Source organism: Schistocerca serialis, chromosome 2 (genome assembly GCF_023864345.2).
Source record: "Schistocerca serialis cubense isolate TAMUIC-IGC-003099 chromosome 2, iqSchSeri2.2, whole genome shotgun sequence".
Lineage (NCBI taxonomy): Eukaryota > Metazoa > Arthropoda > Insecta > Orthoptera > Acrididae > Schistocerca > Schistocerca serialis.
Genome location: NC_064639.1, coordinates 822,245,148 through 822,317,236, shown reverse-complemented (window position 1 = coordinate 822,317,236; position 72,089 = coordinate 822,245,148). Strand labels below are relative to the sequence as shown.

Genomic DNA, 72,089 nt, shown 5'->3' with positions numbered 1-72,089 from the left:
GAAGAAAATTTCTGACTCAGCTGGGAATCGAACCTGGGCCCATAGAGTTGACATTCTGTTGCTCAGAAGGCTAGGTGATAGTAGGAGAAACTCGAAATTTCCGCAAAATGGAGACAGAAGAGGGAGTGGAACTGTTAAAAGAACCAGTGAATGAAATCAAGTTAGCTTTTTGCTATCCCAAGGAATGTAATGACATTGTGCACGCATCTGTTTGTAATGAATACAGTTTGCCAATGTAGGATGATGGTTAAAAATGCAGAGAGCATGTCTCCGTGTGTGAATTGCGTTGTAGCACACCTCGGTCCTCCAATGGACCGGGACATGGCATGGTAAAGAGGAAGCGTGAGGAATGGAACACTCTGCAGCTGTAAAGATAATGTTTGTAAGATATTCCATCTGGTCATCACAACTGCGGAAATCTTGTTCATCAAAGGTCACCAGGGAGGAGTAAAACCTCCAGTTGGTCTTAGTAAGCTGCCATTTGGATCTGCACGCAGCAAACGGATAGCGCACAGAAAATAGTGTAGGTCTCAGAAAGAACGGACCACTCAAGATGATGGGCAAGCTGGGCAATGCAGAAGGATAAGTACAGACGGGAATAGGTGTTCGAGGAGTGGGAAAGGAATGTGGGTGCTTGTGTGTTAAGGCAGATGAGGTTAAGTTGATTAAAGTCAGCCAAGAGGACATCTCTCGGACAGGTTCTGGGAGAATCCCAAAGGGGATGGTGCACTTTAAAGTCACTGAGCAACAGAAATGGGTGAGGTAGTTGCCCAGTAAGCTGGAGGAAGTCTGCCCTGGTGACACTGAATGATGGAGGGATGTAAATGGTACAAAGGGAAAAGGTCAAGTGAGGAAGGAAAAGGCGAACTGCAACAGCCTGAAGATGGGTAGTCTGGGGTTGAATATGGAAGTCATCCCATATGAGCAACATGACTCCCCCATGAGATATAATGCCAACCTTTGCGGGAAGGTCAAAACGGCCGGGAAGAAATGTGAAAGCTCAAAGCAGTCACGAGGACACAGTTTTGTTTCCTGAAGGCAGAGTACAGGTGGACACTGCAATTCTAAAGGCAGCTGTAAATCTTCATTGTTGGATCAAAGGCCATGAACGTTCCATTGGAGGAGAGTCATGATGAGGAAAAAATGAAGCGGTGTCACCTCGGTGGCTGCTGACTGCCAGCCCACAAAGACTTGCTGCTACTAGGCACAGAGGCAGGAGGATCCTACTCCATGAGCGTCAGCTTTCTTCTGCTGTTGGCCTGCGGAGACCAACACAGAAAAACGATTGATGGTGCACACCAGCGACATGGAGGCTGGGCGAGTGAGGATATCACATGGCAACACAATCGAAGATGCTTTTCGAATCAGCAAAGGAGAAGGCTGTTTGTGTTTGTTGGTCTTCTTTGAGCCTTTCCAGTTGGCAGAGGAAGACTCAGGTGTTGGTTGGGTGGACAGATATTGGAAATCTTCATTGGAGTACTCCTGTCTTTTCCAGCCTGCCTGTTGTGTAGCTGATAACTTCGCCCTGTGAGGCGAGAGTTTGGTGGCTTGTTGCACAGCTGGACGAGGGGACAACAATGCTACCATGACACTGGGTGATTTCACAACCTCAGGGCTGAATTTGAGGTCGCGCATATGTGTGGCCATGTCCTTCATGGAACGAGATGTAGCAAGAACAGTACTATAAGTGCCAGACAGTAGAATACAGGGTTTGCAACTAGCCAGTAACTTGCAAGTGAAGGGTAAGGTGTTTTTTCCTTTACCCAGATCTCCTGGACAGCCCACTCATTGAGATACACAGGACATTCTCGAGAGGAAGCAGCATGTTCACCATTGCAGTTGATACAGTGGTGAGAAGGAGATGGGCTATCACCCTCGTGCGCATCCCTACCACAAGTTACTCATTTGGCCACGTGTCGACAAGACATTCGAGAGTGGTTGAAACAATGGCACTGGTAGCAGCACATTGGGTTTGCAATGTACAGTCAGACAGTGATAACTTCATAGCCTGCTTTGATCTTGGACGGTAGTACCATTCTATCAGAGGTGAGAAAAAGAGTGCTTGTCAGCACTAAAGAGGCATCTACCTTTTTCATAACCCGATGGATGGCAGTGACACCCTGCTCAGAGATGTAAGTTTGAATTTCAGCCTCGGTCATACCATCAAGCAGCCTAGTGTAAATAACACCATGGTAAGAATCAGATTTCTATGGGCCTCGACACCAACAGGATAGCCATGGAGAAGTGAAGTAGCAAGCAGTTGTTGTGCTCAAGAATCAGAAGTAGTCTCCAAAAGCAAAATACCACTCTATAAATGAGAGCAGGATTTCGAAGGGTTGGTAGCTGCATCAACACCTTTCTGAATAATAAACAAATCTGCCATTGCAAACGATTGTTCGTCTTCCGTATCTGAAACCACGAGGAACCACGGTGCAGCTGGGAGGGTCTTTGAATTGGAAGCTTCATTCCATTTACATTTGGTAGATGTTGACTGCAAAGATGGTAAGTGGCTCATTAGGAGGAAATCCACTATGACTGTTAACGTCTCCAATGGCGCGCTCCTTCCAACTTCACAAGGGGCCGCACCACCTTAGGTCACTGTTCACACCTCAGGTCACACCTCCCAAACACCTGACAGAGCGACCAGCTGGCAATTTGGTAAGGTAGCAGCTCAGGCAACCACCCCTCCCTGGGCCTGGCCTGTACCATGCAAACCCTACCTGTTGGCCCAGGATTGGGGATTAAGCGTTAGCCAGTCACCTGTTACACATCAGATGTGTGGCCCAGCCTTCAGGAGGACACAGGAAGGAAGAAGAAACAAGATGATCCTCAAACGCCAAAGCAGAAGAAGGATATGAGAAGGTGAATGAAGAAATGAAAAAGAAACAAAAAACAGTGGTGAGATTGTTCATATGTCAGCTACAGACAGTGCAGAACATTCCCAGAAACTCCGCAGACATGTTCCCCAAGGGAGGGGGAAAAGAATAGCAAAAGAATAGACATGCAGCACAGAAGAGAAAAGATGCTGCAATGCCTAGGGCCCTGTAGTAGCCAAGCACAAACCCACCAAACAGCCCCTGGGGGGGATTGCAAGACCTGGTGGACATTTTAGACTAGTTCATAGGCTGATATCTCATCATAACTTGTTTTATGTCCAAACTGTATGTATCCTTGGTGCTTGTGAACCTTTAGCCAGTGTAAAGTGCTGTGTTCCAAAAGAAAGCTTATTTTGAAGGTTGGCGGTGTGCATTAGTAAATGCTTTACCTGTTCTTGTCCACATTTCCTTAATTCTTCTGATTTTTAAAGTAAATGATTGGTCATGTAATTTTCAATTGGAGGTGCAGTGAAATGTTTAGTATTGCCAGTTGCCATGGATGATTCCCCCCATGAACCATGGACCTTGCCGTTGGTGGGGAGGCTTGCGTGCCTCAGCGATACAGATAGCCGTTCCGTAGGTGCAACCACAACGGAGGGGTATCTGTTGAGAGGCCAGACAAACGTGTGGTTCCTGAAGAGGGGCAGCAGCCTTTTCAGTAGTTGCAAGGGCAACAGTCTGGATGATCGACTGATCTGGCCTTGTAACAATAACCAAAACGGCCTTGCTGTGCTGGTACTGCGAACGGCTGAAAGCAAGGGGAAACTACAGCCGTAATTTTTCCCGAGGGCATGCAGCTTTACTGTATGATTACATGATGATGGCGTCCTCTTGTGTAAAATATTCCGGAGGTAAAATAGTCCCCCATTCGGATCTCCGGGCGGGGACTACTCAAGAGGATGTCGTTATCAGGAGAAAGAAAACTGGCGTTCTACGGATCGGAGCGTGGAATGTCAGATCCCTTAATCGGGCAGGTAGGTTAGAAAATTTAAAAAGGGAAATGGATAGGTTGAAGTTAGATATAGTGGGAATTAGTGAAGTTCGGTGGCAGGAGGAACAAGACTTCTGGTCAGGTGACTACAGGGTTATAAACACAAAATCAAATAGGGGTAATGCAGGAGTAGGTTTAATAATGAATAGGAAAATAGGAATGCGGGTAAGCTACTACAAACAGCATAGTGAACGCATTATTGTGGCCAAGATAGATACGAAGCCCACGCCTACTACAGTACTACAAGTTTATATGCCAACTAGCTCTGCAGATGACGAAGAAATTGAAGAAATGTATGATGAAATAAAAGAAATTATTCAGATTGTGAAGGGAGACGAAAATTTAATAGTCATGGGTGACTGGAATTCGAGTGTAGGAAAAGGGAGAGACGGAAACATAGTAGGTGAATATGGATTGGGGGACAGAAATGAAAGAGGAAGCCGCCTGGTCGAATTTTGCACAGAGCACAACATAATCATAACTAACACTTGGTTTAAGAATCATGAAAGAGGGTTGTATACATGGAAGAACCCTGGAGATACTAAAAGGTATCAGATAGATTATATAATGGTAAGACAGAGATTTAGGAACCAGGTTTTAAATTGTAAGACATTTCCAGGGGCAGATGTGGACTCTGACCACAATCTATTGGTTATGACCTGTAGATTAAAACTGAAGAAACTGCAAAAAGGTGGGAATTTAAGGAGATGGGACCTGGATAAACTAAAAGAACCAGAGGTTGTACAGAGATTCAGGGAGAGCATAAGGGAGCAATTGACAGGAATGGTGGAAATAGATACAGTAGAAGAAGAATGGGTAGCTTTGAGGGATGAAGTAGTGAAGGCAGCAGAGGATCAAGTAGGTAAAAAGACGAGGGCTTGTAGAAATCCTTGGGTAACAGAAGAAATATTGAATTTAATTGATGAAAGGAGAAAATATAAAAATGCAGTAAGTGAAACAGGCGAAAAGGAATACAAACGTCTCAAAAATGAGATCGACAGGAAGTGCAAAATGGCTAAGCAGGGATGGCTAGAGGACAAATGTAAGGATGTAGAGGCCTATCTCACTAGGGGTAAGATAGATACCGCCTACAGGAAAATTAAAGAGACCTTTGGAGATAAGAGAACCACTTGTATGAATATCAAGAGCTCAGATGGAAACCCAGTTCTAAGCAAAGAAGGGAAAGCAGAAAGGTGGAAGGAGTATATAGAGGGTCTATACAAGGGCGATGTACTTGAGGAAAATATTATGGAAATGGAAGAGGATGTAGATGAAGATGAAATGGGAGATATGATACTGCGTGAAGAGTTTGACAGAGCACTGAAAGACCTGAGTCGAAACAAGGCCCCCGGAGTAGACAATATTCCATTGGAACTACTGACGGCCGTGGGAGAGCCAGTGCTGACAAAACTCTACCATCTGGTGAGCAAGATGTATGAAAGAGGCGAAATACCCTCAGACTTCAAGAAGAATATAATAATTCCAATCCCAAAGAAAGCAGGTGTTGACAGATGTGAAAATTACCGAACTATCAGCTTAATAAGTCACAGCTGCAAAATACTAACACGAATTCTTTACAGACGAATGGAAAAACTAGTAGAAGCCAACCTCGGGGAAGATCAGTTTGGATTCCGTAGAAACACTGGAACACGTGAGGCAATACTGACCTTACGACTTATCTTAGAAGAAAGATTAAGGAAAGGCAAACCTACGTTTCTAGCATTTGTGGACTTAGAGAAAGCTTTTGACAATGTTGACTGGAATACTCTCTTTCAAATTCTAAAGGTGGCAGGGGTAAAATACAGGGAGCGAAAGGCTATTTACAATTTGTACAGAAACCAGATGGCAGTTATAAGAGTCGAGGGACATGAAAGGGAAGCAGTGGTTGGGAAGGGAGTAAGACAGGGTTGTAGCCTCTCCCCGATGTTGTTCAATCTGTATATTGAGCAAGCAGTAAAGGAAACAAAAGAAAAATTCGGAGTAGGTATTAAAATTCATGGAGAAGAAATAAAAACTTTGAGGTTCGCCGATGACATTGTAATTCTGTCAGAGACAGCAAAGGACTTGGAAGAGCAGTTGAATGGAATGGACAGTGTCTTGAAAGGAGGATATAAGATGAACATCAACAAAAGCAAAACAAGGATAATGGAATGTAGTCTAATTAAGTCGGCTGATGCTGAGGGAATTAGATTAGGAAATGAGACACTTAAAGTAGTAAAGGAGTTTTGCTATTTGGGGAGCAAAATAACTGATGATGGTCGAAGTAGAGAGGATATAAAATGTAGGCTGGCAATGGCAAGGAAAGCGTTTCTGAAGAAGAGAAATTTGTTAACATCCAGTATTGATTTAAGTGTCAGGAAGTCATTTCTGAAAGTATTCGTATGGAGTGTAGCCATGTATGGAAGTGAAACATGGACGATAAATAGTTTGGACAAGAAGAGAATAGAAGCTTTCGAAATGTGGTGCTACAGAAGAATGCTGAAGATTAGATGGGTAGATCACATAACTAATGAGGAAGTATTGAATAGGATTGGGGAGAAGAGAAGTTTGTGGCACAACCTGACCAGAAGAAGGGATCGGTTGGTAGGACATGTTCTGAGGCATCAAGGGATCACCAATTTAGTATTGGAGGACAGCGTGGAGGGTAAAAATCGTAGGGGGAGACCAAGAGATGAATACACTAAGCAGATTCAGAAGGATGTAGGTTGCAGTAGGTACTGGGAGATGAAAAAGCTTGCACAGGATAGAGTAGCATGGAGAGCTGCATCAAACCAGTCTCAGGACTGAAGACCACAACAACAACATGGATGATTAACTGTTCATATCAGAAAGTGAATCTGCTTTGCTATTTTATTGGCCTATGTATAGTCTGCTTTTCTTGTTCTGATTTCTTTCAAGCTAATGGTAAAGGGCTGTACTGTCTAATAAAAAGGGGACTGATGACCTCAGAAGTTAAGTCCCATAGTGCTCAGAGCCATTTTTTTTTTTTTTTTTGTCTAATAAATTATATAGTGCATCTGTTCTATTTAAGTTGGTCAGTTAAATTTTGGTCTGTTCCAGGATGCACTTGTTCTCTCTGAATGCTGTGGACTAATGTGTGTACTGATGAGCTTTGGATGTCATGCGAGTGTCCTTGTGGCTGTTTTAATAGTTTGCTAGAAAGGAAAATTTCTCACATTACTATGTTATTGCTGAAATTATTTTTTAAAAATATTTGTAGCCAGTTTCTTAAATCTTTCGTTAACTTATTAGAAAGCAGTTAAGATGTCACGGTTTTGGGTAAGAGTTCAGATTAATTAATTCTAACCTAAGAGTTATCTATTCGATGCATGGCTCTGTGTTGGAATTCTGTCTAATTAAAATTATTTGTGCTTCATGAAACTGTTGCTAATAATCTCTTGTACTCCATTACTGGTACATGTTACCCAGGGTTGTATCCCACTTACTCACAGCTCGTTGGGCCACTTAACTGGCTTTTTATGTCATTTGGAGTGCATACACTCGGTAGCTCTCGCTGCTGTATGTCTTTCATACTGTTTCCTCCAACTGCAGCTCCACTGCTTAATGTTCCTGTTCAAGTTAAGTTTATACTTGAAATTTTTATCCATTAGCTAGTGGTCTTCACCTTAAAAATTTCGATGTGCCTTGGAATCCCATCATATACCTTAAACTGTTGTAACTTAATTATTCTTGTCTTATTGGAAAAAATGTTAAATCTTCAATTGATGTGTGTTTCTGGGTATAAAATTATCTTGCCTAGATATTGGTATTAAATTTTTTTTCATTGTTTTAAGTATGGTTTCAGGTTTTTAATCAGTTAAGTTTAAATCATTTTTTTTTTCTCCACGTTTGGTAATTAAGACTATTCTGATTTGTTTTGGTACTGTTTAGATTTATGTTTGATTTTATTAAGGCTTTACCCTGATAACTTTTGTGTCTTATATAGGGCATGTCTTGCCTTAAAGAATATTAGGTCATCTGGAGTTAAAGTTAACTTTAAATTTAATTAATTAAAAATCTAAATAAAAACTTAATTTGTTGCTATGTGACTGAAAATATATAGAATAAATTTGTTCTCCATGAGTGAATGAAGTATGTAAAATCCCCACTGATAGAGTCCTTCCTGGTTTTCCATCGTGGCTGAATTAAGAGGCCATAATTATCACCATGTCAACTGGTTTACTCAGAGTGTGGTTGCGCTCTGGTCAGGTGAAAATTTTTTGCCTAAGCACCTTCATTCACTGCTTTTATTTTATTTTATCAAAATTTGTATTAATCATTGTACTGTTTCACGTAGATTTCATTCCACCATGGAGGCTCGGGCATGTCCTGGAATAGCTCCGCTTCACCTTGAGCAACTTGAATATGAGTTAAAAATAAGTGACCGGGTAACCGAACACCCAGAGAACATTGCCACTGACAACATTGGTGAGGTAGATTCAACTATTATTTTTTACTCTTCAGCCTTCTTAGATATTGCTCAAAATACTGCCTTTCTTAATGACAATCAACCTACATGTAGACAGGTATGTTGCGTGCAAACACAATTGGTGCATAGGAGTAACCAAATGTCTGACTTAAAGCAATAAGAGCTAACAGCTGAGAAGGGTAGTTCAGTGGAACAAATGCTTAGCCAAATTAAAGAGTTGCAAGTTAAGGTTAGTCTTCTTTGATTAGAAGTGGGAGGAAGGGCTATTCAGGATCAGTGTTGAATTACTAGACAGGTTTTACAGAGTACCACTGATGTCGTAGAATTACTGACAAGTAGGTATGTTGATAAAGAGTATGCTAAGTTACTGAATCCTCTGGTTGAGCTACTGAGAAGGGTCACTGAGTAGAACAACTTATCCAGATTGAGAGTTTTTGTGGTTAACAGTCCAGTTTGAACATCATGCGGACACAATAGGCATCTCAAAAAAATTATTATGGAGTTGTTATATCCATTAACTAGGGGGTTGTTAACTAGGATTTTTTTCCGAGGTACTTTCAAATCAAGCTTCATTAAGTTCACTCAGGAAAAGAAGATACACTTTAAATTACTGCCTCGAATTAAAAGAGAACTGGAGAATGAATATTTTTGGCATGTACAATCTATTGATGAGAACTTAGCTGATTATATTGAGAGGGTTCGCACTGCTGTGACCACCTTAGAGCTTCTGGTCATGGAGTTACACATTGTTTATAATGTTCTTGTGGAGGATGAAACTGGAGGACTGTCTGCACATTACCTTTTCCATCAAACCTGTTCTCTGGCTGAGCTAGATCATTTGCTTGTCTTTATTGAAGAAATGCAGTTGGCCAATGAATGACAAGACAAAACCAGGAATGTCTATCATAGTGTTTGCCAGAAATCTTGAGAGTTTTGAAAGAGTTCCTTAGATTCAACCTAAAGTCAGGAATTGTTATCATTGTGGTAATCTAGGGCATTTTGTGCAAGATTACACAGCCAAGTGGGGTCCACATCCAAGCAGCTGATGCCAGAAGATCACAGGTGTGGGTAATGCCCCTAAACCTCCTTGGGATTATATAAAACTATTGTTACCTAGCTTCCTTGTATAAGGATGTTCGGCGTTTGTTGGGGGAGTGCGGAAATGCAAAATAGCTAAGCCTAATCCCACTTCTCAGACGCATTTTTTGCAATCTACTGGCGAAGACCGCCCCTACATCTACATCTACATTTATACTCCGCAAGCCACCCAATGGTGTGTGGCGGAGGGCACTTTACGTGCCACTGTCATTACCTCCCTTTCCTGTCCCAGTCGCCTATGGTTCGCAGGAAGAACGACTGCCGGAAAGCCTCCATGCATGCTCGAATCTCTCTTATTTTACATTCGTGACCTCCTCGGCAGGTATAAGTAGGGGGAAGCAATATATTCGATACCTCATCCAGAAACGCACCCTCTCGAAACCTGGACAGCAAGCTACACCGCGAGAGTTACATACAAGTCAAAAGCAATGTTAAAAATACAGGGTTATTACAAATGATTGAAGCGATTTCACAGCTCTACAATAACTTTATTATTTGAGATATTTTCACCTTGCTTTGCACACACATACAAAAACTCAAAAATTTTTTTAGGCATTCACAAATGTTCAATATGTGCCCCTTTAGTGATTCGGCAGACATCAAGCCGATAATCAAGTTCCTCCCACACTCAGCGCAGCATGTCCCAATCAATGAGTTCGAAAGCATCGTTGATGCGAGCTCGCAGTTCTGGCACGTTTCTTGGTAGAGGAGGTTTAAACACTGAATCTTTCACATAACCCCACACAAAGAAATCGCATGGGGTTAAGTCGGGAGAGCGTGGAGGCCATGACATGAATTGCTGATCATGATCTCCACCACGACCGATCCATCAGTTTTCCAATTTCCTGTTTAAGAAATGCCAAACATCATGATGGAAGTGCGGTGGAGCACCATCCTGTTGAAAGATGAAGTCGGCGCTGTCGGTCTCCAGTTGTGGCATGAGCCAATTTTCCAGCATGTCCAGATACACGTGTCCTGTAACGCTTTTTTCGCAGAAGAAAAAGGGGCCGTAAACTTTAAACTGTGAGATTGCACAAAACACGTTAACTTTTGGTGAATTGCGAATTTGCTGCACGAATGCGTGAGGATTCTCTACCGCCCAGATTCGCACATTGTGTCTGTTCACCTCACAATTAAGAAAAAATGTTGCTTCATCACTGAAAACAAGTTTCGCACTGAACGCATCCTCTTCCATGAGCTGTTGCAACCGCGCCGAAAATTCAAAGCGTTTGACTTTGTCATCGGGTGTCAGGGCTTGTAGCAATTGTAAACGGTAAGGCTTCTGCTTTAGCCTTTTCCGTAAGATTTTCCAAACCGTCGGCTGTGGTACGTTTAGCTCCCTGCTTGCTTTATTCGTCAACTTCCGCGGGCTACGCGTGAAACTTGCACGCACGCGTTCAACCGTTTCTTCGCTCACTGCAGGCCGACCCGTTGATTTCCCCTTACAGAGGCATCCAGAAGCTTTAAACTGCGCGTACCATCGCCGAATGGAGTTAGCAGTTGGTGGATCTTTGTTGAACTTCGTCCTGAAGTGTCGTTGCACTGTTATGACTGACTGATGTGAGTGCATTTCAAGCACGACATACGCTTTCTCGGTTCCTGTCGCCATTTTGTCTCGCTCCGCTCTCGAGCGCTCTGGCGACAGAAACCCGAAGTGTGGCTTCAGCCGAACAAAACTTTATGAGTTTTTCTACGTATCTGTAGTGTGTCGTGACCATATGTCAATGAATGGAGCTACAGTGAATTTATGAAATTGCTTCAATGATTTGTAATAGCCCTGTACTTGCGTTAAATGAAAAAGAGTATACAAAAGATCATCTACATCTACGTGTTCCTTTATACTCCGCAAGCCACCCAACGGTGTGTGGCGGAGGGCACTTTACGTGCCACTGTCATTACCTCCCTTTCCTGTTCCAGTAGCGTATGGTTCACGGGAAGAACGACTGCCGGAAAGCTTCCGTGCGCGCTCGAATCCCTCTAATTTTACATTCGTAATCTCCTCGAGAGGTATAAGGTGGGGAAGCAATATATTCGATACTTCATCCAGAAACGCACCATCTAGAAACCTGGACAGCAAGCTACACCGCGATGCAGAGCGCCTCTCTTGCAGAGTCTGCCACTTGAGTTTGCTAAACATCTACGTAACACTATCACACTTACCAAATAACCCTGTGACAAAATGCGCCGCTCTTCTTTGGATCTTCTCTATCTCCTCCGACAACCCGACCTCGTACGGATCCCACACTGACGAGCAATACTCAAGTATAGGTCGAACGTGTGTTTTGTAAGCCACCTCCTTTGTTGATGGACTACATTTTCTAAGGACTCTCCCAATGAATCTCAACCTGACACCCGCCATAGCAACAATTAATTTTATATGATCATTCCACTTCAAATCGTTCCGTACGCATACTCCCAGATATTTTACAGAAGTAACTGCTACCAGTGTTTGTTCTGCTATCATATAATCATACAGTAAAGGATCGTTCTTTCTCTGTATTCGCAATACATTACATTTGTCTATGTTAAGGGTCAGTTGCCACTGCACCAAGTGCCTATCTGCTGCAGATCTCCCTGCATTTCGCTGCAATTTTCTAATGCTGCAGCTTCTCTGTATACTACAGCATCATCCGCGAAAAGCCGCGTGGAACTTCCGACACTATCTACTAGGTCATTTACATATATATTGTGAAAAGCAATGGTCCCATAACACTCCCCTGTGGCACACCACAGGTTAGTCTAACGTCTGTGGACGTCTCTCCATTGAGAATAACATGCTGTATTCTGTTTGCTAAGAAATCTTCAATCCAGCCACGCAGCTGGTCTGATATTCCGTAGGCTCTTACTTTGTTTATCAGGCGACAGGGCGGAACTGTATCGAACGCCTTCCGGAAGTTAAAGAAAATGGCATCTACCTGAGAGCCTGTATCTAATATTTTATGGGTCTCATGAACAAATTAAGCGAGTTGGGTCTCACACGATCGCTGTTTCCGGAATCCATGTTGATTCTTACAGAGTAGATTCTAGGTTTCCATAAAAGACATGACACGCGAGCAAATTATAGCCAACAGCACCCGGTGTTCCCAGGCGGTCACCCATCCAAGTACTATTCGGGCCCGATGTTGCTTAGCTTCGGTGATCGGATGAGAACCAGTATATTCAACATGGTATGGCCCCATGGACAAAAACTATATTGATTAAGTAGGCCTCCTCCCTTGTACTAGGAAAAGGTAGCGTTATATTCTTGTGGTAGTAGATGCATTTAACCGTTGTACTTAGTTGGTTCCTAGTCGGGGAGTGACTATTCAACATCTGTCTAAGACATTTTCTGCTTTCGTTCCACGTAAGAGCTTGGTTAATGTCAATGTGCCCGCATTTGTCTCTAAGCAGTTCAGAAGATTTTGTTTTCAAAATGACATTCAGCATGTTAAAACTATTCCTTATTATCCCCAAGGATCGTCTGAAGAGAGGGTTAATAGAAGCCTTAAATTGTAATTTATCATCTTCTATGCCAAGGCCGAGAAAAAGTGAGACAATTCCGTCCTGTGGCTTAATTTTGCGTTTAACACCGCTCAGCATGAAGCTATAAAGCCAACCAAGATTCATTGATGTTGTCTTATCCTATTAACTCGCCTTTGGTCAGTTTATGATTTCTTGATGAAATTTTGCCTGACAAGATCGAATCGGACATTACAGAAAGTTACCGGAGTAAAGCTAGGAAGAACATCGACTTAGCCCATCGAAGGCAGCATCTTCGATATCGCCACAGCAGGTACCCCTGTAATGTTAAAACTGGTGGTAATGTATATGTAACGTTGCCATAGGCCAAAGACGACTGGTAGAACTTTGTGATAAATTGAGCCCTCACTTCGTGGGCCCTTGTCGGGTTTTTCAGTTATTGAGCCCAGTCGGTTTACTAGTGTGTAAACTTAGGATTGGTAAGTTATCTAGGATACATGTTAGCCAGGTTAAGGAAAGTTGTGAGTTTTAGCCCTAAACCGCACTAGTGTGCAACATAGGAGCTTTGGTGGGGACAGATGAGCCGTGGTGGCTTTTTCGCAATGTATCCGTATCACTCTTCTTATGATCTTTGACTAACATGTCGCCATTGGGGCGCAGCGTCTTCTAGTGTGGCGGCTCAGGACGTGGTGGCAAGTTTGCCTGTCTTTCTTCGGTTTGTTGGGTATGGACGCCCATGTATCCATGGTATTCAAAGGGAAATGTGATTGCAAGATCTGGTAGACATTTTAGACTGATTCATTGGCTGATGTCTTAACCTTATGTAACCGTGGTGCCAGCGAACCTATAGCCAGTGTAAACTGCCGTGTTTCAGAAGAAAGTTTATTCTGAAGGGTGGCTGTGTGCGTTAGTACACACATCAATAAACATTTTGCATCACCTCGGTTCCGAGAGTTCCGGAACCTGTACAGAGAATTGGAATAGAGATCAACATAAACATCATTTCCGCCCTTTTTATTGCTCATTAAACCCACACATTGCATGTTCTATCACCATACAGTGAGACCTTCAGAGGTGGTGGTCCAGACTGCTGTACACACTGGTACCTCTAACACCCAGTAGCACGTCCTCTTGCATTGATGCAAGAGGTCATGGCGTGCTATCCACAAGTTCATCAAGGCACTGTTGGTCTGGATTGTCTCACCCCTCAACAGCGATTCGGCTTAGATCCCTCAGATTGGTTGGTGGGTCACATCGTAGATAAACAGCCCTTTTCAATCCATCCAAGACATGTTCGATAGGGTTCATGTCTGGAGAACATGCTGGACATTCTAGTCGAGTGATGTTGTTATTCTGAAGGAAGTCATTCATAGGATGTGCACGATGGGTGTGCGAATTGTCGTCCACGAAGACGAGTGCCTCTCCAGTATGCTGCCGATATGGTTGTGCTGTCGGTCACTTATCGTACAGCCGTTACAGTGCCTTCCATGACCACCAGCGGCGTACGTCGGTCTCACATAATGCCACCTCAAAACAGCAGGGAAGCTCCATCTTGCTGTACTCGCTGGACAGTGCGTCTAAGGCGTTCAACCTGACCGGATTGCCTCCAAACCCGTGTCTGACGGTTGTATGGTTGAAGGCATATACGGCACTCATCGGTGAAGAGAACGTGATGAAAATACTGAGCGGTCCATTCGGTATGTTGTTGGGCCCATCTGTACTGCGCTGTATGGTGTCATGGTTGCAAAGATGGACCTCGCCATGGATGTCGGTAGAGAAGTTGCGCATCATGCAGCCTATGGCACACACTGTGAGTCGTAACACGACGTCCTGTGGCTGCACGAAAAGCATTATTCAACATGGTGGCGTTGCTGTCAGAGTTCCTCCGAGCCATAATCCGTAGGTAGCGGTCATCCCCTGCAGTAGTAGCCCTTGGGCGACCTGAGGGAGACATGTCATCGACAGTTCCTGTCTCTCTGTATCTCCTCCATGTCCGAACAACATCACTTTGGTACACTCCGAGACACCTGGACACTTTCCTTGTTGAGAGCACAAAGTAACAATGTGGACGCGGTTGAACCGCGGTATTGACCGTCTAGGCATGGTTGAACTACAGACAACACGAGTCGCATGGTGTCCGGACACTTGCCACACCGGACATTTGCCACGCCGGACATTTGCAACGGTTTTACCTGCTCCAAAGGGTTCGGCCCCTTGTCTCCCCTCCCCCTCCTCCTCCTCCTGCTCACTCGCCCGCCCAGTTTGCTTTCGAAGTTCCTAACGTGACCATCAGTATGGAAGTTAGTGCAACGAACAAGGGTAGGCTTCCTGCTCATTACAATGGTTAGGCGTATCTTAAACAGAGGGAATCTAAAGAAGGTGTTGTTACATGGATGTGCTTACGCCGAAAAGCGGATCATTGCAAGGGAAAGCTGCTTTCGAGGAACGGAGAAGTGTTGAGCGTATTAGAACATCTCTGTGGAACACCTGACGATGCAGCTCTGAAAGTGAGAAAGCAAGTGGAAAGAGCGAAGAGAAGGTCTCGAGAAGAAACTACACAGTTATCGGAGATATACGCGAATGAAATGGGAAATCTACATAATAAAGTTTATGACTTTGTTACAGAGATGCCTAATTCAGAATCTATGAAGAGAACCATGCGTCGTCGATGGAGTCAAGAGTGGGGGAACCAACAAGAGCCTAAAAACTCTTATGAAGTTGAAACTCATGAAGATCTATTAAAAATGGGAGATGGCAGTAGTTTTCTTCTGGAAGACGATATAGTAGAGGTGAGAATAATGATTTTTAGTGGAAGCAAAGGAAAAGAAAGTTTAAAAACATGTTCCCATTTTTTTATGGGTGGAACATTTAAGAGATGCAGCAAGCAGTTTGCACAGATCTACACCATACACGTAGACTTAGGAGGACCGATTAAAGAAACAAACATTCTTCCTACTGTATTTGCACTGCTCCCTAATAAGAAGAAAGACACATATGTTCGTCTGTTTCGTCTGATAAAACAGGTAGTCTCTGAGTGGTGTCCTAAACAAGTAAAGATGGACTTTGAGGCAGCTGCGATATCGGCCATTCGTCAAGTTTTTCCCACAACTGAAACAAATGGATTCTATTTCCATATGAAGAAGAGTTTATGGAGAAGAATTCGAGTTCTCGGTCTAACTGAGGAGTACCGCTAGAACGAGGATTTAAGACTTCACGTCAGCATGTGTGCACCGCTGGCAGTTGTAAAACCGGACGACATAAGCAATGGATGGATTGAGATTCATGCAGAAGCTCCTGATAACGGAATGTTCTCTCAATTTTTTGACTACTTTGTGGATAACTGGCTAGAGAATGAGGATATCGCAATAGAAATGTGGGACTGTTACTGAAAATGGCACCGAACGACGAATGCTGTTGAAGGGTGGCACAACAAAATAAATAGTATTATTGGAAACCCTCACCCTAAAACCAACTATTTTGTGGAGTGGTTGAAAAAGGAAGCAGAGCTCACAAACTGCATGTACATGAAATTGGAAATGAATCTTGAAGGTAAAAAGAGGAAGAAGAAGTACTTGAAGCTGGACGACAGGATAGAGAGAATCGTAAAGAATTATGGAGAGACTGGCAACATTAGGCCTTGCTTAAAAACCATTGCCCATGTTCAGAAACTGGACTAAAATACGTTAAAAATAATGTATTAAAAACTATGAAGACCACCGAGGCCTCGCAGGTTACTGACATAAAATTATTAAAACATTGAAGCAGCATTATCGGAGCTAATATTAAGTTGTAATTGTAAATAGAGTGTACATTAGTTCAGCGTGTTTAGGGTGATTTTACACACGCCAGAATGGTAGATGGTCATTTATTATTTTCACGGTCCAAAGCCTGTGCAAAGTGTGATGCGAATCTGCCTTTAATGTAAAAATTAAAAAGTGTTTCAAGCCTCACAAAAGTATCCCTATTGTTGTCGCGTTAAGATAACTTTTTCCTGCCTTCCAATATTATGGCCATACTATTAAATAATTGTAAGTTCTAAAATAATTTTCTGTAGCTTCAGAATCGCAACTATCACCTAAAATATCATGGTTTGTTAAACTGATAGTATACGCTTTCGTAAAGGAAAATGGGAACTGAACCTTTGAATTGCACCTAAAATTGACATCCCAAAACTGATCTGATGCTAAGGTAGACAATTTTGGCACCTCAAATATTTTTTATTTACGTTTAGCTGCAAACATTTATAGCAGATGTAGATCTACTTAAGAACATTTAGATATAGTCCTTTAAAAATTAAAATTTCTTACTAAATTGTTGATTATCTTTAAACAGGTCAGTAAAAGCAAGGAGCTTACTATTGAAAATTAATTGTTACTAAATAACATCAGAAACAAATGTATTAGACCTACTTTTCTTATACATTAGAGACTTTTTGAAAATATATTTGATCATTTCCTCTGTCACTGACAGTGTAATTTCAGTTGCTTTGCAACACCAGGGATATCTACTTCTAAATTATGTTTGCAGCTGTTCTCATTTCGAATTCTGAAATATTTACTTCGTCTTCTTTGGTGGAGGAATTTCGGAAAATGCATTTACTAACTCCACTTTAGTGGCACTGTCATCAGTAACATTACCGTCGCTGTCGCCCAGTAAAGGTACTTACTGAGCCTTTCCGCTCGTTTACTTAACATGGGACCAGTATCTCTTTGGATTTTCCGCCACATTTCTAGAGCAAGTTTCGTTGTGGAAACTATTAAATGCATCTCGCATTGAAATCCGCACCAAACTTCGAGCCTCAGTAAAACTTCACCATTCTTGGAGATTTTGCGTTCGTCTAAATTATACGTGCCTTTTGCGGTGCTCCTGCAACAGCTTTCTGTCGTGTTTTGTGTACCATGGGGGATCAGTTCCGTCTCTTATTAATTTATTTGGTATGAATATCTCGAGTGTTGTTGATACTATTTCTTTGAACTTAAGCCACATATGGTCTCCATTTACATAGTTTGGAAGGATTGGAGACTATCTCTTATAAAGACGTCACCTGAATTTTTAGCTGCTTTTATAAACAGACATATTTCGCGTTTAGTTTTGGTGAATTTCTTTGTTACGGAAGTGAGCCTCTCTACGGCTGCGTGTTCACTAATTCATGTATCCGTCGTGATGCTTAGGATTATTTGTGGCTAAGAGGTCAAGTGTGTTTTCGTAACCATTTACAATTTGATTGGCCTCGTCAACTAATTGTTAAAAATAATTTTTAAAAAAGCATTTAGAACAGTTACGGAAGTTGTTTTCTATTTACAATAGGGTATGAAAATGTAGTTTTGTCAACATGCGGAAGGTAGATTGAAGTAACTGCCAACTATAATTGTATGAGTAGGTTACCTATTTGTGACGAGACTCAAGTTTTATTTTCTTTGAACGGTTCAGCAACTGTTTCAGCTGAGACAGGGGGTCGGTAAAAGGAGCCAGTTATTAATTTATTTCGGTTGTCGAGTATAATGTCTGCCCATACTAAGTCACAGGAACTATCTACTTCAAAGTCGATTGTGAGCTTACATTATTTTTCCTTAAGTTGTCCTTCTTGTTTCTGTTGTAGCGCAGATAATTACAATTACGGCTTTTCCCTCCAGAACCTAAGATGCTTTCTCTATGACCCTGTAAATACCAGAGCTGAACAATGTAGAACAACAACGTACGTTACAAGCGTAGCATTCTGTATTACTTCATTTCCTTATTTCTAACATTTTAAAACTGTAAGTCGACTTTAGATGACATGTCAATCATAGATGTTCTTATCTCTATTTAGTGAACGTGTTTTCAGTTGTTTTGAACACTGTCCCGCTACATTTTATGGGAGCCTTTATATTTTATGAAGAACAGGTTTTTCATGAGATGAGAAAACATTTTATTTTCCAAGCACAGATCAAAAACTCGTAACCAAGCCGACTACGGCAAAGATAAATATCTATCAGCTGCAGCTTTCACCCGCTGTTTTTGGCGCAGTGGATAAATGACGTCGCCACATCAGCCCCCCTCCTTTTGAAACCGGGTGCACCAGGTATGTGGGGAAACTTGCACTTGATTTTTCTACCAGCTCTCATGAAAACATCTGGTGCAGGCAATGGCTGCTCCTGTTCTGCACTTGCTGCTTCGTTGTCCTCTTCTGAAACCGAGGGTTCGGCGAGACTATCTGCTGTTTCTTTGGCCTCCACGTTTGAGGGTGATTTTGCAGACCGAGGAAGGAGTGTATCCTCTTCGGTGTCAGCAGGCTTAAGCCGCTCAATTGATACTGTCTCTTCTTTACCATCCTTATCGATTTTGAAGCTGTGGCTTCCTCTTGTGATTACCCTGTATGGTCCAGAGTAAGGCGAAACAAGCGGCGGGCGCACCGTATCATCCCTAAGCCACACGTGGGACGTTGCTTGCAGGTCTTTATGTACAAACACTCTCCGGTCTCCATGTCTGACAGGGTTAGTGGGTTTGATGTTTCTCATTCTAATGCTGGGTTGTCTCGCGAATTGCGTGCATAGCTCAGGGGCGAACGGCTGTGTAGATGCTGGAACGATAAATTCTCCAGGAACCCTCAATTGCTCGCCATAAACCAATTCTGCGGAAGAGCATTGTAAGTCTTCCTTCATGGCCGTTCTCAATCCGAGTAGGACCAGTGGTAGTGCATCAGACCATGAAGTGGAACTACACGTTAATGCAGCTTTGAGCGTGCGGTGTAGTCGTTCCACCATTCCATTACTAGATGGATGATAGCTTGTGGTGCATAGGTGGTTGCAACCGCACAGTAGTAAAAGTTCATTGAAAAGTTGGCTTTCAAACTGCCTTCCGCGATCTGTTGTTATGTTTTGCGGAACGCCAAACCTGTAGAACCATGAATGCAACAGTGCTTTTGCAACCGACTCCGCAGAAATGTATTACAACTACTTCTGGCCACCTGGTAAAACGATCAATGATTGTGAGCAAATAGCGTTGTTCTGAAGAGCATGATAGCGGGCCCACAGTGTCCACATGTATATGTGAAAATCTTGCAGATGGCGTCGGGAAGTCAGCAATAGGTGCAAAGACATGTCTGCTGATTTTATTACGCTGGCATGTTAGGCATGCACGCGCCCATGCACGACAATCTTTTTGTATTCCAGGCCACACTACTTTGGAGGAAACTAACTTGGCTGTAGCTCGTACTCCTGGATGTGATAGGTTATGTAGTGCACTATAAATCTCGCGACGATATTGTTCTGGTATGTAAGGTCGCTCCTTTCCTTTTGCTACATCACACCAAATTCCGTCTGGAACATTTGGGCCAGACACACGTCTAAGCTGCAGCGCAGTTCTCTGTTCCTCTATTAGACGGTGCAAGAAAGGATCTTCTCGTTATTTAGACGCTAACTCGGTCCAACGAATTGAATTTAAACTGGCACAATTCCTAGACAGGCAATCTGCGACCAGGTTGTCTTTTCCTGAAATGTGACGCACGTCAGTTGTGAACTGTGCAATGTACTCGACTTGCCTGCACTGACGTGGTGAATTGAGCTCTGTGTCTCGTTGAACTATAGCTACGAACGGCTTGTGATCGGTAAAAATTGCAAAGTGCCTCCCTTCGACAGACGTGCGAAAATGCTTTATGGCTAAGTAAATAGCAAGCAACTCACGGTCAATAGCACTCCATTTTTGCTGCTGTCGAGTCAGGTTTCTAGAGAAAAATGCCAGCGGCTGCCATCTGCCATCAACTTCTTGCTGTAGCGCTGCACCCACTGCTGTTTGGCTCGCATCAACCATGAGCGCTAAAGGAGCGCTCAGTCTTGGATGTCCCAGTAGTGTTGCCCGAGAAAGACATTTCTTTAAGTCATGGAAAGCTGCTTCAGCATCTGGACTCCATGGAATTTTAGGATTTCCTATTGTATTTTTACCTGCAAGTAACATTGTGAGTGGCTCTTGGGCGGCAGCTAATTTAGGTAAGTGACATCTGTAATAGTTGAGCATGCCTAAAAATCTGGGAAGTCCTTTGTAAGTTGTGGGAAGGGGCATCTGTTGTACTGCTTCAACCCGCTCAGGCAAAGGTGACAGGCCTGCTGCTGAAACCAAATATCCCAGGAACTTAACCTCGCGTTTTCCAAACGTGCACTTTGTTTCGTTAATAATTATGCCATACTCTGTCAGACGGCGGAAAAACTGCCGCAGATGTTCGACATGCTGATATACAGAACCAGAGAATACTAAAATGTCGTCCATATAACAAAATACGAATGGTAATTCTCGAAGCACCTCATGCATGAATCTTTGCCATGTTTGGGCAGCGTTTCTGAGGCCAAATGGCATAAAATTGTACTCAAACAAACCGAATGGTGTGATAACTGCTGTTTTTTTAATGTCAGGTGGAGCCATGGGAATCTGGGAAAATGCTTTGGCGCAATCAATCACACTAAATATTTTGGCATTGCTAATCGTACTGTTAAAATCAGTCACATTGGGTACTGGGTAGCGGTCGGGAATTGTGCGGGCATTAAGCGCCCTGTAGTCTCCACATACTCTCCATGAATTGTCTTTTTTACGGACCATGTGAAATGGAGATGCCCATGAACTATCAGACCTACTTACAATACCTGTTTTTAGAAGTCTGTCGAACTCAGCTCGCGCTGCAAGCAGCTTCTCTGGAGGCAGACGCCGTGGGCGGAAGGCAACGGTTTGACCTTGTGTCGTGCTGATGTGGTGTTGAGTATTGTGTCTGCATTTCCTGGTTGCGTTGACGGGTTCGGTAAGTGCTGGAAAGTCTTGAAGCAGTTTACGAAAAAGTGATTCCTCCGACAGTGCTCTGATATTGCCTACAGTATACGAATCGTTACGACTGTCGGGTGTCTTCTTGCGTGACGCACACGTGTGCGCCCCGCTTAGTTGCGGGTACGAAATCGTATCATAATATCCCGACGCGGAAGAGGAGCCGGAAATCTTCGTGCGGAAAGACACGGGCACATCGCACTGCACTTGAACCGACGCGGAAGACGCAGTAGGCAATATCGCTTCTGTGGGAACTGTCACCAAACGACGGTTAACCAGGTCGGGCATAAGTCGGTAGTTCCGTAAAAAGTCCGCTCCAATTATAGGACTCGGCACATCAGCAACCACAAAAGTCCATTTTGGATGGAAGTTGGAATTCAGATGTAATGCCAACTGTTTCTCACCATAGGTTGATATTCTGGAATTGTTTGCCGCAGTCAGCACATGTTGCGTTGTTGTCGTGAGTATATCACCTCTCTTTCTTGGATAAACACTGACTTCTGAACCTGTGTCAATCAGAAACTTCTCACCTGAAGAGAGGTCCAACACGAACAATCGGTGTGATTGGTTGACTGCAGATACCGTGGCGTTTTCACCTCTTTGAATCACGTTATGACTCGGGCGCCTATGTTGTTGTTGACGAACGTTAGCGCCCATTAACGCCCGCCGTTTAAGTTTGGGTAGCTGCAGGGTTGAATACATTGACGGGCAGTGTTACCGAAGCGTCTGTGGTACCAGCACCATTGATCTGTCAAATCCTGTTGGACAGCATTTCTTTGTCTTTTCCAACTGCGACTTCGTAGCAGCTGGTGGTGTGAAGTTACTTGCACGTTGAGTTTTGCCACTTGAGCTGCCAGTTGCTGTATGGTGGATTCGGTCGATGAGCACTGCTGTTGGGAAGTATTATTGCATGTTCCTGGCTCACTGACGTCAGATTCCATCACACTACACGTTCTTGGGCCTCTATCCTGGCTGTAGTTGAATTCGGAACACGCAGAAACTTCGGTTAAGGTGTTTGCGATGGTGTCTGCCTTTTTTGCTTTGACTTGGAATGGTAAGTCTGTTTCTGCTGCAATGACGGCACGGATGTTGGCAGGAAGTTTACGAAGCCATATTAGACGTAAAGACTCTTCAGGTAGTAGTTCCGGGCCGGCTAATGTACGTAAGGCTTTGAGTACTTGTGACGGAGTCTTGTCGCCCAAATCTTCGTATGCGAAAATTTTTTGTAGTCGCAAATCTGGTGACAACGTATAATGCTGTATGAGAGCTTCCTTTAGCACAAAGTAATTTTGTTGCGACAAGGTTTCTTCTACTTGCTCTATCACTTCTAAATTTAGATGTGAAACCACTATATTAAATTTGTCAATGTTGTTAGACACCCCACGCTGCCGAAATATGCATTCAGCCTGCGTAAACCAAAGCTGGGGGCGCGTCGGCCAGAACGCGGAAAGCTTAACATTTCCGTGTCGCGCGTAAGTACTCCCATCTTTTGCGTTAACATCTGTCATTCCGTTTTGTGGCGAATCAAAGGGCGTGGACCGCGATCCTTGGTTGAACAGACTGTAGTCTTCAATCTTGATTCCACTGCCCCATGCTTTTGTCTCTGAACTCATTATTCTCGTCGGTATATATATTTTCTTTATGCTTCTGCTAAGATTTTTCGGGGTCACCACAATGGGAGCCTTTATATTTTATGAAGTAACAGCTTTTTCATGAGATGAGAAAACATTTTATTTTCCAAGCACAGATCAAAAACTCGTAACCAAGCCGACTACGGCAAAGATAAATATCTATCAGCTGCAGCTTTCACCCGCTGTTTTGGCGCAGTGGATAAATGACGTCGCCACAATTTTATTAACTAACGTTTTTAGAGAGTAAATTAATATGGAGTATGTCGTTCTTCTTTTCAAACATTCACAAACCCATTTATTCTTTCCCTATTGTCTTTTGGGTATGCAGTTGTAGTAATTAAAGTAGGCATAAATGCAGTGATAAAAAAGAAATGACTAGCGTACATTTGCATTCTCGTTTCATCGTTCCTTTCTTGTTGCTCCCATGCCGATGGACTGTTTCTATCGCTATCAGTAAGAGTGAAAGGAAGCTACCGTACAGACAGAGGAATCTATATTTATACTTGGCAGAACTAATTACATACTGAAATAATCGTCGGTATTGCTTTCGTTTCCCAGAAGTTATAAATATTTCGATTTCGGAAAAGAAGCTCTGTATTAGGCCAAGATGTCGAAGAAGAAGGTCCCTTACGTACTGGTTGTATCGAGTAAGATGTGGAGACGGCGGTTTGAAAGCGGACAGAGGTAGTGCGGGAAAGGGCGTCCCTTACCTGAGGGATCGCTACTCAAGCTACCTGGCGAAGGGGCAAGTGTGGCAAATGTCCGGCATGGCGATTGTCCGGTGTGTCAAATGTCCGGCATTCAGGCGTATACGTCCTTCTTGGTGTAATGACTGGAACTCATCGGCTGTCGGACCCCCTCCGTCTAATAGGCGCTGCTCATGCATGGGTGTTTTGGCGGGTTTAGTGACATCTCTGAACAATCAAAGAGACTGTGTCTGTGATACAATACCTTCAGTCAACGTCTGTCTTCAGGAGTTCTGGGGACCGGGGTTATACGATACTTTTTTTGATGTGTGTATATGAGTTATCTGTTATTGTCCACCGCCACTTAATTCTTCTGATTTTTAAAGTTAATGATTGGTCACGTAATTTTCAACTGGAGGTGCCATGAAATGTTTAGTATTACCAGTTACCACGGACGATTAACTATTCATGTCAGAATGTGTGTCTGTTTTGCTAATTTATTGGCCTGTTTATAATTTGCTTCTATTGTTCTGGTTTCATTGAAGCTAATGTTAGAGGTCTATGCTGTCTAAAGAATTATAAAGTGCGTCTGTTCTACTCACGTTACTCAGATAAATTTTAATCTGTTTTAGGACGCACTTCTCTCCCAACTGCTATGGAGTAATGTTTGTACTCATAAGCGTTGAATGTCATGCGAGTGTCCTTGTGGCTGTTTTAATGGTTTGCTAGAAAGGAACATTTCTCACATTGCTGCCTTATTGCTGAAATTATTTTTTAAAAATATTTGTAACTGGTTTCTTAAATCTTTGGTTAACTTATTAAAAAGCAGTTGTTATGGTTTTGCGTAAGAGTTCAGATTAATTTATTCTACCCTAAGAGTTATCTACATGATGCACGGGTTTGTGTTGGAATTCTGTCTTATGAAAATTATTTGTGCTTCATGAAACTGTTGTTAATGATCTCTTGTACTCCATTACTGGTATATGTTGCCCGTCGGCTTGCTTAGTTGGCTGTTTACGTTATTTGGGGTGCATACACTCGGCAGCTCTCGCTGCTGTATGTCTGTCGGCGCTATTTCCTCCAACCGCAGCTCCACTACGTAATGTTCCTGTTCAAGTTAAGTTTATACTTCGAATAATTCTGAATCTTTATCCTTAGCTTAAGGAAGTGTTGATGTGCCTTGGGGTCCCAACATATAACTTAAACTGTTGTAAATGAATTATTCTTTTCTTATTGGAAAACATGTTAAATCTTCAATTGATGTGTGTTTCTGGGTTTAAAATTATCTTGCCTAGGTATTGGTGTTAAATTGTTTTTCGTTGTTTTAAGTATGGTTTTAGGTTTTTAATTAGTCAAGTTTAAATCATATTTTATTCTCAGCATTTGGTGATTAATGCCATTCTGATCTGTTTTGGTATTGTTTAGATTTACGTGTGCCTTTATTACGGCTTTACCCTTATTACATTTTGTGTCTTGTATGGTCCGTGCCTTGCCTCAAAGAATATTAAATCATCTTGGGTTGAAGTTAACTTTAAATTCTCTGTAAACTATTTAAACTGATATTGAATTTTAAATGAGAGTCTCATTGCTTGGCTTTTAATTAATTAAAAATCTAAATAAAAGCATAACTGGTTGTTATGTGATTGAAACAAGGTAAATAAATTTGTTTTCCACTAGTGAATGAAGTATTTAAAATCTCTACTGGTCGAGCCCTTCCCGGTTTCCCTTCCTGGCTGAATTAAGAGGCCATAATTATCACCATTTCAATTGTAAACGTCCACTTCAGTTTCACTGACTGGTGTCAAGACCTGGCTCTCGTGTTAAAGACGCACTACGTCAAAAATATGTGTGACTGAGTGTGACATCATGGATGACATAGTGAAAAAGGTTGAATAGGTGTGAAAATGTTAGAAGGGGTGCGGGAGCCATCCGAAATTTTCACCTGGCGTGATAAAATCTCTGAAGACAGCCCTGTTTGAGGGTGATCTTGGGTCCAGCTATCTGTCCAGCGCAGTGAAACTCAGGGTGTGAGACAAAAAGTAAAGGTGATGCACGTTTCTGAAGATAGAAATAACGTAATATTTTTTCAATAGTTGTGTGTGAATATTCGTCCTTCTCGTAAGTAGTATCCTCTCCAGAAGCATTATCCATTTTGCAAAGAGTGGCGGTATATCATATAAAACTAATGCTTTCATTTATCAGGTCACAACATCCAATATTGTTTCTTCGATAGAAGTTCTTTGTTATGCAGATTTAACTTACAGAAAAGGGGGAAGGCAGCAACAATCTTTGTTGCTGAACAACTAATCCGGGGCATGGTCACCTAACTCCAACTGTAGGTTGCCTGTCTTACAGCTTCCAAGGGCAACAAATGTGTGATGCTCAGTATGTCACATACTTATAGACCAAATTTAAAAATTTGAAATGCCGTCGTAATACACTCATTAAGAGAGCTAAACTTATTTTAAGGTTTCAACAGAATAAGCCAAGTATTACAGTTAGGAACTGTGTATATACCTGTTGGCAGAACAAGTCACTCACTGCGCACAAACCGACGAGGGTGTCCACACCAGGGGAGCAGACGGGGTCAACCCTCCCCTCTAGCTTTCAGGGAAAGGAAAACATATAGTGTAGTCAGATGTTTTTCTTTCTAGAAAATGATTCACAAGACCGAAATACGTAGGTTTTTAACAGTTTCGGAACTGGAACTTTTTTTTGGCTAATTACAAGTCGCCATTTGTCTTCCAAAACATTAAGCATACTGCAACACTGCATACCACCATGTATTACCCCCCCCCCCCCCCCCTCAAATTATCGTATTACTTATGCTTAACGTCGAATACTTAACACATTTACTCATTTCGAAACTTATCAGACGTTTGAAGCTGTTTTACACACGGGAATTCGACTCTTCAAAGTGTCCAGGGTTTAATGGCACCTAATTAAGACAGCAGTGAAGCTAGGTCGGTAATAATACCACAGCATCATATTGACACTACGTTTTTTCATTGTATTTAATGAATTCTTACAGTGAAATAAGAACATGACTAGAGTATATTTTAATTCAGCAGTTCACAGAAACAAGGATGTAAAACTACGAAATTAACTCAAACAAAAACCAGGGTACTTTGGTACGATTTAAATCTACCAAGTGGGTTTTGCTGTTACAGTACTAATTACGTACTTAATTAGATCACACCCTACATCCACAATGGATTTCTTTCAGACATGTTGTAAATATAGTACAGCGTTGATGGTGTTATCAGTAGCTGTAGTTGGAGTATTCTTTCTACATTACGCACTAGATGGCAGGCCGATCATAGCATGGAATAACCGAAGCAGTTCGTCCACGTCGACGCCGTTGTCTAGTAAGTGCTGCTTCAGTTCTCGGTACTCCGGCACTGCCAGTAAGTTCAGTACGACTTGCTGCAAAAGGCAAACAAAAGCAAAGAGTTAGTTTTGGTGGGGATGGGACACGCGAATGTCTACCAGCAAATAAGACTTTTGATAGCAACTCACCATAAACTCAGGAGCTCTCATCCTGTCGTACATCTCTTTGAATTCTGCACTGGTCTGGAGTTTCTCCTGGCAAAGTGCTTCAAGCTCCTCCTCTGGAAGGATGGCTATGATATCGTCGACCATACTAGACAGGCTTCGACACTGCTTCGTGTCAGAAGGCGGTGTTAGCTCCGGAATGCCAATTAAATTGTGTACCCAGTTGATGTAGTAGTAGACATCCAAGCCCGAGTCGTACATATAGTCCAAAAACTGCAAAGGAAGACATTAATGGATCACTGTGCTTGGACTGAAGCTTATGCTGTTCTTGCTGCTTACATGAGTTGCCGTGTACTCACGTCAATGTACTCTGGAATTTCCTCGAGGGCGAGGAGTGTCTCCTTGAAATCCTCAGACTTGACGAAGGCGACGACTGCCTGCAGCTCAGTGTCATTGGCCAGGTGATCCTGTACAATGGCACGGACTTGGTCCATAGGAATGAGGTCAAAGAAGTCTTGGAAGTCATCCTCTAGGGTCCGTTCGTCTCTCGTAATCACTTTGGCTGCAGGTGCGCTATCGATAAGTCCTTCCATTTTGTCAGAACCTGTGACAGGAAATGAAGATATGTTGTTCACAGCTAACATTAAAATGTTACACAACCAGCAAACGTTCTCGGAGGACAGTGATGCATACGCATGCTTTACATCTTCCAGTTCTGACCATATATACTTGTGTTACTAACACTGTGTTAGGAGTAATATACTGCCGGCCACCCAATATGCAATTGCAGTATCCAAATAACGTAAAATTTGCAACATGCGCTAGAGGCGACAAAGGATTCACATGATTATCATTTCAGCACAGGCACTCTTTACGGGCGCCAATAGCGCCACCTGGAAGCGCCATATAAAGGGGGAACAGACGGCTGTGTGGATGTATTGGAATTTCATAGTTCTTCCATGCCGTTGTTTTGCGTATGTAGCCTCACTGAAGACAGCAAGCATCTTTCGAGCACGTTTCAGAGTTCGATAGAGGAAGAATAACTGCCTATAGGCATTGCATTCGCGTGCAGAACAGACGAATAGACGGTACTGCATGAGAAATGATAATGGGAATTCTGACAGACACAAACACAAGCGTAAGATTCAGAGGAGCACCATCAGTAGAGATTGAGATAAAGACATTCGTCAAACAAGAAGATACAGTCACCAACCTTGTTCATAATAGCACTGGAAGAAGTGGTCAGACAGTGGAGAGCAACAAAAGAGGAAATTTAAGTACCAAAGGCGCACATGTATCTTAGGTAGGGCCCATCTACATAGAAAAATATATAAAGGTTCGTTTGTTCAAAATCGCATATTTCCGAAAGTTCTTCATCGATTGCTTAGAAATTTTTACACAACGTTGCATTCGAATACGCATGTGTTTTTATAAACCATTTTCAATATATGTTACAAATAAATAAATACGTAACATATAAAAGAGAAACATTATTTCCAAAAAATATCAAAAATTCTGAGTTGTGCGACAAAAACGAAAGTTGGTAGGTCTGTTCTATTCAAATTTCGCGTCAGTCGCACAAGAGTGGCGCTAGTAACGTCACTATGAGGATGCAAATCAGATTTGTTTTAAATACAAGCTGTAACGGTTGTGAGCGTTATTTACCTCTTAGATTAGGTGTGGTGAGTTAACATTAGTCAAGAATACCTGTAGGGCGACGAAGACGCCGTTATCGACATCTCACTGAGTACAGAAAAGGTCGTGTAACATGACTACGAGAAACTGGATGTTCCTTCTGCGATGCTGCAGAAAGACTTTTAGCCGGTATATAGCCTCTGTGCATGATTTCTGGCAGCGGCGGTCACGATAGTGTACGGCTGCAAGAAGACTGGGCTCTGGACGACCATGTGGTACCACTGAAATGTAAGGCCATCGTTTTCAGCATATGGCTCTGGCACATCGCACTACATCTGCAGCAGCAATCTGAGCAGCAGTTGGCGCAATAGTGGCGCCACGAATTGCTACAAATCAGTCACTTAATGGACTGCTGCAAGCCAGAGGCCCTGGAGTGTGCATTCCGCTGACTCCAAACCACCGCCATTTGCAGCTTCAGCGGTGTCAATCGAGAGCTCATTTGAGGCCAAGGTGGAGGGAGGTCTGTGCTGTTTTCTGATGAAAGCTCGTTCTGCGTCGATGTCATCCATGTGCTGGTTAAAAGGAGGCCAGTTGAAGACCTGCAACCAACCTGTCTTTGCGCTAGACACACTGGCCTCGCATCTGGAGTTATGGAATGGGGTGCGATTTAGTACAACAACAGGAGCACTCTCGTGGTTATCCTGTGCATCCTGGCTGAAAATTCGTGCGTCAGTCTGGTGACACCACTTGTTGTGCTGCCATTCATGAACAGCATTCCAGGGTGTTTTCCAACAGGATAACGCTCACCCATGTACCGCTGTTGTAACTCAATAGGCTCTACAAAATATCGACATATTGCCTAGGCCAGCTTGGTCACCAGATCAGTCTCCAGTTGAGCACATGTGGGACATCAACGGACGACAATTCCAGCGCCATCCACAACCAGCATTAACCATTCATGTATTGAACAAGGGGAGACAGGCATGGGGCTCCATCCCACAACTGACATACGGGGCTAGTGCTATATAATGCATGCAGGTTTGCATGTTTGCGTTCAACATTCTGGCAGTTATTCCAGTTTTTAATGTATCAGCATTTCACATCTGCTCTGGAACCGCGCGGCCACTACGTTCGCAGGTTCGAATCCTGCCTCGGACATGGATGTGTGTGATGTCGTTAGGTTAGTAAGGTTTAAGTAGTTCTAAGTTCTAGGGGACTGATGACCTCAGAAGTTAAGTCCCATAGTGCTCAGAGCCATTTGAATCATTTTTCACATCTGCAATGGCTTATCTCGCGCGTACATTAACCTGTGATCTCGCAATGTTAATCACTGAAATACTTTACCTAGACAAATGTGTTACCGAAATTCCATTACTCTAATTACTTGTAGGTACTGGGATTTTTTCACGTTTGTGTATATAATAGTGAAACATTGTTAGCGAACAGGAAGTTGTATTAAAGGTTTACCGGCTTCTGAAAGGAATTCTACTACAGAATCTGAATATGCAAAACAATAAATAAGACTGAAGGTCAGAGAGAGGGGGAAGGGGAGAGTATATGGACTGAGGGATGGGAAAAAATTGAGATAGAAAGTGGAAAGGAGGTGATCGACGGAGAGAGGGGGCAGGAGAAGATGGAGAGAGATGAGGGAAGAGGAGAAAGATATGGACAGAGAGATGGAGAGAGAAGGTGACAGGCCGGCCGGAGTGGCCGAGCGGTTCTAGGCCCTACAGTCCGGAACTGCGCGACCGCTACGGTCGCAGGTTCGAATCCTGCCTCGGGCATGGATGTGTGTGATGTCCTTAGGTTAATTAGGTTTAAGTAGTTCTAAGTTCTAGGGGACTGATGACCTTAGAAGTTAAGTCCCATAGTGCTCAGAGCCACTTGGACCATTTTTTTTTTTTTTAAGGTGACAGAAGGAGAGAAGGATAAGGAGGAGGAGATGGGCAAAGGGAGGCGCAGAAGGAGATGACAGAGACAAGGGAGAGCAGGAGGCTGGGGCGAATATCTAATTCCCATACATATTAGAAACGTGTGCTTTCTCTTTTCTTTTTTTTCCATTTAACTAGACTGAGCCATGGCAACGAGTGTCTGGGAACAGCTGGTATACAATAATAATAATAATAATAATGTATCTGTAGACGCAAAATCAGACAAGGCAAGGGTGGGGAATGCGGTACCATATGCGGCTGAGACGATAACACTACATTGCGTTCGAATATGTGTGGGATTTTATACACCTGCTAAAATGCCACATATAATATATTTATATGTACTAATTATAGAGGAAATCAATAAAAAAGTAAATATTCATTTGTAAAAAATCGTTAATCTCCGAAAGTTCTTCACCGATTGTTTTTTGGGACTCAAGTAGGTGTACAAAAACATCCGCGAATTCGAAAGCAACGTCGTGTCAATATTTTAAAGGAATCAATGAATAACTTTCAGGAATTTGAGATTTTGAACAAAGAACTTGAGATTTTTGCTAAAAACGTATTCTCTTTAATATGTGACATATATTTACACATGCCATATGGCACTCCAGCAGGTTGGTAATCGATTAAAAACTTTCTGAAATTTACGATTTTGAACATACTAACGTTTACATTTTTGGTTATGTACATTTTATAAACGAACATTTACATCTATATACGGACATTAGAAAACTACTGAGGAAGAAAGAGATGATGAGAGATGGAGGTGAAGACCTAGTGAGGAACTGTACTGTAGAAATCAAACTGGAAAGGTCAAAATTTTTGGGACTTGAGATCACGATGAATATGGATAGAACGACCAAAACAGTATATAAAACAAAGAGTAGAACAAGAGGAAGTAAGGGAAAAACGGGTTTTTGAACTAAGGGAATTGGTCGTAATTAGGGATCAAGGTGGAATAGAAGGAGAATTGAAAAAGCAAATACACCACGACCAATGTGCCAGAGATCAACGACAGATAAAGATAGAGGAAAAGCATAAAAGTCACCAGTGCAACATTCAAGGGAAGAGGATACTGAAGATCTCGGAAGAAGGACAAGAGAAAAAAGAGAAAGGATGAAGATGTTCTGGGAGGAAAAGAAGAAAGTGTAATGCATGAAGGAGATCCTGTGATCCTACAAATGCTGTAACGAAAGAAGAGGAAGAAAGAATGTCTTATGACAGAGCAGCAAAATTACTAAATTTCTTTGTAAGATTTGAATATAGAACTAATCTATGCCAGTGCAACAGTTTTTAAACTTTGTGTTTACGTTTTGCCTACAAAGACAATTCAACTGAAATTCCGAAGGCCTGGTCAGTTTGTAGTGTCGAACATTCTGGAGTTGTACGTACCTGATGGCAGGCCGATCATTGCGTGGAACAACCGCAGCAGCTGGTCCACGTCGACGCCATTGTCCAGTAGATGCTGCTTCAGTTCTCGGTACTCTGGCACTGCCAGCAAGTTTATCACGACTTGCTGCAAAGGACACAGAATGAAGGAAGAGTCAACTTTAAAGAATGTGAAACAGACGAATGCCTACCAGCGAATAAGATTTTTGGCAGTAGCTCACCATAAACTCAGGGGATGTCATCCTGTCGTACATCTCCTTGAATTCTGGACTGGTCTGGAGCTTCTCCTGGCAAAGTGCTTCAAGCTCCTCCTCTGGAAGGATGGCTATGATATCGTCGACCATACTGGACAGGCTTCGAGATGGCATAGATCGCGTCGCATCAGAAGGTGGTGTTAACTGAGGTATGCCAATTAAATCGTGCACCCAGTTGATATAGTAGTAGACGTCGAGGCCAGACTCATACATGTAATTGAGAAACTGCAACAGAAGATTACTGATTACCATGGAGGGTGGATGTGCGCTCTTTTATGAACTACAGGTCATAAAGTTATAATTACCGCCGCGGAAAAAATAGGTACATAATTTTTGTTGCTGGTAGCTGCAATTTGCAGTCGTGGTACCCACTGAAATGTCTGTACTAGTAACGAGAGTAAAAAAAAAAAAATGGCGCAGCTCACCGATATAACGAAGTATCGTGCAGTGATTCGTTTCCAGTATTTGAAGCGCAACAACGCTGCAACAATCCATGTTGAGTTGATGGAAGTCTACGGCAATAGCGCATTATGAAACACTGTCGAGTCACGTTAATGTGACCACCCGTCGAAAACCTGAACAACCACCTTTTGCAGCGTGTACGACAGGAATGTGGAGTCATGGAGACTCAAACCATGGCCAGTGTGCTAGGTTTCTCGTTGAGGATCAATGGCGCAAACAGCCCCGTCGAGGTTCTCCCACATATTCTCGACTGGATTGAAATCCGGCGAGTTTGGTGGCCAGAGGATTACGCTAAACTCTTTCTGGTGCTCTTCAATCATACATTGTGAGCTGTGTGACACGTTGCATTGTCCAGCTGGTAGATGCCATCGTGCCGAGCAGAAACAAATTGCATGCAGGATGGACATAGTTTCAACGATAGACACATACTGGTGCTGATCCATTGTACTTTCCAGAGTGACGAAATCACCCAGGGAATGCCGCGAAAACATTTACTGGACCATAATGCTCCCTGCTCTGGCCTGGATTCTTCCCACGATTGTTGCAGGGTCATGCACGCCAAAGGCCATCTGTCCAATGGAGTATAAAACATGATTCAGTTGAAAACGCCAACTATCTTCGTTCAGTGGACGTCCAGTTGCGGTATTGGTGGAGAATTCCAGCCTTTGACGCCGATGAACAGCAGTCAGCACGGGTGCAAGGACCACAACCGTCGTTAAGTCCTGTCATCTATGGCCTGTGGTGCACCACAGTTGCCACAGGGCCGCTTTTGGATAGCGCTATTTTGCCATAGACGGCATACTTTAACGACGGTGGCACGCGAACAGTTTCTAAACTTAGCCGTTCTGGAAATACTTCCACCCTTGGTCCGAAAGACGACGATCATGTCCTTATGGACGTCTGATAAACCGCTCCGTTTCTTCGTTACAACGACGAGTGCCAAGTTTTCCACTTCCTTCTGACATTCTTTATATGCCCTCCGCTGCTAGTGCTGCCAAATGCCGTCTGAGTGGTTATTGCCCGTTGACGTCGAACGTAGGTGGTGGTCACACCAATGTGACTCAACCGTTTATTATGAGCTCGTTAGGTGGCACAGACGCTTGCAGTGTGGTCGTACAATTTTGAATATCGAAGAACGAAGCAGACGACCTCTCTGTGCAGAATTTGGAACGCAAGAGAAGAGGAGGCCCTAACGGTCGAAGACCAGCGTATCACAATCTAGACGATAGTGTAAAAACTGAAGTTCAGTTGTGGATCAGGCTTCAACATTCCGAACATGAGCAATGTGGTCACCCTGTGGGTTTAGCGATTGCCCAAGATCATCGAACGAAGGCGGCAGCGGAAATGTTGCAACTATTTTGGACAGTCAAGATGCCCTCTTCAGCCGCCTCACCTGAACAACTGCTGGGTATATCGGTGTCATCCCGAGACGAAGGAGTAGAGCCTAAAAAGGCAAAGAACCATCGCCAGACAAAGTTATGCTGAGCATCTTTTGGGATTGCCGCGTGGGATTAGCCGAGCGGTTTAAGGCGCTGCAGTCATGGACTGTGCGACTGGTCCCGGCGGAGGTTCGAGTCCTCCCTCGGGTATGGGTGTGTGTGGTTGTCCTTAGGATAATTTAGGTTAAGTAGTGTGTAAGCTTAGGGACTGATGACCTTAGCAGTTAAGTCCCATAAGATTTCACACACATTTGAACTCTTTTGGGATTACCATCGTGTGGTGGCAACAGATTATGACGTCTTTCTTCGTCCACAGATGAGGAAAAAAATGCCTAGCACGCATTTTTAGAATTATGCCGAGGGGGTTATCACGTTGGAACGTTTCCCGAACAGCCAAACTGCAAAACTCTGCAACCAACTTCTGCGCCACGTTGTCCATTGTTGGAAAGAACGTTTTGCATTGAAGGTTAAATACGTGCTCCAGTCATATTAATGTGACCGCTGGCTACGTTCGAGTCAACGTGCAGTAACCGCCGGCCTGGTTGGCCGATCGGTTGTAGGCGCTACAGTCTGGAACCGCGCGACCGCTATGGTCGCACGTTCGAATCCTGCCTCGGTTACGGATGTGTGTGATGTCCTTAGGTTAGTTAGGTTTAAGTAGTTCTAAGTTCTAGGGGACTGATGACCTCAGAAGTTAAGTCCCATAGTGTTCAGAGCCATTTTTCGCAGTAACCTCTCACAGGTAGCAGATGGCACCAATAGCAGTGTAGGGTACGCAAAGAGTGTCCGAGAGACGCGGAAAACAGTGCAGTCGTGCTTGTGATGCGGAAACGGAGCGATTTTTCTGACGTCCGAACGGGCATGATCATTGGCACTCGGGCCAAGAGTGGAAGCATTTCCGCAACGTTTAAGTCTGTAAACTATTTATGTGCTGCCATTGTTAAAGCATACCACGCATGGTACGATGGCGCTATCCAAAACCGGCGCCAAAGCATCTGTGGTGCACCAAGGGCAATAGGTGACATGGGTGAACGACAGCTGCAGAATTGTGCACAGGTGAATAGACGTGCAACTGTTGAACAGCTGACTACCCAAAAGAACCAAGAGAATACAACAGCGTCTCCTCAACGACCGTTCAGTGAACATTGCTGCGTATGGTCCTCTGCGGAAGGCACCTTTGTCACTCACCCGTGCTGACTGCTGTTACGTTGGCGACGAAGACTGGAATTTGCACACCCGTACCGCAACTGAACGTCCACCGTGTGCCGATAGGTGGCCTTTTCAAGCGATTTATGTCTTACGCTGCACAGTGGCATCTACCAACAGAATAATGCAACATATTATACAGCTTGCAATGTATGTGCGTAGTTCGAAGAGCACCAGCATGAGATTATCATATTTGCCTGGCCAGCAAACCCCAAAATTTAAACCTAGTCGAGAATCTGTGGGTCAATCTATTGAGCTGTTTGTGCCATGGATCCTCAACCGAGAACGTAAAGCAGCCGGCTACGCCCTGGCGTCAACACGGCTCCAAGCCCCTGTCGGTACCTTCCAGAACATCCTTGGCTCTTTTCCTGCGCTGTACTTTGCTGCAAAACGTCGTTATTCAGGCTTTTGACAGGAGGTCACATTGAAACTTCTTTATTTAAATGTGTGAGTCTGTACTTAAATTACTGAATGACTGAGACCCAAAATATCCTAGCGCAAATAATTAATTCAGAAGAATGGCCCTGATTAAAAATAAATCCGAACAATAACCTATACATTTCATTAAGCATTTACCTCACAAAAATCTTCGTTACGCGAACTACAGCAATACAACGAGCGTCAATACTGCCAGCTAAATAAAAAAATTCTAACTACTAAAGCCATTAACTACTAATAGGCATGTGGTTAGCAAAGGAAAGATTTTGTTGCGAAGCAAATAATGTATTTTTTACCTTAATAATGTGACATCCAGTTCAAACACGAATATAAATCGTCATTGACATCTAGTACAAAGGAATGTAATCATGAATAATATTCAATCTCCTAATCGAACATGTGCAGATCGTTAGCCCACGCTAAAACTTCAGACCTCTACCCTCCATAAATGCTAACTTCTCACATCTAACATCCATCACTGCTGGCGGTTCACGTCCAACTGTCCAACAGTACTTCCATCACTGCTGGCGACTAACTTCCAGCTGCCCAACACTACTGCCGATTAACTTCCAACAACAAGTCCGACCAGCTACAGAGTCTCTTACAAAGAAAGCGCAGCCAGAGATCCAATGCAAAGCGCTACACAGCGCTGCCAACACACAAGCAGCCCACTTACAACATTGATGTGACTGGACAATATGTGAGCCAACAACATCACCAAGTTCGTTGGTCGCTGCTTGGTTTTGTTTTTATTTCGCGGATTGCTCTGTACTCACCGCAATGTACTCCGGGATTTCTTCAAGAGCAAGGAGCGTCTCCTTGAAGTCCTCAGACTTGACGAAAGCGACGACCGCCTGCAACTCGGTGTCATTTGCCAGGTGATCTTGCACTATGGCACGGACCTGGTCCATAGGAATGATGTCGAAGAAGTCTTGGAAGTCATCTTCTAAGCTGCGCGTGTGATCGGCCGTTAGTGGGATAGGAATTGCTTTCCCTGAAATGTTGCGGAAGTTGAAATGTTAGGTAATGTCAGTATGATATATGCACGTACTGAACGCTTGTGCCTATATTATCAAAATGATGTCAACTATTTTTGATAGTTATTTGAGGTGCCCCATTAAGATTGGTCAATTTCATCTTATGATGTCCCAATGAATTGTTTTCGAGGCAATCTCTGCATACTTTATTAAGATATTTAATCCAGAAGTGAAAATCAAGATATTAAATAAATTTTTAAGTCTGTTGTCGAATATCTTGTACAACGAATTCCAGTGCGTTAGCAATTCCAACACTAGCGACGCAATGTGTTCATACTTTCGGGAGATTTGTTGTCATCTTCTTTACAATTTATTCAGAAGTAAATGAACATTAATTTAGTGAACTCAAAACAATAATGTCTCCTTTAGTGTTAACACTAATCATGTACATCTGTAAACTGACTCGTTCCACATCATTTCGAGAAAAGAACCGTTCAAACCATCTATGGAACATTTAACTAAGTAACTGACTCTACAGGCCATTTAATTATTTCATATTTCACAGAATAACATCCCACTGGGAAAGACAAAACCTCTGTATAAGAAGAGAAAAAGAAAACCCAGGACAACTTTATTCACTTGATAAAAAGCACAGAAAACACGTCTCCCATGTAAGATGTCGCTACATAAGTGGGTCTCTCCTTTACATTTGACAAAGATAGGGCAAGGAATCTGATGTGTCAGACGACACTGAAAATGTACCACGATTCAACTGGAGTGATCCACAGGAACCATAAAAGTCGATGACCGACAGCAGAAAACAGATTACCAATTCAGCGTGTCACTACGTTTTACTAAGAAAATGAGAACCATAAAACGATTTATTTCTGTAACGAACACAAGGCAAGTTTATAAGCGGAAATACAAGAGATACTGACAAATATCACTCCAGTGGTTTAAATATACAGACAAAATTTTGCGTAGGAGCGAACACAAGCCGGTAGTTCAACCTCAACAACAAGAAAAAGGAAACACAAATACTTTCAAAGTGATTGCTTTGAGTTGTATACTCTACCTGCAGTAAACCCGATGACGGCGAAAAGAATGAGGTACTTCATCTGAAAAACACATTAGGCATCGCTTTACCAATACTGAATTAGTTTCTGAATTTATACTTACAGTATGTTCAGTGCATGGCACAGTAAACCGAAACGTATCTCCACAAACACAGTAAATGTATATGCGCATTTCACTTACCTTGCACTCCCCCACGTCGTTGCGTGATGCTGAAATGCCTGCCGCTTGCCCTTAGTTGAGCTCAATTTATAATACCCATTTATCTTAAGAGTGATGCTCTTGCAACTTGCAGAAGTGGCGTGGAAATCGCCTTGGCTTTTCTGGATGGTTGAAGAGGGACAAGAGTCACTTCTGGAGAGCCTAATGGTACTCCTAGTGTGTAATCAAACGCTGTGGCCTGAGTAGTTCAGCTGAGATATCAGAGCCTGTGGCAGTCACGTATGTGCATTCCCAGGACGTTTATACTCAGTTTTCTGCTGACTAAATAGTTCTGTCCCCTCAGGCTTTCCAGAATCCTACACGGGGCGCCCGCTTTAAACTGAATATCGGTATATGAAGATGAAGATTAGACTACAGAGTCCTTTCGAAGGGGAATCACGAAAAACCTAAAAACGGCTGGCTGGATAGGAAGTTGTACCGTATCCTACCCACATGGAGGGAATGAAATGTTTTAAATTCTTAGGCAGTTTGTGGTCAACTACATGGACAGAAGGGCAATCCATTCTGTTTACGCAAGGCAAACTTGGGTAGCCGGCACTGACGCAGTGGAGTAAGATGTCTAAATCGCGAAAGATGTAAGACGAGTTTGTTCAATATCATTATTTACGAGGCATATTCCAAAACTAAGGTGCGGTGGTCAATATTTAACTGATGGTAGGCCCGAATGAATTTTCACGCATGCAGCACTGTCTACCGACTCTTTCGGAAACTGCTGCAGTATTGGTTTGATTAGGTAGTCGTTTGCCAGACGGTGAGAGCAGACCTCAATGCCAGAGACAATCGTAGATCCCGCCAGTTGTGAAGTGCGTGGTGTGATGAGATGTTTGCTGGCAAAAGGATCTTCAGTTGCTGAAATTCATCTTGAGTTACGCCTAATGTTTGGACCTTAAATAATGAGTGACAAACAAGTGTGAAAGTGCTGTCGAGAATTTCAAAATGGCAGCACCAATGTTCACGATGAACATCGGAGTGACAGGCCCAGTATTCAGATCGACGACATCTTTGGGCAAGTGAACCAAAAGCTTGGAAGTGATCAGCGATTTACGATTAATCATCTGGCTAATCAATTCAAAAATGTTCCTCGAACCTCAGTTTACAGGATTGTCACTGAACAGCTTGGATATCAAAAACTGTGTGCGAGGTGGTCTCCAAAAATGCTCACTGATCAGCAGAAAGAGCAAAGAATGCGTAGAGCACGACAGTTTCTGGAGCGCTATGGACAAGACGAAGGTCATTTGTTTTCCCACATTGTTACGGGCGACGAGACGGGGATATCGTACACCAGCGCAGAATCTAGACAACAGTCAATGCAGTGGCTCAGTTTCAGTTCATCCAAACCAAAAAAGTTTAACCAATCTCCGTTCTCGAATCGAAAAATGATGGCTACCGTTTTCTGGGAAGAAACGGGCGTCCTTTTGATTCATTTCATGGAATGTAGGTTGACAGTTACATGACGTATACGGTGAAACACTAACCAAACTGAGACGTGCGATCCAAAATCGACGGCAGGGGATAGTGTCGCCTGACATAATACTCCTTAATGACAACGCACGCTCTCACACCGCTGCCAGAATCAAGGAGCAGATTCACGTTTTTCGTTGGGAACTTTTTGAGCACCCTCCGTACAATCCCGACATTGCACAAAGCGACTGTTTCCTCTTCTTGCATTTGGAAAAGTGGCTGGGTGGACGACGATTTCAAAACGACGATGAAGTCAAGACTGACGTCACCAACTGGTTCAATACCCAGGCGGCCTGACTTAAATGCAGAGGTATTAAAGAAGCTGATGCAGCGTTACAGAAAATACGTAGACGTGAAAGGCGATAATGTGGAAAGTAAAGCAGATATGTAGTAAAATATTACTGTCAATAAAAATTATTTCTCATTAGCTTTTCTTTTTGTATGACCAAACGGACCTTAGCTTTGGAATGCGCCTCGTATATTTAATTCGTACACTGAAAAAGCAAACAGGAAAACAGCAGACTATAGGATATGGGAGATGACTGCCACTGGCCGAACATTAGCGTCATGCTCTTACATCACTTCGTCACTGCTGGCTACTCAAGTCTACTTAGCATAAACAGAACAGATTATTGTGAGCAGCTAGTGAGAAGACACCGCTGCATCGCACAGTGAATGTATCTTGTCTACTCGCAATTGCAAGCAAGGAGATATTTTACCAGCATTCAAAAACGATATACTAAGTGCTCACATGAATCCAAGTTTCTTGTGGGGTTTCGCTGCCACAGGTCTGATTTTTATTATCCGGCTGTCGTGACATTAAATTATAATTGAAAGAGTCCCGGCGGAGGTTCGAGTCCTCCCTCGGGCATGGGTGTGTGTGTTTGTTCTTAGGTTAAGTAGCGCGTAAGCTTAGGGACAGATGACCTTAGCAGTTAAGTCCCATAAAATTTCACACACATTTGAACATTTTATAATTGAAAGTTTCCTAGACATGCAGAGAGTTACGAAAATGGATAAAATTGCTCTAAATAGCAAAAATATGTATATTCCCTTGAAAAACGCAGACAAACATCTACAGACACTAAGAAACAACTAAGCAACATACGTGGAATGTTGCCAGTCGTCGAAGGACGTAAATGTAGTCAACACTATAGCAGAAGCCGAGTGGACGACCAAGCAAATGCATGTGAAAAGCAGCTTTATTTGAACCTGCTCCGGTTTAGAGAGGATTTGCGGTATAAACAAATGAATAAACGAACGCTATATATAAAATCAAAACAGAAATGTGTATGGACGTTTGCAGAAATTTTTCCAGGAGGGGCAAAACTAAAAACTCGCCGGTTTTGATATGACTGATTTGGTGATTTTCAAAACGTGTCATGCCCCAAGAACTAAATTTGACAAACAGTGCACAAAACTTACTGTATCTCAAAATACTGATAGTTATCTACTGAATAATTTTATGGAGTACGTTGGTGCATGAACAGTAAGCATACTTCAAAAGCACACGCAAAGTACATCTTTTTATCTTATTAGTATAAATATGGATGCCACCTTCATGATTCACCGATCTGAAATTAGATCCTCATGTAATTAAATCTAGGGTATCCAGAGAGATTTGAAATAAAGTTAGAAAATTTTCCCAAAAATAATTTATTCAGACTTCCATCATGTTGGATTGAGACGCAAAATAAAAAATCTGAAATAGGAAAAAAGTCAGAATGGTGGTGAAAATCTTGCTGGATATCAACAGAAATACCACACTAATACCCCATGAAACACGGTTGAGAAACTTCATCAACTTTCATGCCTGCCGGCCGATGTGGCCGAGCGGTTCTATGCACTACAGTCTGGAACCGCGCGACCGATACGGTCGCAGGTTCAAATCCTGCCTCGGGCATGGATGTGTGTGATGTCCTTAGGTTAGTTAGGTTTAAGTAGTTCTAAGTTCCAGGGGACTCATGACCTCAGAAGTTAAGTCCCATAGTGCTCAGAGCCATTTGAACCATTGTTTTGAACTTTCATGCCATCTGTAACAATTTATTTGCTTATAAAATTTAACAGCTGCTCACTCTAATGGATTTATTGAATTAACTTCATATAGTGTCGATGACCATATTGAAGTTGAACAAAATATGTTTTGAAAGCCACATTTTTAGAGTTAATTACGTAAAGCGTAGCGCAGGTCCTTTATAAGGCCAGATGAATGTGGGAAATCTCCCAAAATCGTCCAAAAATTGACCAGAAGACATATCTTTTAGCAGCCTATGACTACACTAAAGTAATCCTGGTCTCTCCAGTTTATAACGTTATTCTGTAGCATTCCAACTGGAATAAAGAATTCGTATCTCTGTGAATTCACGTGGCGTTATGTTGCACACATAGACTTTGAAAAGGTGCCGTTCCTGAAGCGCACCTTTCGAAATTTCACATTTTTCCGCTCTCTTCTAGTGCAGAAAATGATGTTTTCTTTTTTCAACAGATTTATTTGGGTTTAAGTGTAGATGTAAGAACCTACAACATAACATGGCTGTGTTGCTGGGAGATTACTGAACTGTCGTGTAAAAGTGAATGAAGAATCAGCTGTCCACTATGGGCATTCTTTTTCCACGGTCAAATGATGACTAGGGGATCCTTGACGGAACTGTGGACAGAAGTTTGGCGCCTATACGGCCGCATTGTTTATGTGTTAGAATTGGCGATGGAAACCGTGGAAACCGTGCGCCAACGCGTTTGACGGCTTCGTTCTTCAGCTCGGTAAGGGCTGAACGGGGAAGGGATTGGAAAAGAATGAAGGCTTTAATTTGCCACAGTTCTGTAAAGGTTCGTATCCACACAGCCTGCAAATCAGCGCCGAATCCTCAGCTCCACTAAGGAATCGGAATAATTTCCCATGAATAGAGTTCACCCAAGATATACAGCGGGTGCACAAGAACGTGGAAACACCAAAAAGAAACAACACTTATCACGACTAATACGGTGTAGGAAAACCGTTGACATTCAAACCAGCTTCCAGACATCTCGGAATGGATAAATGCATGCCCTGTATGGGTTTCAAGGAAATCTTACACCTTCATTCCCGGCAACGATGATGGATAGCAAACACGCACCCTCCTCTACAAAGCAGACTACAAAGGCTCAAAACTATTGAGATCTGATGACTGATGGCCAGAGGAAAGGCGAAAATTCATCCTCGTCCTAACAAAATCAGTCCTGGACAATGCGAGCTGTGTGAACAGAGGCCCTATCGCCTTGGCACACAGCACCATTACTGGGGAACAAATATTCTACCATTGGATGAACGAGCCAAAATGGTCACATAATTCTTGGCAGTAATGCTTCCTCACAGGGGAACAATCGGGCCCATGGGATACCACGATGTAGCTGCCCAAATTATCGCTGAACCCCAACCATGATTCACTCTTGGAAAAAATTTGGAAATTTGTGGTAAGTTCCTACAAGATCAGACTGCTGAGGTCATCGATCCCTAGGCTCACACACTACTTAATCTGTCTTAAACTAACTTAAGCTAAGGACAATACACACACCCATGCCCGAGGGAGGACTCGAACCTCCATTAGGGGGCGGGGGAGGGGGGGGGGGGAGCTGCGCGAACTGTGGCACGGTGCCAGACCACGCGCCTACCCCGCGCGGCATTTTTGGAACATAAACTCGTCCAGAAGTTCGAAATAGTGTGAGACAAGACGCATCCGACCAAATGTCATTCTTCCATTGCTCCATAGTTCACGTTTTAGGCTTCAGCAACACGTTTGCCTGCTACGGGCATTTCCATCACTGATGAGCGTTTTTGGAATTCTAGCGCGTCCTGCGATTCCCTGGAGCTCCCTTTTTGGTGGTGACAGGGTTCGCGACTATGACATTCATTCTGCAGCGACTTTTGCAGCTATCGCCCTCTCATTTTTCGTCACAATCCTCTTCAATGTCCGTCCGTCAACGACCTCTCAGCACACACTATCGTCTGTATTGTGACTTACTGGACAGTGTTTTTTCGATTTCCTTGCATTCGGTATAAATCTTCAATGCTGTGCCTCTTGAAACGCCTCGGCTACACTGGTTACAGAAGCACCCACTATAATAGCACAAACAGTTTTGCCACTTTCGAATTCACTTAGCTCTGACATAATTCACTAACAGGTACCAGCACTACTGTGGTAGGGAAGGTGAATTGTCGTCTTCGGTTTATTGGGAGAATTTTAGGAAAGCGTGATTCATCTGTAAACGAGACCAAATATAGGACACAAGTGCGACCTGTTCTTGAGTACTGATCGAGTGTTTGGGATAGGCACCTGGTTAGATTGAAAGAAGACATCGAAGCAATTCGGAAGCGAGCTGCTAAATTTGTTACCCGTGGGTTCGATCAGCATCCAAGTTTTACGGATATGCTTCGGGAGTCAGGTGGGAAAATCTAGAGGGTACAAGACATTCATTTCGAAGAAAACTACTGAGAAAGTCTATAGAACCGGCGTTTGAAGCTGCCTGCAGAACGATCTTACTGTCGCCAATACATATTTCGCATAGGGACCACGAAGATTAGATACGAGAAATTAGGGCTCATATGGAGGCATACAGACAGTTGTCGTTCTCCCGCTCTATCTGAGAGTGGAACAGGAAAGGAAACAACTAGTTGTGGTACAGGGTACCCTCCGCCACGCACCGTATGATGGCTTGCGGAGTGTGTATGTAGACGTAGAACACTACTGCGTCCACGACTGACACTTGCAACATATTGAGGACGTCGCACAGGTGCCGTTCGTGATCACATACAACAGCAGCCAGCAGTCTACCAATTGCATGTATCTTAAAGCATGTATTACTCCCGGTGTTTCCATAATTTTGTCCACCCCTAGTGGGGTGGTTGCTAAGGCTGCAGTATTTCTCGTTGCAGTCGGCAACGTTAAATCTGGAGTTTAGTGGATTCGCAGATAATGATTGCTGGAAACTCGAGAAAATTCTGTAATGAATGAAAAAGCTGTATACAGGTTTCAGCAGGGGGCAAGAGAGTATCGCATATCACCAGACATACCTTGAAAGATCACGTCCGCGATGTAGGCATAATGCAGCAGTTAGACATTTTTAAGCTGAACGTCAAAACGGAGGATTGTAAGCCTCAGTGACGAGAAAGCATCCAATGATTAGATCCTCCCACACTAACCAAACAAGTTCTGCAACATAGATCCGAAGGGCGTTGAGCCATAGGAAGTCCAAGAACTTACTGCGAAGATAGCCTTTGATATGAAACAGACTGACTGCCTGTAGAGGAAGAACAAGAAGAAGGACCAAAGTGATCGGTCATGAAATGAGAATACGCCTAATTTAATTTTGCAAGACATTGATACAACCTCAAACACTCTTCGAAATCGTAGTCAAAAATCATTTCAGTTCGATTTCGTGACTGACAGCGACTGGATGCCCTTCACAGGAGCAGTAGAAGGAAAGGGATCTTTCAATGTCGCCTCAGCAACGAGATCATTAGAGGCGGAGAACAAACTAAGCACGGACAAGGAAGCGAAAAGAAATCGATGTTCTTTACAAAGGAACCATCGCGGTATTTTCCATAACCGATCTAGAGAAATCGCGGAAAGACATACCTTGTTAATATAGCTTGACGCCAGGGTGAGGCAACCACCTACGTGACTTCGGTAATGTTTATTCTTCCCTTGCTGCTTATGCTATAACCCGTAGTAATCACACTGTCATGCTTCCTTTCGAAGATATACATACGTTTTGGCAAGATAGCAACGACCACATGCTGTCCATCAAGGTACCTGGTACTGCCCCACTATCTGAATGGCCAATGCACCGCGATATCCTTTGTTCTAGCAGGACTAGTTCAGCAAGATTGAAGTTTGGGAAGTAAGATCGATACCTTCAACCCCGCCTCAATAATTTTAACGCCCGGTATAAGATGTGGTACCTCTCCAAGAATCCTGTAAAAAGTCACGTGGTAATTGTAGAAAAAGCCACCTGAGATTTTCGTCCTCTAGATGTCTACCACACAGTCCCAAACCGTCCATTTCAGCTGATTAAAACAATAAAATACCTTAACACTCGATCAAGAGCTAAACTGGAACCCACATCTGTTGCCATCCCAAAAATATCCCACAATAGTCAAAATTTACTAGCTGGACACAGATGGGGATTAAAACCCTATACTATCATACTTACCTCCAATGTCCTAACCTCTTCCCCCAACCCCCCATCCACGTCTATGCATATGTTGCGTGGATCTCCGCTCCTTCCAAGTTTTACTTTTCTCACCAAATTCTTGAACGTCAAGCACTTTCGTCTCTCTTTCTGTACCCAATGATCCTCCCCTACCTGTATCTTGTTCTAGCTGATAAACATCTCAATCACCTGGAACATAGTCACCATCCTACGTCTTTCGCAAAACCGTGTCCCGACACAACACTGTAGGGATGTAAATGATGGATTAATATATTGTTAATTTTTTTATGAAGAATACTGCTGCTTTTAAGAATTTTTATATAATTCGTTGGTAAGCGGCTTTCCGTTATGTTTTCATCCCGTTTTGAATGCGAGCTGCAATATTTAAGTTCTCTCGGGCACAAAATACCTTTTATAAAGCTCCTGCATACCTCATCTAAGTAACCCTAGGGTGTTCATATATGGGTTTTATGAGTTGATGGAGAAGGGCAAATGTATCAGTTTCAGTTAGGTAATCCTGGTCTGTAAACGACTGAGTCAGAGCTATAGATGAAAATGTGAAAATTTCAAAGTTACTATTGCTTTTCTGATGATCATAAAAATTCAAATAGACATGTTTATGTTATGATTTTATTTAGCTCCACAACTGTCAAAAAATCCAGTGTTCAAAATAGGTGTTAAAATGACGTCTCTAATTTCTACGCAAGCGTTGCATAGATGTACAAAGTTCTTCTGTACTCATTGGAAAAGCTCTGTGTTAAAACAGTGTCACAGACAGCAAGAATTTTTACCGAGATACTCTTAAGTCTCGACAGGTAGCAGTAAAATACCACAAATTGTTACACAGTGCTGCACACTACACTGACTGAAAACGAAGCACGAAGTGAAATCAACAAGAGAAAAAGCTTACACTTTCTGTGAATGTAAGAGATTACCACAGTGCATCAAGAAACATTAATAATTTCCAAATTTTATGGTAATACTTGATGTCCCAGGGGGAATGATCAGTATTCAGGGATACCAACTTTGTTGATATTGTCAACCAAGAGATACGTGATCTGTTGCAAATTTTTATTTATCGTAGGCATTGAAAAACCCATGAAGTCAAAATCACACATGAAATATTCGTCATTTGGACGGATTACTAGTTTCGACTAATAATCTAGCCATCTTCAGAAAGATATAAAATAGGTTTTTTTTTCATGTTAGCAACATACAACTTACAGAACTGCACGTAATATCTTAGCTGTGTCCGAGAGTATGCACACGAATTAATTACAGAAAACGCACCATAAAACATCCTTGATTAGTGGTGGTGCCATTACGGCTTCACACATCGTAAAATATTTAGCAAAATAAGAACATCCACACATTACATAGTTAAAAACAATTTTTAATCGTTCGTGGCCAGTGTAACTGGACGATGGTCATAAAACTAAAAATATACATTAATATAGAGGAAAGGCGGTGAAAATAAAAGAACAATGTTCGCATAAGGAACCATCCACTAAAATGATAAAATGTAAGAAGTATCGTCTTACGAAAGGTACTGTATTGTGCCGCTAAAAATTAGAAACTGACACAATCAGTATTTACATTGTCTCGTAATAGTGATCATCATATACATGTTGCTGTAAGTGGTACATGTGAATAGTATGCCAGTAGATGCCCATCAGAACGTTTAAGAAACGCAACGTTAAGCCATATACACAGTACACACATTGTGTGGCCGGTAATGTAGCGATTTGGGGTCTGACGGCCACAAGGTTTCGACGTGCTAGATTGCGTTCGCAGCTGGTTCTGTGTAACTTACATAAATTCTACATGTTTTAATAACATTTTAAGAAACAAGTAAATGTATTTAAAATTAAGTGATGGACATCAATACAGTTCATCTTACAGTTAAACGAACAGGAGTTTAACGATGATAACTAGCATGTTAGGAATCTGCTGCCGTTGAATAAACCAAGCGATATAATTTTGTATAATGCTTAATAATATTTATACTTAACAATGGATTGCCGGCCTTAGCCACTGTTTAAATTTTTTAATTTTTAATACTTGTATACATATATTTAAAGTGTTGGTTCTTTCCAGTTTATAAAACTGATGTCTAAATATGATGTCAGCTGGTAAGAGTTTTATCTGTTGAAGTTATATTTCCCGATACTTCTGTGCAACAAGTCACAGTGAAAAGTAGCGTTTTGGAGATATCTTTAATGCGATACATCAGTTAAACTGCATATTTTTGTAATGACAAGGAAATAGCGATACCCATAAATACAGCAACCCAAACACGTAAATCAACGTGGCACCTCCTTGTTTTGTTTCCATCCGTCACTCGGGCTACACTGCACGTCGGGCTGTCATCACAGACTTCATTTTACGAAAGAGAAGAAACAATAATGAGTAAATATTGCGACAAATATTCTCATGTTCTCTCCTACCGCCAGAAACATGTTTCCATCACGTCACTGGATTGTGATTGGGCGATAGAAGCAAACCAAGTTGGTGCCGATCGATTTACGAGTTGGTGAAGTTGCAATGTCATATTTGGAGGTTTTCGTATTTAAACATATGCATTACGAAAATACGATGTTGAAATGATGCGCAGCTTTAAATATCTCTCGCTAAAAATTACCACTTTTAGAACGATTTGTCTGGCAAAGGCGTCGGGAAATATGGCGTCGGCGGATAAAAATGTTCCAAGTTTGCTATGGGAAAAGGAATTTTTAATAATGAAACTAGCAAACGGTTGAAAAAGATTAGGAGAAATATTTCAGGCGGAGGTGAAAGAAACAGTGAAACCCATTGAATTGCACCTTCAAACTGGGCCGTGAACGCTCAAGACCACAGATACATATTCGTACAAGTCTGTGTTCACAGTAGTAAGTTCCTGTTTCAACAATAGGATGATATTGATGACGAACTCCGTTAATGATCACATGGCTATAAGACTGTCGTGTATACCTGGAATGGCAGGTTTCAACAGTGTAGATATTCTAAAGGGACACAAATCCCTTCAAAATTTGATGAAATAGTAACTTTCAATACCAGTAGTTTCTGTGATCAAATATAGACTCTGGATGACAGTTTTTACACTACATAAAAGAATTGACGGCATATTGTCTCCGAAAAAAAAACCTGAAGCTATAAGAAAGTTTCCTTTTGAAAAGCTTCCAAAATGTTTCTATGCAAAATATTTGTTGCTAAATTGGTTAGATTTAATAAGTTTGTGGACACTTCTTCATAATGTAACTAAATGAGTTGTATCACGTTAATAAATATAATTTAATTGATAGGTATATGTTACTTAGCAACATAAGGTGTCAAAACAATAAAATATAACAAAAATAAAGAACATAGTATTGAGAAATAAACCGTCAGAACATAACATCAAGTCGGCATAAAATAACGCTGAATTGAGAAAAAAGTAACACCGAAAATGAACGAAAAACACAACGATTTTTTTCTGTCGTACTTATGGGACTTTAACTTGGGCGTCGAATATGAAGTTCATGTTGGTTTCTTCCGGAAATATGATTAGCCTCTAATAGAGCCACCGTAATCACATGTGAAACGTATTCCACAGTCCAACAGCAAACTGACATCAGCGAAAGACAGGGAGATCTGTGTGCCAGACTTACAACCATTCTCAAAACAAAAGTGTTGGCAACATCCCTCGCTTCACATGGAAAAACCATAGAGTAAATATCTCTGGAGTGAGCATTGAGTTCTGCGCATGTTGTCAACATTAAACCAGGATTGTCACGTGTTTTCGGGACTTCGCTGTGCATGTGTGCTTTCTGCAGCGTTTGAAGTTTATGATATCAGGAGTTTTTGTTGTGCTTCATCGTTTGTTGATAGTGTAATAGCGATAGTGAATTACTGTTGTTGCTACGGATGCAAAGAAAAATGTGTGAAAGGAGTGATAGTAACTTTTCATTGGTACGTACCATGTAGCTCTAATTATAGTTATCATAGTAAGAGACACTGTATATGTTTAAAAATTTCGAGACGCATTATAATTAAGGCTTGATTCTGTAGACCTATTTTTCTATGATTTCATGACTATATAATCGATATTACAGCTCGTACAAAAGCTTACAAAAAATCGCTTCCTCGCGTAAATTTGTTAGTGGAATAGGAAAGGGAATGGTTAGTTGTATCAGCAAATACTATCCTCCATGCATTTATCAGTGACTTGTCGATTATATATTTAGATTACTCAGTCTACTATTTATTTAATGAACTGGGACCAAGTACGTAAAATGCGTTAAATAAATACTTAAAAGTGTCAACAGTAAGAAAAATTGTGCTTTAGGTCGCAAAAACGAGAAAATAAATACGCAGAAATAGCAGGAAGAAGGACGAATTAGCAGGGATATAATCGCAAATGTGTGGCAAATTCGATGTTTTTCGGACACTTGCAAAAGTACTAGCGTACTGTCAAGTCGTTTTGCAAGACTATCACTGCAAAAATGTACGTCAGGCTCTGTAATACTATAAAGTGCCGTAACATACCGAAAACTACCAAAAATAGAGTGCATCTGAACTGTGACACCTATCGCAAAGAAGCAGAATGTAATATCACTTGCCCTTAAAAGTTACGTAGCTGGTTTATTCCCGGTATCAAATGGATACTGTTAAAATGTCTGCGCAACATATATAAATAATCGACGACACGTACGAAAAGAATCCGTCTGTACTAGGGAGTAGTGACATTCTAAATATACAGGGCGCTATACGGACAAACACACGACCTCCCGAGATCACGTGACCAGGCCGGCAATGTATGTTGACAACACAAAATCTGTTCTGCGCGTGTGAATGCTCACTCCAGAGATATTTACTCTATGGGAAAAACAGAGGATTGAGCAATATGCCATGACGGGAAAAGACAGAGGATCTCATCTTTTGTATGTCGTGCATCGAATTTAACAGGAAATATCTAGGATGTAGGAGTAATAGTCTTACCTAATTTTCTAGTTTCGGAGGCGCTTATTTCTACGTTTTTCGCCTTCGCGAGAGGGAAGAGAAATTTTAGAGTTTACCTTACCATGGACATTGACGTCATTAGACGCTAAGGCACGGAAGGAGGACTTGTTGAAGAAACCAATCCGAAATTGTTTTACTTAATGTGATTTAGAGAAGGCCCAGAAAACCTATATCTACATACACACTCCACAAGCCACCGTAAGGTGCATGGCGAAGGGTACCGCGTACCGCGGTAATCATTTCGTTTCCTATTCTATTCACAAAGAGAGCGACGGAGTAACGACTGCCTAAAAGCCTCCTGTTTCTCGCATCTTATCTTCGTGGTCCTTACGCGAAATGTACGTTGGCGGCAGCAGAATCGTTCTGCAGTCGGCTTCAAGTGGCGATTCTCTAAATTTCCACAACTGTGTCCCGCGAAATGAGCGTCGTCTTCCCTCCAGGGATACCATTTGAGTTCCCGAAGCATCTCTGTGATACTTGCGTGCTGATAAAACCTACCGCTAACAAATCTAACAGCAAGTCTCTTAACTGGTTCGATGCCTTCCTTTAATCCGAACCGGTTAGGATCCCAAGCACTGGAACAGTACTCAAGAATTGGTCGCATTAGTGTTACATACGCCGTCTCCTTTATGAATGAGCTACACTTTCCCAAAATTCTCCGAATAAAACTAAGTCAAGTAGAGGCCTTCCCTACTAACAACCTAATGTACTTACTCCATTTCACATCGCTTTGAAAAGTTATGCCTATATATTTAATTCATGTGGCAGTGTGCTGTATTCGAACATCACAGGATTGATTTCCCTGCTCATCCGCAATAACTCACATTTTTCTATATTTACAGCAAGCTGCCATTACTCACACCAACTATAAATCCTAAATCTGGGTAAAGGAGTCGAAGATTTTTGTCTCACTCAGTTCTCCTGAAAGTGGGGCGGCTTCTTATCGACCTTGCCATCTCGCTCTACTGCCGTCTTCACATCGCCGTAACGGTCGAAGAAGTGACTTCTGATACTGTCTACATCAGTGAACGAACTTCAGTCACGGTCTTCCGCTCAGCCCTATGGGCACCAGTTTGGTCTACAGACTCCAGTACAGACAAATTCTCTTAACTACCCGATCTGATAACAACCTGGAATAGGTTGACACATCTGTAGAGTATCCACTATGAGCAGTTACTTGGAAATTATCCAATGGAGTCTATATGTCACTCCCACAGACAGTACACAGACTAAACTGAAATAGGACTTCGTGTCAGAACGACATAGTGATATTTTCAATATGTTCTTAATCTGTCTATAAAGTAAATGATGTCCCATAAAGAACACAACTTCTGAAATGTTCGCCATTTCTGTTCTAGTAGGTTGGCAGTACAGAACGTTGCTCGATATTTATCTGTTGTCTTTGTTGCTATCGATAGAGTGCTTCGGTAAGGTACAGCGTGTTGTCATATCGAAAACTTATTACAAATGTGGTGAACGTTGTGCAGAAACTGTTCGCAAACTCCGTGGAATGTCTGGTCAATTTAGTGCACCGAGTAAGGCGATTGTGATGAGACTGATTGCTAAATTTGAGAAAATTAGTTCGTTTGTGGACGTTAAACCGCCAGGTTGTCGTCGTGTTACTCGTTCTGCGGAAAATATCGCCATCGTGAGTGATAATGTTGCATTAAGTCCGGTGAAATCTATTCGTCGACGTTCTCAACATACAGAGATCCTCAGAATCACATGCAACGAATTACGTAAGGAGGTTTGTAGCTGAAGCCAAACGCCGAGCATTTGCCTATTGGATGTTTGCAGAACTACGAGCGGACAATAATTTCATCATGAAAGTAATGTTCACTGATGGGTCGCACTTTCTGCTGAATAGCTTCGTGAACAATAACTGGCCGCACTTTTTCGAAGAAGGCGCCGTAAACGTACTAACGGTGAATACCACCACAATATTTAAGGAGCGTTTTTTTGGTCTGAAATGGGTTGTGTGAATGATGAAGAGATTTTGTTTCAACAAGATGGCGCAATCTTTTACACAACTATTGCAACGATGGACTTGTTACGAGAAATGATTCTCTGGCCAGGTGACGTAAATTGGCCACCCAGATCTTTTGATTTGACACTATGTGATTTATTCCTGTGAGGGTGTTTGAAACTCGCGTGTACGTCAACAAACCACAAGCACCTGCAGAATTCAGAGCCAGTATTCAGTATGTAATTTAAGAACTAGCGAGGCAAGTACATCGAAAAGTTTTGGAAAATTTCCTCGAAAGTACGGAAGTGTACCTATGAGTCGTGGAGGACATTTGAGTTATATCGTACTTCATACACAATCACAGATGGCATACCTTGCAATAATATGTAAACTGCTTAATTTCATCAATAAATTTGTATGTTATTGTGCACTCAAAAGTTGCCTTCTTTATGAGACAGCCTTTAATAATGAGACTCTGAGAAAGAACACTGTGGCAATTCCGAGAGGGGAAATCCAAGGAGAAGTGTTACCTTATTTGTCTCTTTGTAGGTAGGAGATATTTGAAGTTTGGTGTGCCAATACATTCAGAGACTGATAGCGCCTACTCTAGCGGCTCGCCATTTTGAGATTCGAGCTGTGAACGTAAACACTTGTCGGTGGCAAGAGGACTGACTCAGACCAAGTCTGCAGATGTGCCAAGAGGCACGTGGTTAAACCGCTCGTGAGGCGTACTCCTCGGTTGTCATGAAAAAAAGCTGGATTACGAATACTAAGGAAGAGTATTCGGATATCTACGAGAAAAAGTGTGCTGACGTAGACATTCCGCCTATTGAGTATATGTGACAAGTCGAACTTCCATCGATTCTCCAACCAGGCCATCGAGCGACATGATTATTAAGCAAAGTCGATCGCGACCATTAGCAACAGACTCTTAGATCCTCAACTATATTGATAATATGTATTTTCAATTATTTATAACAACAGCACTACATTTCTAAACTGCTTGCTGACTCCATAGACACCGTAAAATCCTTCTGAAACTGTGTTTTAGGATTCATTTAAAAAGACCATATTTTGAATATTGAAAGCAAATAAATTCAGCACCCCTATTTTGTAATGCTTACTAGTTACAGACCGAGGATCTACCGTATAACGATTAAGGATCATAATAGGATAACAGTTTTCGTGCATGGTGACTTATTCTTTTGGCTAATACCAAAGCTGTGTCAAAGATTAAGGAGAGAATTTAGGATGCAATACCAGAATTCAGTTAAACGACCGCCTTGTAAAGTATTGCTCATTCAGCCTATGATCGACAGCTAAAGAACATGTTTTACACAAACAACTGTAACACAATCACATAATGTAAATTATTATTTTAATAAAATATCGATCACAATATTAAATTCTCCATAATATCAGATATACTGCGGATTCGCAAATTCTGAGGCTAGTTTTGGAATAAATAGGAAAATTCCTTTACGATGAGATCCTTTACGATGAGATATTTTAATCAACTATTTCAACGTCGTTTTAAATATCGTAGGAATTATATTTATTTTATTTCACTAAGATGGCAGAACAATTTGCGCGATAAATAGGTGACGCATATTGTTGCTACCATATTAATACACATATTACTGTAATATACAAGGGACAAACTATTTTTTGTAAAAACTAATATCAATTAAAACAGCACTTGCCATCAGCCATCTTACTTCTACTATGAAGTACACATTAACACTTAGCTTTCGTGACCTCAACATCCCCTAAACTGGTGGGGAGAGGCATGCGTATATATAAATTTTTAAATGATGACACCGACATTTCAGGACGAGTTGACGTTCGTACGGGTCGCGTGACAGACATTAGGTATATTTTTTGTAATTGTCTATCAAAGTTAGGTTGGTACCACTGGAAAAACACGGCCGATAACTGTTAATTATAATTGAGAACGTGAACCGTGATCACATAATGAATATTATTTATAAAACCATGTTCTGACTTATTACTTGGTACGCTTTCGTGGCAGCACAGGTGAACTCCGGGACCAAACTCTTAAGAAATGACTGCGGTCAGATTAATTAATTCGTCATGTTATCAAATCTCAAAGCTGGATTTGTAGCTTAATCTATGGAGACTCAGAATTTAGTTGTTTATAGGTCTCGAGTTCAGGAAATGCCAGAAGTTGTATTTTAGTGATGTGTAGATGGCAGGTACTGCTGCTGCGCCCTGAGCAGTTCGGCGTGCGAATTATGATTTTTTCAGTTTTATTCCTGCGCATGGCGGGCGGTAGAGGGCAGCCTGGCGGGTGGGCTAGTCGAGTAAACTGCTGGAAGATCGTGTTGACATTATAACAAAACACTTCGGGCAGGTGGGAGTCTCCAGCACCGGTCAATGGTCGAGTGCGTGGAATAGCTAACATAGTGTGACCAGGACAGAAGTAATATTTTGTAACTCGTGTACTTGTGTGCTACCGAGACACTCACACGTTGTAAATTTAACCAGCCCTAGCAGTTCATGATCGGGGCAGAGCGAGCTAGGAAAAGCTGACAGGACAAGTACAATGAAACAAACTTATTCGCACTTTCCAGTAGGACTACATCAGAAGCGCATTAGTAAGGGTAATAAATATTCGAGCGTATGGGCTCAAAGCATTCACTCGTACCGCCGTTTTGTCTAGATTTTCAACCAGTGAGAATGACGAGCTTTTGATTTCAGTGATCCACGACACGCCCTTGGTGATGAACATTGGCTGGTAAGCTGCCACTGATTAACTCATCGAACTCCGGCACAAGACGTGGCATACATACGGCGCGGTGGCTACAGGACTTGTAGAAAGTTCCGTCGATGCTGGGAGCCCAGGTCCAGCCAGTCCCCGCCCTCTGACCCATTTCAGCTAACAGACTGCAAGCTTTCTATGATCTGGCTCGGGAGGCGCGGCCTCCTAGCCATCTAGACGTCTTCGGACGCTGTCGTGGTCTACCCGCTGGAGGGGGGGGGGGGGGGGGGGGGGAGGGGGGGAGGGTGACTTGAACACTGCTGCAGGGCATCTAGCATCGCCTAATGCACCCAGGATCACAACATGGGGATAACTAGGGTGAACAGATGCAATTGTTTAAAAAGGAGGACAAACAGCTTCAAAAAGGAGGAAAAAGGAAGAAAAAAGAGGACACATCAAACGGGTCAACTGCAGATGAGGATACCACCCGTCAGCTTTGGACAATTCACGTGACTGCCGGGAATTACCGGTAAAACTAGTAGTTAATTGTTACTGATGGTCAAGTGGTGGTTAACTGAGCAATATAAAAAAATTAAGAACATTGATTGTGGTGACAGTGTGGCGTCAATTGTTTTGTTATGTCAACAACACGGAATTCTTTACAAAGCGAAAAACCATTCACCTCCCTTCATTCGACGCTCCGCTACCAACGTCTACAACTGAAGCAGCAGCTGACGACATGTAAACTGCACCTTAACCTTCCAAATACAAATAAATTGAATGACTATGAAACAATGAAATAAAACCATGACAGTTAATCTGTCTAGTTATTTCTTACCTTTATTGGCCACTGGTACGTATGTTCCAGCTCCACAAATCTTACACTCCGCTTCAAATTCATTTCTCCCTTTCTTGAAAGCTGGATATTTGCAGGAAAGGACATCAGAAAATGTACACTTTCGTATAGGCATAGCCAAATATTTTACGTAACTCACTCGGTTAAAAATTACACTCACAAATCACACTTGCACTACAGGAAGCCAAGCCAATACAAAGCGAAGATACGAAACGAAAATTTTAAATAATCGATATTTGCATTTGCTTATACGTCAATCAACGATAACATCGACGATCCTTAAGAAAAGAGTAATAGAACGGGACGAATTGTAAATTTAACTGTATTACGCTCACTTTCGCGAAAAAGCCGGACACTGTAAAAATCCGCCGGGACCCCGGACAAAGAGCTAAAAAGGAGGACATGTCCGGATTAATCCGGACGTCTGGTCACCCTAGGGATAATTAGTATTGTGGGGATGCTTAACTGGCACGACTTCGGAGGAGCTGGGCGGCCTGCGCTCGTCTTTACCGCTGGCGGCCCACTAATACGATATGCACGTCAGAGAGAGAGCAAGTGATGTTGCTATTGAGCAATCTTTGGTCTTGTTGTAGTATAGTCTTTGCCTCTGCACAGTCTGATACATTCTTAGTTAAAGTGTGGTGGGTGATGTACGTATTCCGTGCGGTTAAAGGCGCTGCAGTCTGGAACCGCAGGACTGCTACGGTCGCAGGTTCGAATCCTGCCTCGGGCATGGATGTTTGTGATGTCCTTAGGTTAGTTAGGTTTAACTAGTTCTAAGTTCTAGGGGCCTAATGACCTCAGCAGTTGAGTCCCATAGTGCTCAGAGCCATTTGAACCATTTTGATGTACGTATTCAGTAGCGCTATGTTGACTTCTGATTGTATCTGTTAGAAGAAGAAAGAGTTATCGTAAAGGAGAGCAAGGATGAATGTGATGTTTATGTATTGGAAGGCGAAAAGAATGTAAATTTTGAATAATGTCATAAGAAGAAATTTGAGCTAAGACCGCAGCACTGTGCAGCTAGATTGTCGGAATGGTTAATGTCATCTAGTTAACTTGCTCAGAGCTGAGAGAAACACATCCCAACTGCCCTGAGTCATGCGCTATCAACTCATTAAGCCGTTTGGTTTTTAAAGAAATTCTCTGTTAACATCGTACCGTTCTCAAATCATTGTTCACTTTGACAAGCATAGTACTGTTCAGACCAATGTTACCTGTGAAGATTACGCGAAATTTTACTCTGTCTTTTTGAATACATAATGTATTCTAAAATGCTTGTCTTCTATATCATTTCACAGGAATCCCCATCCTACCGCTTAAATAAGGTTTAACATTACGCATTACCACATTGCATTATGTGGTAAGCAACAGTTTGAATACTGTTCGGAAATTTTATTTAAAAGTAGAAATGTAGCTTAGTCACTGCCTGCTTGCTGTCTGCTGTGATACTTTCGAGAAAAAAAAAATGGTTCAAATCGCTTTGAGCACTATGGGACTTAACATCTGAGGTCATCAGTCCCCTAGAACTTAGAACTACTTAAACCTAACTAACCTAAGGACATCACACACATCCATGCCCGAGGCAGGATTCGAACATGCGATAGTAGCTGTCGCGCGGTTCCAGACTGAAGCACCTAGAGCCGCTCGGCCACTCCGGCCGATACTTCCGAGAAGTCTGCAACAAAGTTGTCAAGAGGCGAGTTAAGTGGAAATTCTGATTAGGAACAGATAATTGTTTTGCTTCAGTTGCGCATTTAATACAAAGACAAGTTTTCAGACTAGTTACAGTTCAATTGAAATTAGGCTCTGTTTAGTAAAGTATAGCATACGAGTTTAAGTTGGGTAACAGTTTGTGAGTATATACATTTTATAATAAGTAGACTTTTCATAGAGTGGAAGGTAAATTTGGGCAAAATTTCATACGGAAACACATAGTAGGGAACGGACAGCGTGGCCCAGGACAATAGGCGTCGCCGGGCGTGATTGGGGCGTTAGCGCGCTCCGCAATCGGCTGCGTCTGCACGCACACAGCGCGGCCCTGAGATGGGCGGATAGGCGCTTCAGTCCGGAACCGCCCTGCTGCTATGGTCGCACGTTCGAATCCTGCCTCGGGCATGGATGTGTGTGATGTCCTTAGGTTAGTTAGGTTTAAGTAGTTCTAAGCTCTAGGGGGCTGATGACCTCAGATGTTAAGTCCCATAGTGCTTAGAGCCATTTGAACCATTATTTTTAGCCGGCCGGGGTGGCCGAGCGGTTCTAGGCGCTACAGTCTGGAACCGCGCGACTGCTACGGTCGCAGGTTCGAATCCTGCCTCGGGCATGGGTGTGTGTGATGTCCTAGGTTAGTTAGGTTTAAGTAGTTCTAAGCTCTAGGGGACTGATGACCTCAGATGTTAAGTCCCATAGTGCTTAGAGCCATTTGAACCATTATTTTTAGCCGGCCGGGGTGGCCGAGCGGTTCTAGGCGCTACAGTCTGGAACCGCGCGACTGCTACGGTCGCAGGTTCGAATCCTGCCTCGGGCATGAATGTGTGTGACGTCCTTAGGTTAGTTAGGTTTAAGTAGTTCTAAGCTCTAGGGGACTGATGACCTCAGATGTTAAGTCCCATAGTGCTCACAGCCATTTGAACCATTATTTTTAGCCGGCCGGGGTGGCCGAGCGGTTCTAGGCGCTATAGTCTGGAACCGCGCGACTGCTACGGTCGCAGGTTCGAATCCTGCCTCGGGCATGAATGTGTGTGATGTCCTTAGGTTAGTTAGGTTTAAGCAGTTCTAAGCTCTAGGGGACTGATGACCTCAGATGTTAAGTCCCATAGTGCTTAGAGCCATTTGAACCATTATTTTTAGCCGGCTGAGGTGGCCGAGCGGTTCTAGGCGCTACAGTCTGGAACCGCGCGACTGCTACGGTCGCAGGTTCGAATCCTGCCTCGGGCATGGATGTGTGTGATGACCTTAGGTTAGTTTGGTTTAAGTAGTTCTAAGTTCTAGGGGAACTGATGACCTCAGATGTTAAGTCCCATAGTGCTAAGAGCCATTTGAACCATTAGTTTTAGCCGGCCGGGGTGGCCGAACGGTTCTGGGCGCTACAGTCTGGAACCGCGCGACCGCTACGGTCGCAGGTTCGAATCCTGCCTCGGGCATGGATGTGTGTGATGTCCTTAGGTTAGTTAGGTTTTAGTAGTTTTAAGTTCTAGGGGACTGATGACCTTAGAAGTTAAGTCCCATAGTGCTCAGAGCCATTTGAACCAACCATTATTTTTATGGACCGGAGAGCTGTATATGGCGGTATGAAGAAACATCTGTCAATGCCCCAGGACGAATCTGCACCATCTCTCACCATTTCTCTCGCCCATCCTGATACATAGCAACCCATAACAGACTGGGTCATTACACTGCAATTAATTACCTAGTAATTCGCATATTCCCGGGGTCATAATTGCAACCTCTATTTATGATGGGGAATGTGCCATTTTGACAATTTCAGAACACTTTTTCAGTGAAAAATATAGAAAAATACCGATACGACTGTCTAATGTGGGGCTCGCATATAGGAAGAACGAGGTTCAAATTCGTATGCAAATTTGGACCATAATTTTGACAATGTGCAGTTGTGACCTGAAAGTTCAACTTAGGTATCCAATAAATAGGTTTTGGAAAATTACGAGGAAAAGAGAAGTTTTATGGAATCTCGGTCTGGATCACCAATATTATTGAGGTAAAAGTTGAAGGAGAAAGAGCAAGTAGATGATCCTGAGGCCAACACGTATAACTAATGGGTTTCTGTAAAACTGCAACGTTTACGTACTGGCTGTGTGTCACTTGCTCCATCCAATGCAGCTGCCTAATGCCTGCGCGCTAAGTACTTTGCAGCAGAGTGACAACCAGTGCCCTCCTATAGAACCAACTGATGTTGTATGGCCTGATACAAAAAGCTTCGCAAACAGTAAAAATAGTGAAATCATGTGGTTAAACGGTATCTTCAACAACTGCATGCTCAACCATCGCGAAGGAGACTATTTCAAAGACTTCAGGCTATATATGGATGTAGAGTACTCTAATCAGACCCGTTACGGTAAACAAAATGTGTACCTCAAAAGCTATGAGCACTTCGCCCTCCATAATGCGAAACAAATCTCATGTATTGCAACCTCTTTGCTTTCCATATTTTGGGAGGAGGTAGTATGGACCAAAACGAGAAAAAATAGTTTAGCTAACATGCGCTTTAAATGCATACCTTAAAAGCGGCGAGCTATTCTTTGTAGAAGAGATACGAGATCTTATGCTGTACCATTTAGAGCCTAAGTTTACCGAACATCTTTTCCTCGATTTGGTCCATACTACAATTTCTCAACATACTAAAAGCAAAGAGCTTTCTGTATGATAGATTTATTTCATGGTATCGAAGCTCTCATAGCTCTTGAGAGACGCATTTTAGAGGCCATGTTTAGCAGACTTCTTGTCTTCGAATGGTCATATCCCTGAATATTGACCATCCCTTCTGGGACATCTCACAAATATAAAAAAGTTTCATAAATAAAATTAAAAAATGCTGATGGGGTTGCTGGCCGAGCGGACAGCTCAGCAGGATGCCAGGAGATGAAGCCAGTGCGGCCTCAACCGCTTGCCCAGCCAACGGCTGCCCGCGCTGACCGTCTGTGCCGTCGGTGTAATGCATCGTCCTAAACATTTCTCAGTGCGTCACGACAGAATGCGTAAGTCAGTAAGCATACAAATTTTACGTGTTGCTTTCTTTTCAACAACACTGATTAATAAATAAATATACTATACGAATGTCCACATCCTGTATCGTTTTCTCATTTGTTACAAAACATACACACAAGATCAGAAATATTTTTTAAAACTCGTAGTTATAGATTGTTTTCTATGTATACAACTACACGATTGTCTATGTATTGTTTTGATTTTCTCGTCGTTACTATTTTAGTATGTTTTGTGATGACATAAGGTGTTCTTGTAAATACTAATGCCCATACTGACGTATGTTTAGAATTGTGCGACAGTGGGATACATAATTTGTTTTACACTCTTGTGTATGTAAATAATGAAAAGCAATAAGAAAATCGCGAGCTGCTGAAACGAGGGAGGTGGAGGGGGAGGAGGGCACGTCTGCCCAATGTGTTTTGAAATCATGTTTGAAAACACACGATATTTTACGCGAAATGGAGATAAGTGATATTACGTAATTCAGAAAGAAAATGAATAAACCTAAGGAGTCGAAGAATTATCACGAAATGAAGTTATAATTTGCGTTATACAGTTCAGTCATTCCACTCACACCGAAGAATAACGCAACTCCTGCAAATGTATTTCAGCTTAACAGTATCATCTACACAATCCAAAGAAATTAACGCACAACAGCAATGTTAATAATTAAATCGCGCTTCACTATTTTTTTAATGATACACTAATTCCTTTCATTCATTTATACGGCATTTGTGAATTGCAACATAAAAATGTTGAAAGTAAAGGTATCTCTGGCGCCAGCCACAGGTTAAAAACAGCAAACTTTGGCGCAATGCACGAAGCACGCCAACAGTGTCAAATTACACACAACAAAAAAGTTTTGCATCATCCCGATTCCCAGAACTCTTGAAGACAGACGTTGACTGTGTATATATTACAGACACAGTCCCTTTGACTGTTCAGAGATGACATTAAACCCACCCAAAGCTGTAAATAACCATGCATGAGCAGCGCCTATTAGACGGAGGGCGTCCGACAGCCGATCAGTTCCAGACGTTCTACCAGGAAGGAGGTACACGGCTCGTGTTTTCTGTAGGTCAACCATGTCTAGATGGTCAATATCGCCGTTCGATGGCGTCCACATTGTTACTTTGTGCCAGAAAGGGCTCTCAACATGGGAAGTGTCCAGGCGTCTCGGAGTGAACCAAAGTGATGTTGTTCGTACATGGAGAAGATACAGAGAGACAGGAACTGTCGATGACATGCCTCGCTCAGGCCGCCCAAGCGCTACCACTGCAGTAGATGGAAATGTCGTGTGGCTAGGGCCTCCGGTCGGGTAGACCATTCGCCTGGTGCAAGTCTTTCGAGTTGACGCCACTGCGGCGACTTGCGTGTCGACGGGGATGAAATGATGCTGATAAGGACAACACAACATCCAGTCCCTGAGCGGAGAAATCACCGACCCAGCTGAAAATCGAACCCGGGCCGTTAGGTATGACATTCCGTCGCGCTGACCACTCAGCTACCAGGGGCTGACACTGCAGTGGATGACCACTACCTACGGAGGAACCGTGACAGCAACGCCACCATGTTGAATAATGCTTTTTGTGCAGCCGCAGGATGTCGTGTTCGACTCCAACTATGCGCAATAGGCTGCATGATGCGCAACTTCACTCCCAACGTCCATGGCGAGGTCCATCTTTGCAACCACGACACGACGCAGCGCGGTACAGATGGGTCCAACAACATACCGAATGGACCGCTCAGGATTGACATCAAGTTCTCTTCACCGATGAGCGTCGCATATGTATTCAACCAGACAATCGTCGGAGACGTGTTTGGAGGCAACTCGATCAGCTGAATGCCTTAGACACACTGTCCAGCGAGTGCAGCAAGGTGGGTGCTCCCTGCTGTTTTGCAGTGGCATTATGTGGGGCCGACGTAAGCCGCTGGTGGTCATGCAAGGCGCCGTAACGGCTGCACGATAGGTGAATGCCATCCTCCGACCGATAGTGCAACCATATCAGCAGCATATTGGCGAGGCATTCTTCTTCAAGGACGACAATTCGCGCCCCCATCGGGCACATCTTGTGAATGACTTCCTTCAGGATAACGACATCGCTCGACTAGAGTGGCCAGCATGTTCTCCAGACATGAACCCTATCGAACATGCCTGGGATAGATTGAAAAGGCGTCCTTGTGGACGACATGACCCCCCAACCACTCTGTGGGAATCGCCGTTGAGGAATGGGACAATCTGGACCGACAGTGCTTTGATGAGCTTGTGGATAGTAGGCCACGACGAATAAAGGCATGCATCAATGCAAGAGGACGTGCTGCTGGGTATTGAAGGTACCGGTATGTACAGCAATCTAGACCACCACCCCTGAAGGTCTCGCTTTATGGTGATACAACATGCTATGTGTAGCAATAAAATGGGCGGAAATGATGTTTATGTTGATCTCTATTGCAATTTCTTGTACAGGTTGCGAAACTCTCGGGACCGACGTGATGCAAAACTTTTTTTGGTGTGTGTAGTATTCCGTGATCTGGCCTATCGTTGGTGTAGCCGCTTCGATTCCAGGCGTACTTGGAGACTGCCCGAAATGCTGGTGCACGTAACTGTCTGTAAAGAAGAGACTGCATTTGATGGATACCGTTATGCTGGGCGAAGTTCGCATCGACGCCCACAAGTCGTACCGATTTGGTAAACCTGCGAACAAAACCCTTGAAAAGGCGGAAGCCAAATACATCGAGCGGTTGTCAGTATCTTGTTCCACCTGGTGGTATCGTCACTGCACAAGCTGCAGCGGCTTCTGCTCCATGTTTTTCATCCGCTGGCAAGCTTTAGAAGCCGGAAAACGAGCCCACGATTAAAATTGTCATCTTGTACGATTTTTGAAAGTACCTTGTGTAGCCTCATCCGTAAATGTTCCTCGTTGACTTTTCCAAAAGATGAACCCACTGTTATGATACTGACAGTGAAAAACAAACTTCGTTTGAAAAAAAATGGTTCAAATGGCTCTGATCACTATGGGACTTAACATCTATGGTCATCAGTCCCCTAGAACTTAGAACTACTTAAACCTAACTAACCTAAGGACAGCACACAACACCCAGCCATCACGAGGCAGAGAAAATCCCTAACCCTGCCGGGAATCGAACCCGGGAACCCGGGCGTGGGAAGCGAGAACGCTACCGCACGACCACGAGATGCGGGCAAAACTTCGTTTGAGTCATTGCCCGAGCGTGCAAGTCGGCTCTTGTAGAACTATAAACAGAGGTAACAGCAAGCGCCCATGTGCAGATACGGTTGCAAAATTTGTGTCGCTGTGCATCTTGGTATTAATGAACTGTTGGATTGTGTCGACGTCTGTCGTCTCTTCTTTGGGAAGAAATCGATCGGACGTGATTTCTAATTGAAATCCGCTCTGATCCATACTGTAGACATTCAGCCAACCGTCCATTTCTATAATAGCTCTAGTGCTTGCGACGAACTCTTCACATGCTGTTAAGTATTGCTGCCCCGTAACCCAGCTCTACAGCTGAAGTAACATAGGTTATTTTTGCTACAAAATACCATGTATTTTCCTTGAAAGCGCAAACCCACCCATCAGATGCTTTAAACCTTTTTAGTACCACCTCCCTTTTGTTTGTCATCTTTCTTCTGAATACGTCATTAAATTTATCTGGACAGATTATGCTGATCTTGGAAAACTTCTGTAGATGCATACCCCGCTTTTCAACGTATTTGCTCCAAATGTATAGATCTATCTTTGGTTTTAATTATTTAAAATTCCTCTTGACCGTCCTGAAAAACTGATTTCCCTCCATTCCACTTTTCCCAAAGGCAACCTCATTCCACGTGCTCCTCCATTACGGACAGGAGCACAGTGGTATCCGATGATATTTCATCTTCAAAGCAGACTTCATCGTTGCTACCTCGACTTTACATTATTGTCGCGTTGCATCAGTGACATTGTTCTGCGAATGTAACTGGTGAAAGTGTCGACTCATTATTGCGATCTTCATCCTCTCATAAATAAGCAGTGAATGTCAGTTCACTATTTTCCTTTATATCTAGCACGTATTCATTCGTGAAATTGTCTATCATTTCTGCAATGAAACTGAAATGTATAAATAATAACTCAAAGAAAGCCCCATGCCCTTTCCTTAGACGAACAGCCGTATACAATAGTGCTTACCAAACGCGACTTTCGGGAGTTCTCCCTCTTTAACGCTTAAACGTTGCAATTCGATTGTCATTCCGTACCGGTCTTGGACGTGCCGCACTACCGATTGTTGTTTCACCGACATTATGAACGCAAATCTCTTACTCACTTCGCTGTACAGTACTTTGTTCTCGGCCATATTGCAGCTGCAGTGGGGAGAAGAGAGTGAACACAAGCGGTGCGCGCGCATGTTTAAAGGCTGTAGATTCAGAAGGTCGTAACTGCCTACTCAGCAGTATGTCCCAAATTTTCGCCCGGGATCCATTACTGGGGCTGATATGTTGCATAACGTGAGCTTCTTCCTCCTTACAGTATGAGCTCAAGCTGGTGCAGTTCCGTTGTTTAGTCTGAAAGGGGACTGTACTGTTTGCCATGAGGATTTCAGGAAGTCTTGGACATACATGTGAATGAATGTAGTAGCGAATTTGTACTCAACCTCTGTAGTATCGATATAATCATATTCTTTGTAAAACTGTGTTTTGAGACCACTGATGTTGGTAGGAGTAAGTCAGAGAGCAGCAGTACCAGAGTGTGTTGGACAGTCCAGCAACGTATTTGATTTAAAAAGGGTGGAAGCTGGACCATCGTGTATTGGAGGCAGCGTTATTTAAAAATGGGGTTGCCAACTTAACTGGAGCCAAAACCAGATACCTCCAAAATGTATTATTATTATTACTGTTATTATTATTATTATTATTATTCACAATACATCACACGATACGAACATTATAGCTGCTACAACAGGAAGCATGAATTTTTTTAACACGATCTCACTTAAATACTGCGAATCCAGCCATTTCTGCTGGCCTCTAGTGTCTTTGCTAGTTATATTTTGAAGTTACACTTCTTTTCTGATTTCACAGCTTCAACAAGTTATTTCCCGTTGTCGGATTTGACAAATTTAGCAAATTCAGCACATTTCACACGGCAGCTAAAATTCACAAATAGCTCATCTTTCACCATTTACATTTTCAGCCTGTTTCTTTCATTGCTCCAGATATTTAGCATCACACTGAAAATCAGCTCTATAATCGCATTGGACGGTGGCACAGCTAGCACATGTAGAATAACTTTCAGCAAATTATGTGCTTTGCATCTCTTAAAAAATTTCACCCATTTGTTGGAAATGTGTGAGTCTGGTAAGTCCTTAGTGAATGGAAAGACGTCATTCAGTGCAAATATCTCAGAAAATAGTTAGACACCGTTTATATTTAAGGTGAAATAATCTATAAGTTTCATTATGTTCTCCATTTTAAGGAGCTCTTCAAAATGTAACTGAGAGCTAAGCTTGAAAATTGAATCTTCACTGAAGTCAAACCATTTTTCTAGATATTACAGAACTCTAGTATAGACTTACTGAGCTTCTCTGACAAATTTTTGCTTGTTCATATTGCGGACATTTTTTCACCTCTTATAATACATTGAATCCAATAATTAATAATAATCAATAACTTCTAAACGCAACTCCAGGAATACAGAATATATTTCAGTATACTCACTTTCCACGTGTTTTGTGGGTGTAGTAAATAAATGCATAACATTCTGGACAAAGTAAGTGTAAATCTCCTGGAGTGTTACTTCATTCACTTTACTGTCGTTTTCATGGGCTACGAAAATCCAAAGAAGTTTGGCGGTATTGTTTCATCCTGGCTTAGAAAATAGGACTTCAACAATGGCCAGCTCTGGAGCAATCTATCTACAGCAGGAAAAAAGAGTGAAAAGGAGTGGAGGAACATGCTGGAGTGGTGTGGAGTACTATGACTGCAAGAACTTTCGCGCTTGAAGAAAGTTCATTAAATACCCTAATCACTAACGATTCAACACGGTATGACGGTAGTTTTAGTTCATATTTCGCAGTATTGTGCAGCAATGCTCTGCAGCAAGATGTGGTGCTTCAAACACTTTTCTCAACTACTCGAAAACAGATTGGTTTTTCCCGTAATTGTCGGAACAGTTGTCGCACGATAAGCAACTAGTTGTGATCCTGAAAGACCAGTCTTAATGATGGTGCCAATACCTCTTGCGTATAGAAGTTAATGCTTCGTCAGCGTCTTAGTAAAAATCTGAAGTCGTTCACATTTCTTGGTGAAGTACCGGATAGCAACTGGAAATAATTTAATATTTCCTTTGTTTGAAGCATCATATGCAATCGAGAATGGAGTTGTACCAATCTTTTTCAGAATTCGTTGCAGGGAATGTGGAGCCAATACATTGTGGAGCATTTCCACAGTCTTGTGAAAGGTAAGTGTGACAATGTTTCACTCCATGATATGCTAATATTAGTTCCGTTGCTGACGCTTCCTCTTCCTGACTAGTTCCCGATGGCAGGAAATATCTTCGAACAGTGCAGTTTCTTAACATATGCCGCACCTTATCGATACGAGTCTTGGTATTGGCATGATGCTTTACCGTTTTCACTGAGTCGTATTTCACTGCAAAACTTACACGGCCTGTTTTCAATATCCGGTATACTCATCTCGTTTCGAAATTCACCCCGAAAAGTCTGTTTCTTGTAGCCATTTGTCATTGAAATGACACTCACGGCGCTGTTCTTCAGCCTACAGCATTTGAGAAGCTCACTAAAGTGGGATGTTATATACGTACATGTACCACTCAGTCACTACAATGCCGTTCTTAAACACATCAATTTTTAACTAAACGCGTGCCGAGTGCGCTTCACCTAACGGCCACGACAAAATACTTGACTACATTAATCAGCCGCATGCAACAATCGGTACACTCGGCGCATTCATTTGTTCGAAAACGAGATTCCTTTCAAAATTAGTAGGTCTTCATTGGAAGCACCGATAATATTGTGAAAATGCGATGTTGTCACGGCTTATTGTTTTCTTTTTTTTGCCGCTAAATAATATAGCTGTGCAGAAAAACAAACAGACACAAAATTATATTGTAACTCGGCTTCGTTGTTCACATGGAAGTGACATGCAGCTGTCATAAAAAATACAAGTTATTGTCGGTCTGTCTTTCCTAATTTTTTCTTATTGGAGCGGTCTCCAAATGACTTGACGACAATGGAAGACACTGAAAACGGCGGTGTAATAAAACACAAAGCCTCTTTGACACGGATTGTCGAACAAATGAACGCGCCAACGTATATTAAAATACAATGGAATTCGTTGCGACAAATCCACAATGCTCCCAGCTTGTGATGCTATCTTACACAAAATACTGAAATCAAAGAATAATCAAACTGAAAAGTTTAACTGACTCTGTTTTCATTATTTGGCTTCTGTAAAAAGTTCTAAAAAATAAAATTAGTAAATACGAATTTAGCCTAGCTTAAGGGGGACCCGAAAACCGGACTTTTGACCTCTGGTGCGGACGTTCGACTGGACACCACAGTTTTTATTTAAAAACCAGACTGTCCAGTCTAAAACCAGACAGCTAGCAACCCTATTTGAAAATGAGTTTGTAATAATAAGTTTTGAGGAAAGATATTGAGCGAATGAGATTATATTCAGGGAATAATGATAAAAGCCTACTTTTGGTAATCCAATTGTTTTATGTATGTAGCTGTGTAGTTTCTTATTGTTAGAACATTGCGTGTGATTGAAGTTTGCTGTAGAAGTGTTGTAATGAAGCACATGTCCTTGTATTATAGTTGAAACATGTGTCAAGGAAGGCAACTGTACACAGAAGAGTTATTAAGAAATATTTTTGCTAACTTGTCTAGATCTGAGAACTTTATGAAAATGTTATTGTCATGGATTGATGAAGCTTAGTTAAACTTGGAGTCTTTGTTCTCATTTATCAGTGGTCAACATCAGTTCCCCATTTTCATTTATTTTATTTTCATTACTGTTTGCACACTCGCATTGCACATCGCGAGTTGTGTACTGAGAAGCTTTTTATGAAAATAGGTAAGATACTGTTTTGTATCGCACAACACAAGTATGGCAAATGAAACTTGATCTTTTGCTTTGTAATTATAATGACAGTTCTGATACAGTGTTTGTTGCAAGTCTAAAGATAAAGATTAGCAATATTCAGGGCCAACATTTTAATCTGAAGATTTTGTTTTGTAGTCAGATGGCGCACGGCGTACGTAAATTTCATTGAAAACAGGCTGCTTTAACCGGACGAATTGCTTGGTGAACCGGCTAGTCTGAGTTTCGCGTCGTATAGCGTGAGCTCCAAATATTTCCGTTGAAAGTTAAATTTTTACTTAGTTCTGTTGCCTTGCACCGAAATTTACATAATTCGATGTCAAAATAAATTTTGCATATTTCTCATATACCAAATTGATACTTACGAACTAGAATTCAAGTACATATGAAACTTTCAAATCCTCTATCACCAATGATCTTAGCATCAATGACGTGTTAAGCACTATTTTTAAATTCACCTTGCTCTCGTTCGTGTTACTGAGTGTGGAATTCAACTGACCACGAAGGAGAAGAGGAAACCGCAACGAGTTCATATTTGTCTCTTTTCAATGTATTATAACTCGTTTCAGAGGTTGTACTTCATTTTCAGGAGATTTACAAGTCATAAGTGCTTTCCTGGAATGAAACAAAGATTTTGCACTTCTCCTTCAACGCCAGATCAACTTGAACTAACATCCTCTCCTCTCTCAGGGCAACGACTTGCCCCAATTCTGTGAATTGTCAGTAGTCACGCAGATCTGCTGAAGTGCGCCCGTTTGCGCTAAATGTGCTGAGGCTGCGACTGAAACCTGTGGCGGAAGTGTTCGGCGGGGCACGTGACTTGTAAATGCTGTGACACCACTCACTTTGCGAGTTGATGACGATTCCCGCACTTCCGAGATTTGCAAGGCGAGAGGAAAAAGGAAAATATTGGAGAACAGGCATTTCTGAACAAGATAGCCGGCCGCTGTGGCTGAGCGGTTCTAGTCGCTTCAGTCCGGAACCACGGTGCTGCTACGGTCGCAGATTTGAATCCTGCCTCGGGCATGGATGTGTGTGATGTCCTTAGGTTAGTTAGGTTTAAGTAGTTCAAAGTCTAGAGGACTGATGACCTCAGATGTTAAGTCCCATAGTGCTTAGAGCCATTTGAACCATTTTGAACAAGATAAAAGATACGATGTCCCCTGTAATCAAGCATAAAAATGTTAGCGCACAGCCTACCCAACCGTTATGAAATCAAGAAATACCGAAACAGTACTGAAATTTATTGTGCCAAAACTATTTTCCACTCAGCTCCCGCAATGTTCACATTGCAAAGCGAACGATTTTGGAATCACTGGAGTGGATCTTCAGATAACAGTAAAGGTTGCTCAAAGTAATCGAAAATTCAGGAGTTAGAAGTGCCTCAAAAGACTGGAAAAAATGAAAGCATCCACAGATTCGGATTGCACCACGAAACTGCCACATCTCTATGCCCATATGGTTGCACTCACCAACAAAGGTACTACTTTTGGTCCAAGTGGCATCAAGGTGGCCACCAGTTCCGGTCCTAGTAGCTATCGAGGTAGATGCCCTTCGACGAAAAGTATTACACGTGATGTGTCTTATGACTGCCCTCATCAGCATAGGCGTAGGTAACATTTGTGGTCCATGTGGGATGAAGGCGGCCACCATTTAAAGAACCTAGCGGTGATCGTGATACATGCTGAATCCTTAAATACTTTTACCTTCACCAGTTGCTTTAGCGGATTTTAACTTGGGAATTCTCAGAGCGTCCATTCAGATACCTGAAGGTGGAATTTTATAATTCATAAATTGATCACAGTACAACGTTAACATTGAAATAGAAAAAACAAAACTAATGAGCTCCAAGTGCATGTCTCGAAGGCCAAATGAATGTCAACCGGCAGCCGTGTCATCCTCTGATTCGAAACGTAATGCGGATGCGATTTGGAGGAGCGTGTAGTCATCAAACCGCGCTAGTGGCTGTTTCGCTGATCTTCCATACCGTGGAGCCGGTAGTATTGTGTATGAAACTGGGGACCTACAAACGACGGAGAGGCTTCGTCCCGCCGCAGCCCTCAGTGGTTCATAACCCCACAACAGGCTACAGCAGTCCACCCATCTCACCGCCGCCCCACACCGAACCCAGGGTTACTGTGCGGTTGGGGCACCAGTGGATCCCCCCCCAACTCCCACCCGCGAACGTCTCATACCAGACGAGTGTACCCCAAATGTATGCGTGGTAGAGTATATTAAGGCCGGTTCCCACTAGAGCGCGGCGTGCGGCAACGGCAGCGGCAAGCGTTTTCCGCGTTGACGCGGCGGCTCGCGGAATTGGCGTTCCCACCTGGAAGCGGCAGACGCTAGCGGTAGCCAATGACGGACAGCCACTGAGGTACGGGCTGGGACCCACCGAAACGACCGGTGTGTTTGAATAACGATATCTTACACCTACATGAAGGAAAGACGAAGTTGGGTGAAGACATACCAATTTTTCATTTTCTGTACAATGTACTCTTTCACATATTTCATTATTCATGTTTTCTCATTTCAACATAAACAGATGTCATGACTACCGTTCATGATTGT

The 72,089-nt window shown here is 42.6% G+C and overlaps 1 protein-coding gene and 1 pseudogene across 1 annotated transcript; both read right to left on the bottom strand.

Annotated features, from left to right (window-relative positions):
- Positions 1 to 12,457: 12,457 nt before the first annotated feature.
- On the bottom strand, positions 12,458 to 12,575 carry LOC126459371 (5S ribosomal RNA; annotated as a pseudogene).
- A 14,673-nt stretch (positions 12,576 to 27,248) lies between these two features.
- Positions 27,249 to 61,349, bottom strand: LOC126456445 (uncharacterized). Its single transcript, XM_050092195.1, has 7 exons — positions 61,325 to 61,349; positions 36,983 to 37,200; positions 32,629 to 32,886; positions 32,411 to 32,534; positions 27,809 to 28,053; positions 27,474 to 27,722; positions 27,249 to 27,380 (listed from the first exon to the last, which is right to left on the bottom strand). Exons 1-7 carry the CDS (start codon positions 61,347 to 61,349, stop codon positions 27,249 to 27,251), a joined length of 1,251 nt encoding a protein of 416 aa, XP_049948152.1.
- Between the last annotated feature and the right edge of the window lie 10,740 nt (positions 61,350 to 72,089).

What these genes read in the sequence shown, in the direction of transcription:
- LOC126456445 (XM_050092195.1), bottom strand. Translation starts at nt 61,349, where the DNA reads ATGCATTACACCGACGGCACAGACG. An exon ending in TTACACCGACGGCACAGACG is followed by an intron (nt 37,201 to 61,324) that starts GTCAGCGCGGGC and finishes GCAACATTTCAG; the next exon opens with GGAAAGCAATTCCTATCCCA. An exon ending in AAATCCCGGAGTACATTGCG is followed by an intron (nt 32,887 to 36,982) that starts GTGAGTACAGAG and finishes CTTCTGTTGCAG; the next exon opens with TTTCTCAATTACATGTATGA.